The following is a 72,089-nucleotide window of genomic DNA, read 5'->3' as shown; positions in this document are numbered from 1 at the left end:
GATGAAACCTGCTTGGTTTGTGATATAGGACCTGTACCTAGCCTACATAGGAGCATAAGAGCTTGAAAAGTTGATTAGAAAGGCGGAAACGAACCAAAACCGCTAAGGTAATGCCGAAACACTTGCTTACGGGCTGTTTAGGTTAAGGTTGTGATGTGCATATTATTAGGCCTTGAAATTTTTCAGGGACATCAGGGACCAGGTCATTGAGTCCCTGTTCAAATTTGGTAATTGTTTGACCATCCGATAATATTTAGCGAATTTATTACCGAATTGGGACGTTTATTTGGGAAAAATAGCTAAAATACTTCAAAAATTATGAAATTTTTCTGGGAACTCATATTTGATGTATTTTGATTAAATATGAATTTTGGGATCATTTGGAGAAGTCTAAAGGTGTTTTGTGTATATGCGTTCGTGTGAATTTTTTATAGCCGAATTTGGGCCGAAAAGAATATTGTACGAGCTTTTTACATTCTGAAATTGATACAGGTTGTTTTGGGACATGATTTGAGTATTCAAAAATTTTTGTGGAATTTTTGGAAATTGTTTGGGATAAACGGACGATTTTCAGGAGAAATATAGCTGATAAAATGAATTTTTATAAATTAAAAAAATCAGTAAATAATTCCAGATATATTTTTATTAAAATCTTCATATTTTAATTGATAAGTGGCTAAATTTTCATAATTTAATGATTAAGGGTTAATTAATTATGCTAATTTGAAAATTAAACAAATTCAGTTTTTATAAAAACCGGCAAGTTCGCGATTAACGAACCTGCGGGAATATCAAAACACCAAGAGTGATCAAAAATCATATTTTTGGACTAATTAAGTAAAAACAAACTTTTCTATGAGAAACCTTGTTGGTGCATGTTTTGTAACAGATGATCTTTTGTGTTTGTTAGAATTGAGAGCAATTTCTGAACTTCATAGTCCAATTTCTGAAATTGGTAAAAATGAAAACTCTTCAAATAAAAATAAAATGAGCGTGAAAGTCCAATTTCTGAACTTTGAAGAGTTTTCATAAAAATTTCTGAAATTGGTAAAAATGAAAACTCTTCAAAATGATCCACTAATCACTATAATGGTAAAAATGAAAACTCTTCAAAGTTCAGAAATTGGACTAATCCAGGTTTTCAAAGAAATCAACCTCAGTTTTTCCCCGTTAACAACCAAATCATGAGAAATAATTCATTTAATTCTAGAAGGTTTGGATGGCCTCATAGTCAATCTCCAAGAAGGTATCCTTTTAGGACTTACAGAAATTATTCTGATACTAACTTTGGACAGCCAAGGTACGGGATGTATCGACCCAAGACCAATAGGTCTTGGGTCCCCAGATTTTAATCATCTGCTTTAATCGTGCAGGAACAGTTGAACAGGGCTGCAAACAATCTATGGGTTGTGGATAGCGGCTGTTCCCGGCACATGACGGGTAACAAGAGTTTGTTACACGAATGGAAACCTGTTCAGGGAGGAAGAGTGAGTTTCGCTGGAGAGAGTGGTGGAAGGATCACAGGAATTGGGACGGTGACTAACGGAAAGATGACGTTAGAGAAAGTAAATTTTGTCGAAGAACTGAAGCACAATCTGCTGAGTGTTTCGCAGATTTGTGACAAAGACTACACCGTGCACTTTACCAAGAATGAAGCGATCGTGCTATATCCTGGTTTCAAGATACCAGAGGATTGGATTGTTATGAAGGCTCCAAGAGAAAAGAATACGTATATTATGGACATGAGGTCGACTGAAATGGCAACAGAAGAATCGTGCCTTCTGTCGAAAGCAACTGAGTCGGAGTCCGAATTATGGCATAGGAGAATGGGGCATATTCATCTTCGGAAAATGAACTACATTGTCAAGAATGGGCTTGTGCTGGGTGTTCCCTTGAAGAATTTCAACTTTGAAGACCAATGCTTATCGTGCAAAAAGGGAAAACAACACAAGAAATCCCATCACACCAAGAAGGTTAATTCAATAGTCAGTACCCTAGACTTACTTCACATGGATCTCTTAGGTCCCGTGAATGCAAAAAGCCTAGGTGGAACATCTTACTGCTTGGTGATCACTGATGATTTCTCTCGATACTCTTGGGTATATTTTCTGAAGTCAAAGGATGAAACTGTTCAGATGGTAATAAATTTGATTACCAAGGTTGAGAATATTATGGGAAAAAGAGTTAAATACATCCGGAGTGACAATGGGACTGAGTTCAAGAACTATCAAATGGAGCTCTTCTGCTTACAGAAAGGAATAGAACACCAGTACAGCGCTCCGTATACTCCGCAACAAAATGGAGTGGCTGAGAGGAAGAACAGAACGTTAATTGAAGGAGCCAGAACCATGCTGGCTGATTCGAAACTTCCTGTGGTGTTCTGGGCTGAAGCTGTTGCAACAGCCTGTTATATCCTTAATCGAGTGTTAACCGTTAAAAGATTAAATAAAACATGTTATGAACTTATGCATGGGAGAAAGCCCAACTTGAGTGGTCTTGAACCATTCGGGTCCCCGTGTTCGATATTAAAGACAAATTCTAAATTTGGTGAAGTAGCCGACGAAGGAATTTTGGTCGGATACGTTGTTGGGACTCCCAACAGACGAGTCTTTAATACATCGACCAGCAAGGTTGAGGTGGTCTGTAACACTGATATCACAAGTTACAAATCACCAAAACCAAGCACGGGACCCGCTGGGTTTTCGACTATGATAGACTTTTCAAATCTTTTAACATACCTTACTTGGATTGTGCAGAAGTAGATGAAAGAATTGCTTCGAAGATGATTTATGATGAGGAAGACAATTATGTGCAACGACCGAAGTATGATGAATGTCAGCCTTCCTCGTCAAATGCTGTCAACACCCCTGTTGCCTCTACAGAAGAGGAATTCTTCAATCCGTTTCACTCTCAACAACAATCACCCACTGATGAGCTATCTTCAAATCTGGAAGACAATCTGCAAGTCAGTGCGGTTCTGACTACGAGAGTTCACAAAAACCACCCATTGGAGAATGTGATAGGTGATCTGTTCGACGGTGTACAAACAAGACAAAGCTTGAATGAGCACACATGTGTTTATACAAGCATTAAAGATTCAGGCATAATCAACGAATGCTTATACACCTGCTTCATCAGCCAGATTGAACCAAAGAACTATCAAATGGCTCTCAAGGACAGCTCGTGGGTCGAAGCCATGCCTGAATAAATCTGACCCTATATAAAGAAGAGTAAAGGTCAAACTGTTCATTAATTTCAAAAACCCAGCGAACTTATCCTACGTAACCCTAAGCGAACTTAACCATCGATCATTCTGTGTTCATTCTTTCTCGTTTTCAACTCCGATTAAAGGTGTGTAGTGTCGATTCATCGATTATTCGTTTACAATTGATGTTTTTCAGAGGTCGTATCGACCCGATTCATGACCTCGTTTTTCGAACCTTCAATAACCGATTCTCAAACTTACTTTCACGTGATCGTAAACATATTAATCGTCCAGATCGTCTCTAAAACATGTGCTTAACTGACCACAATCTCCAAATTGACCTAATCAATTAGTTTGAATCGTCGAATCCATTGCCGTTTCATATTCGGCGAAGTTACAGTTTAGGCGAAGTTATCCGTAACTTCGCCTGAGGTTTAACTTCGCCTTATAATTAATTGTGTAACAGTACTTTAGCGATGTTGTGGTTAGGCGAAGTTATCATTAACTTCGCCTGGCCCTTTTTACTTAACTGTTATCCGGCGAAGTTCAAGTTGAGGCGAAGTTGTTCCCAACTTCGCTCCACCTCTAACTTCGCCTATACAGAATAAATCACAACTTCGCTCATGGTAACAGGCGAACTTGTGATTTGCTTTGACGTTTATCTAACTTAGTCTGTTTGATGCAGATATGGCTGCTGTAGGTGGTACATGCGGTGATGACGGTGGTGATAACCAAAGACAGTTCTTCCCGGGTCATAACATATACATAACATTAGACCCGGAGGCGAGCGGAGTTGATGATTTCCGCGAAATCATCACATTCTTACTACGCTCGCGTATATTCCACGCGATTACGACAACACTGCCAATATCTTGCTAAACATTGAGGATTTTTGGCAGACTGTGGAATATGACTGTAGGGTCGAGCCCCCGGTGATGCGAGCAACAGTCAACAATCACATTGTTCAGTTCTCATCTTAACAGATCCGGGCGGCTTTACGATTTGGAGATGAGACGAGGGATGACCCGACAGATTTTGTGGCTCCTTTCCGTGATGGAGCGTTTCTGAGGATGGGATACTCTGGTCCCTTGGAAGATACTCAGAGAAGGAAGGGGTTTTTGCTTGACCAGTGGCGCTTTCTCATGCATGTCATGATAGTTTGCATGTCAGGGAGAAAGGCGGGCACTGATGGCATGGGCGCGACCATGCAGTCGGTGATGACTGTTCTGACTTATAATAAGCGTTACAGCTTTAGTCAGATGGTCTTCTACGAGATTGATCGACAAAGAAGAGCAGTGGCGCGTGAGAGATTTATCATGTATCCAAGATTCCTCCAAATGATCTTGAATCATGTTGCTCCAACGCTACCTCAGTGCCGCCCGATCAGATACGTTGAAAGTGTGAGCAAAAGGATCTTCGCCCAATGCAGATCCTCCAGTGCGAGGAGCAAACCTGAGCTCCGTCCTCGGCATACTCCACTATTTGGGTACTTGATCAACCCGGAGTATGTGCCTGCTCGTGGGGACGAGTTCCGGGACCCGGCACCACAACAGGCAGGAGCACCTCAAGCTATACCTGCTGCTCCTGTTGTGTCACCGGAGGAGAACGTAGATCTTGCCGCAGAGTTTGGCGGTCAAGGATTCTTTGACATGAAGAGGGTGGACCCTGAAGAGAATGTGCAAGTCTCGGTTGAGAGGGTGTCGAGTGTGAATGTCACTAGGGCAGCTACAACGGTGGCTGGCTCTGATTCAGAAGATGATGTGGCTGTAGCGAGACTAATTCTAGTTAACCAAGAACGGGTTCAAGGGAAAAGAAAGAGAACTGATGATGACAACGAGTCAGACTATGAAGAAGAGGTACATCAGTTGATTCGGAGATCAAGAAGGGAACGGGCAGGTGCAGGATCGGGAGCTGGTGAGAGCTCGAGGGTGGTACGTTTCACCCCACCTGCACTGTCCGGTATGACAATGGTCCCTTCATCATTACAGGTCACAAGGCCAAGCGCCACGGATGTTCCCATGGTGGCTACCTCATCTGCCTTTGGCCTCCCACCAACTACATTCCAACTATCGACTCCGGAGATTGTATCGTTGCCACCTCCAACTCTTACTCCAACGGAGGTCGTGGCACGATTTATTGAGTCGACGGTTGTGGCCACTGCAGGGTTATCGGTGACGATACCACCTGCGGTTACGTCTATGCCTACTTCTGAGGTCCCGGTTACATCGGAAATCCCTCCTCAGTATACTCAAGATATATCACATCTGAGGTTTGATTTCGATGCAACCTTATCAGACTCTGAACGAATAGCAGCACTTGAACGGGTTGTGGCAGAACAGTCAAGGATTAATCTTATCCAGACCCAGGCTATTCAACGCCTAGTTGCTGAGAATCAGATGCAGTCTTCCCTGCTGGTAGAACATGGTAAAATCATAGATGCTTTGAAGGAGTTCTTGGCATCTTAAGGGGGGACGAGCTGTAAAGGCGATGAGTTGAGGACGAAGAAGCGCAATGATAGAGACGATGATCCCAATGCATCGAAAGGTGCGGGTGGAGAGTTGCCAAGAACTGAACAAGCTCTTGGGACTTCCACAACTCAGGGGGAGTCGACAAGTGCAGCTGGTGGTGATGATGTGGTGGTAGTGGACGTTGAGGAGATGAATGATGAATTTGTAGGTGATGATGATGTATTACCGGTGGATGAGATAGAGAAAATTGGTGCAGAGATAGTGATTGATAATGATATTGAAGAGGGAGAGATTGTAGAAGAGAATGTGGAGCATGAGATACCAGAAGTTGATAAGCCAAATATGGGTAAAGAGATTGGAAATGATGAGACGGAATGGGAAGAGCAGCCAAGATGGAAAGAAGGCTATGCTCAATGGTTTGTAAAAACGAAGAAACCGGCGGTCCCTACTATGTTTAAGAAGAGTTACAACATTAGAGGCTATGCTGAAGCGAGAAAGGGGATTATATGCTGGATATATGATGAGCGGTTAAGGCTCTTTGTGATTAAGAGATATGATGGTGTTCAGTACTTCAAAAGGCTGCTGAGATCGTTGAATACATTGCCAGAATGTGAAGTGAAAGACTTAGCCAGATTGGGATTGATAAATCGAAGTGATGATAATATGGCTAGAGTCATCGGGAAGATTGTTTGGAAGGAAAGTATAAAAGAAAAGAAGTTCGAGTTGTTGAAACCACTAAAGGGAAAACTCATCGAAGACAAAGATAGAGGGATGAGAGCAGATGGCAAGCCTTGGATGATTATGAAGTATAAGCCGATCCGGTGTTTGAAAGAAGTGCCTATGAAACAAATGCCCAAGAATGTGCTGAAAGATCTGAAGTGGTGGTATGTAGATTGTGAAACAGCTGAAGCAGTAATGGAGGACGAAGATGAACAACAGCTGCTGAGAGTATATGATCCGATGCATCTAGTGAACTTGTCTCAAGCTGATCTGCAGGTGCTGAATGAGAAGAAGATATTTTATATTCCTGCTTGGAAAGACGAAGCGAAGAAATATCAAAGAGTTGTTTCAGTATGTGTACGTGAAGGAGTTCATGCTTAAAGATGAAGATTCAAGATTTTTGAAGATTAAAAGACACGTGTTTGAAGATAAAGATATGAAGCTACTGCCAAGGGGGAGTCTGTTGGTACATGATGTCAGTATTTCAGTGTCAAGTGTATGTAATCGAGTTTGTTAGATTTGTGTTTTTGTATGTAAGCGAAGTTAGCTCACAAGTTCGCTGATACAGGCGAACTTGTGAACTAAGCGAAGTTAGGGACAACTTCGCCTGAACATGCCAGGCGAAGTTGTCGCCTTTATAATCAGCTAGGTTACGGCAGTATTGGAAGTTAATCATTTATTCGAGTTTACGAGTCAGAGAGTTTGTGTAATCAGTGATCATTGTATCACGTGTTTCCGGTTGCAATACAACGTGTTTGTGTTTATTGTAACGTGTGTTCGATCGTATCGTCTTCTACGCTTGTAACGTCTTACGTAGGGATTCCGCACCTTCGTAGAACGAGATATCTCGTGTAGATCCGGCTGGGAACCTACAAACCTGGACAATCCGGATGGATTGTGCGTGTTTCTTCTTAAATCAAACTGAATAAACAGAAACGGACCCCGTGGCTAATCCGGGACCCCAATATGTGATCCTTCTTTATAACTTAATCATTTTATTGACCAATACATTTACCCAAGCTTATTTTCCCATAACTGTTTATTGAATGTGTAAACGAACAACTTGGCCCAGCTGAGAAAACGAGAATCTGAGCCAAGTTCAGTTCTAAGTATTAGACATTGAACAATATCACAACCTAAGCCTATTACCACTTTATGGGTGTTCCAACTATACCCAGATTAGTTATACAACCCAGTTTAGTATTGAGATTATAATAATATTAAAATATTAATATTATTATAATATTGATTATAGGAACTACTGATAGTGGACCGAACAAACCACGAGCTGATACAGTACTGATTATCTACTAAACCGTGAGTTTCATGACCCCACTTCTAAACTGTTTTATGAAATTTTTGGGTGAAAAGCATGTTTGATTACATATACGTACCCGAAACATGTATTGATGTGAATTATCTAAGTGCAAACACATGAAAGTCCCCACGATCACAGTGATTAACTTCGAGCCGGTGGCTTGTGAATAGTACTATTGGTTTGACAAACCCAAACGGAATCGGCCTGGTTGCCGTGTCACATAATGCCGTTTGCACATGACCATATTTATACAAACAGGCTATGTAGTGTTAGACATAGCTACCGGGGCATGTTGTGGGCGGAAAGGGGCCACTGTGGTTGATTGAGCGTGGGAAATGGATGCACGCAGCACATATAGTCAAGGCTTCACTGTAGCTTAGCATAATTAAATCATATACATACATACTTATTTCATAATTACAAGTGTTAACTTGTCAATACTCATTACTGTTTTCTTGAAACTCGTGAAACTCACCAACTCTAGTAGTTGACCCGTTTTAAACTGCTTTTCAGGGTTACCGAAGTTGGAAAATCCGTGATTGTGTGCTATCTGTTACTAAACGTGATCGATGCGGTGTGAATAGAGGCAAGGTTACCAGTATGAGTAGAGTAGCTTATGAGTATGTTTTGTTGTAACACCTAGTTTGTAGTCAAAGATAGATCAATGTAATATAATGTAAATTAGTTGTAATGTTTCTTTATAAACAATGTTGTTGATACCAGAGGTGTCTATTACATTCCCGTTTTACGCTTCCACATTGTGCTAGTCGGGGTGTGACAGAAGTTGGTATAAAATTATGAAAGTTCGTGGAGAACTCAGATTTGTTATATTATGATTAGATATAAAATTTGGGGTCATTTGGAAAACCCTAATTATGTTTTGTGCATTTGCGTTTATTTGAATTTCATAGTCGTTTTTGGCTCCGAAATGATATTTGGCAAGATTGTTAGAGTTTCAGATTTGTCCAGGTTGTTTTGTGTAAGGCCCCGTTACCGGAAGCCCTACTTTCGCGTCGGATTTACTCATAAACACAGTTCTTCAAATCAGAGTTTATTAAAACTTTTCGCGGAATATAAAACATCAATCATTTGTTACAAGTCATTCAATCTTTTCTTTGATACCATAACACAAACTTTATATTTAAAACATCTTTACTTCTTTCTTCAGATGCCAGCCGTTCAATCCATGCCGTGTGTCATCCTCATGCTAACTCTATAATCAGCTCACCTGCGTGCATACTAAAAGTCAGCTACGCTGAGTGAGTTCTAGTTAATCAAGCAACTTATCATACAACCACTTCATACAATATATATATACGTATCCGAAGACACATAGTCCACTGTCTAACATGCCACTGTTTAACCACTTAATTACCCCTACAGCTTAGCCACTTAATTACAACGGCACGTATAGGCTTTCCCTATCACGCACTCACGCTATGCCACTTAATAACGAAGGCACGTATAGGCTTTCCCTATCACGCACTCACGCTATGCCACTTAATAGCGAAGGCACGTATAGGCTTTCCCTATCACGCACTCACGCTATGCCACTTAATAACGAAGGCACGTATAGGCTTTCCCTATCACGCACTCACGCTATGCCACTTAATAACGAAGGCACGTATAGGCTTTCCCTATCACGCACTCACGCTATGCCACTAACACCCTTACTAGACTCCTGCTACCTCTAACACACTCTACCTCAACCTGCCTTGGTCACACTCATATTAGTTTAGTATTTACGTAGTGAGCAAGTCACATCACATCATTCATACACACTATCAACCACTTGGCAATCGCTATCCTTGGCGATACGTGCAATATCCGAAGATCGTTCACGTACCGACAAGCATTATAAATATATACCTCATATAACATCTATAGCATACACTTACCACTTAAAGTAAGTGGATTCACACTTCACATCGAGTATGCACACAGCCCCGAAAACATAACAAGGAAATGGGGCTAGAAACTCACCTGAATACGGTTACGTTCTCCGTTGATTGAAATTCCTTTCTTTAACTGGGCTCGGCTAACTGTATAATATTTACACATATCAATTAACTACTACTACTCGTTTTCGATAATCGCCTTAACACATTTTCCATTAGGTTTTTATTTCATAAACGAACTTCGCTTCAGGCGAATCTTGGAAACAACTTGGTTCTGGCTTGATTCGATCGAATAGGAACACGTTCGATCGAATCGGAACACGTTCGATCGAATAGACACGTTCGATCGAATAGACACGTTCGATCGAATAGTCACACGTTCGATCGAATAGATACACATTCGATCGAGTACAAAACTCATTCGATCGAATGAGTTGGAGACCATTCGGTTGCTTCCCTATTCGATCGACTGGACTTATTCGATCTACACATTCGATCGAATGGACTGATTCGATCGACTGGTTCGATCGAATGAGTCTGATTCGACTCCTTCAAGCTGGCGACGGAGAAACTCACGGGTTTTCCAGATTTTCCAGATTTTTGACCCAAAAACGAGGTTTTTGACATGGAAATGTTCGGGATTGAAAGGGCTATCGATCCCTAGCACTTTTAAACACAAAAGCTTGCATTTTGACACCAAAACAAGGCGGTTTTTGACCCGAAAACTCAAGTTACGTTTTTGCTCGATTTGAGGCCGAAATGGTTATGAAAACGGATGATTTTCGAGAGGGACTTACCAAAAACGACTAGGAACAAGATTGTGGACTCGGATTTGTGATTTGAGAACTTTCTCTCTCTAGCTTCTCTCTCTAGAAATGAGAGTGTTTGGGTGGGTGTAAGTGAAGGAAGATGGTGGAAATGGTGGAAGTGTCAAGAACTTTCGTTTATATACTACGGGTTTGGTTAGGCTCGGGTTGGCTTCCTACGGGTCGAGACAGGCCGAGTTCATAAAATAACTAAGCCCAAGACCCGTTCCTTACTCGACATTAAATATCTAAAACGTGAAATCACTAAACATAACTTTCTTTTATTTATCAATATAAAAATTTCGGGATGTTACAAGTCTTCCCTCCTTAAAGAGGTTTCGCCCCCGAAACCTAACTTATTCCCTATAAACGGAAAACTTCTTATATTTACACGCTTTACCATCACACAACTATTTATTATAACCAACATGCATTCAAGTTAAATTCATAGATCGTTCATACTAAAGCACCAGAAGTCACAAGTACTTCATAACATAAAAGGAAATCATTCAAGCTTGCTAAACAACATAGGTTCAACTGTAACATAAAACACTCTTTAACTACTAAACATAAAACAACTGTGACATGCCACTTATTCTCCTGCAACCTCCTCAGCAGCTAATAGACCATCCCTTCACGCGTTTCCTCTTCCTTCCCTCACTGCCACGGCTTCTCTACACTCCCTAGCTATGTGACCTGACTTACCACACCTATAACACTTCTGGTCCTCGGTGCATTCACGGGAGAGGTGCCCCTCCCTCCCACATCGGTAGCACTGGTTTGGACCAGCCTTGCATTCCCCCAAGTGCATCTTTCCACACACCTTACATGCTCCACTCCCTGCCATCTTCTGTGTCCTTCTCCCTGCATGTTCCACGATATCCCCAGCTCTTTTAGTTCCTTTCCCTTTTCCCTCATCTTCCACTCCCACATCATCCGCCGCCAGATCATCATAGACTATCTCCGCCAACTCGACCGCAGACTCAAAGGTAACAGGTTTGTTGGCCCTGACCAACATGCGGACCTTCTGGGGAAGTCCTCTAACGTAGCACTTGATCCGTTTCGCCTCGGTGTTCACCATGTCAGGTACCAACCTAGACATGCGGTTGAATTCAGTGGTGTACTCACGATGTGTCATCTTGTCCGCCTTTAGATTCAGAAACTTCATCTCGGCCCTCTCAACCTCAGCATCAGCACAGAACCTTTTCATCACTAACTCCTTAAGGTCATCCCACCTCATGGCCTTAATCTCCTCTCGGGTCTTCCTTTGTTCGACCGTTTCCCACCAGTACATGGCCTCATCTTCAAATGACTGAGTGGCATAACCCACTGCTTGGTCAGGACGACACTCGCTAATGCGGATAACCTTATCCATGGCGGTTATCCACTGAAGGGTAGCGATTGCGTCTCCCAAACCAGTCAACTTAGGCGGGTCACAACCTTTGAAGGACTTATAGCTGCACCCACCTTGTCCTCCTCTCCTATCATCGACTTTCACAGACTTATCCCCACTCGAGGCCCCTCTTTCACCTTCCCCATCCTTTCTACCATCACCACCCGCCCCTTCAGCAGTTCGTTCACGGCTTCCAGCAGACCCTTCGGGATTCAGGTTCTTCACAGCAGCAACTACAGCTTGAACAATGGCTGCTTGAACTGCAGGGCTAAGTTGAACTTCTTCGTTGTTGTTCTGGTCTCCTCCAGCTGCGCTTCCTTCATCTTCGGTGTGGGAAGCTTCTTCTACCGAGGGTTGCCGGACAAGACGAGGCCTGCCACGACGTCCTGTGCGACCCCCAGTTCCCACAAATTCTCCAGCTCCAGCCATCCGTATTCTAAAAGGGAAAAACACAAACATCATCACTCAAGGAACTATTTAGTACAAGGATAGTAAGGCTAACAGGTAATAACAGTGGCCAGTTGTGATTAGCTGATCACGTTACCTTCCGTGTCCTATACACTTCCCTTTATGAGTCTATTTGTGCTGGTTCTACTTAAGCAGTTTGTCAAATCAAACAATCAATTATTCCTATCCCTAACGTTCACATATCTTTCTTTTCTCATTAACATATATCATTTAATCATACACCTTACCTTTACTGATCTTGCTTGAGCGACACATGGCATTCTTGAACTGGCATCTTCTTTCCTTTCTTACTTAAATCCCATTTTCTGTTCGAGTCTAAGCATGTAGGATGCTTAAATCTCTCGAACTTATGCTCTGATACCAACTTGTAAGGCCCCGTTACCGGAAGCCCTACTTTCGCGTCGGATTTACTCATAAACACAGTTCTTCAAATCAGAGTTTATTAAAACTTTTCGCGGAATATAAAACATCAATCATTTGTTACAAGTCATTCAATCTTTTCTTTGATACCATAACACAAACTTTATATTTAAAACATCTTTACTTCTTTCTTCAGATGCCAGCCGTTCAATCCATGCCGTGTGTCATCCTCATGCTAACTCTATAATCAGCTCACCTGCGTGCATACTAAAAGTCAGCTACGCTGAGTGAGTTCTAGTTAATCAAGCAACTTATCATACAACCACTTCATACAATATATATATACGTATCCGAAGACACATAGTCCACTGTCTAACATGCCACTGTTTAACCACTTAATTACCCCTACAGCTTAGCCACTTAATTACAACGGCACGTATAGGCTTTCCCTATCACGCACTCACGCTATGCCACTTAATAACGAAGGCACGTATAGGCTTTCCCTATCACGCACTCACGCTATGCCACTTAATAGCGAAGGCACGTATAGGCTTTCCCTATCACGCACTCACGCTATGCCACTTAATAACGAAGGCACGTATAGGCTTTCCCTATCACGCACTCACGCTATGCCACTTAATAACGAAGGCACGTATAGGCTTTCCCTATCACGCACTCACGCTATGCCACTAACACCCTTACTAGACTCCTGCTACCTCTAACACACTCTACCTCAACCTGCCTTGGTCACACTCATATTAGTTTAGTATTTACGTAGTGAGCAAGTCACATCACATCATTCATACACACTATCAACCACTTGGCAATCGCTATCCTTGGCGATACGTGCAATATCCGAAGATCGTTCACGTACCGACAAGCATTATAAATATATACCTCATATAACATCTATAGCATACACTTACCACTTAAAGTAAGTGGATTCACACTTCACATCGAGTATGCACACAGCCCCGAAAACATAACAAGGAAATGGGGCTAGAAACTCACCTGAATACGGTTACGTTCTCCGTTGATTGAAATTCCTTTCTTTAACTGGGCTCGGCTAACTGTATAATATTTACACATATCAATTAACTACTACTACTCGTTTTCGATAATCGCCTTAACACATTTTCCATTAGGTTTTTATTTCATAAACGAACTTCGCTTCAGGCGAATCTTGGAAACAACTTGGTTCTGGCTTGATTCGATCGAATAGGAACACGTTCGATCGAATCGGAACACGTTCGATCGAATAGACACGTTCGATCGAATAGACACGTTCGATCGAATAGTCACACGTTCGATCGAATAGATACACATTCGATCGAGTACAAAACTCATTCGATCGAATGAGTTGGAGACCATTCGGTTGCTTCCCTATTCGATCGACTGGACTTATTCGATCTACACATTCGATCGAATGGACTGATTCGATCGACTGGTTCGATCGAATGAGTCTGATTCGACTCCTTCAAGCTGGCGACGGAGAAACTCACGGGTTTTCCAGATTTTCCAGATTTTTGACCCAAAAACGAGGTTTTTGACATGGAAATGTTCGGGATTGAAAGGGCTATCGATCCCTAGCACTTTTAAACACAAAAGCTTGCATTTTGACACCAAAACAAGGCGGTTTTTGACCCGAAAACTCAAGTTACGTTTTTGCTCGATTTGAGGCCGAAATGGTTATGAAAACGGATGATTTTCGAGAGGGACTTACCAAAAACGACTAGGAACAAGATTGTGGACTCGGATTTGTGATTTGAGAACTTTCTCTCTCTAGCTTCTCTCTCTAGAAATGAGAGTGTTTGGGTGGGTGTAAGTGAAGGAAGATGGTGGAAATGGTGGAAGTGTCAAGAACTTTCGTTTATATACTACGGGTTTGGTTAGGCTCGGGTTGGCTTCCTACGGGTCGAGACAGGCCGAGTTCATAAAATAACTAAGCCCAAGACCCGTTCCTTACTCGACATTAAATATCTAAAACGTGAAATCACTAAACATAACTTTCTTTTATTTATCAATATAAAAATTTCGGGATGTTACATTTTGGAACATATTCTGGTCACTTAGAAATTTTGGCGGATTTTTCGGAGATCATTTGGTATAAACGGACGATTTTTGGGCTAAATATAGCAAATAAAATGAATTTTTATAAATTAATGAACCAATAAATAATTCCAGAAATATTTTTATAAAAATATAAATATTTTAATTGATAAGTGGTTAAATTTTCATAATTTAAGGATTAACGGATAATTAATTGTGCTAATTTAAAGATTAAACAAGTTAAATTCTGAAAAAAACCGATGAGTTCGTGATTAACGAACCTGTTGGAATATCAGAACACTAAGAGTGATCAAAAATCATATTTTTGGATTAATTAAGTAAAAACAAACTTTTTATGAGAAACCCGAACAATTTGGATAGATTGTGCGCGTTTTTCTCAAATCAAACTGAATAAACGGAAACGAGCCCTGTAGCGAATCCAGAACCCCAATATGCGATCTTTCTTTATAATTTAATCATTTTATCAACTGACACATTTACCTAAGCTTACATCCCCATAACTGTTTTCTGAACGCGTAAACGAACAACTTGGCCCAACTGGGAAAACGGGAAAACTGAGCCAAGTTCAGTTTTAAGTATTACACATTGAACAACTTCACAACCTAAGCCTATTGACACTTTCTGGGCGTAACAGCTATACCCAAATTAGATACATAGCCCTGTTTAGTATTGAGATTATAATAATATTAAAATATTAATATTATTATAATATTCATTATAGGGACCAGTGAACGACTCAAAACAACTGCGAACTTACACTGTACCGCTGTGCTGATTGTCTTCTAAACCATGAGTTTCATGACCCCAGTTTAAACTATTTTTACGAACTTTTTGGGTGAAAAACATGTTAACTCATATCTATATACTCTGAATTGTTTGGTGATAGGAATTATCTAAGTGCTAACACGCAAAAGTCCCCACGAACACAGTGATTAACTTCGAGCCCGTGGCTTGGGAATAGTACTATTGGTTTGACAAACCCAAATGGAGCCGGCACGGTTTGCCAAGACATAAAACCGTTTGCATATGACCATAATTATACAAACACGCTATGTAGTGTTAGACATAGCTACTCGGGGCATGTTGTGGGCGGAAATGGGGGGTATAATGGTTGAATTGAGCGTGGGAAATGGATGCACGCAGCACGAACAAACAGTCAAGGCTTCATTGTAGATTAGCATAATTACATCATAAACATACAAACAAACATAATTGTGAATGTACATACATACTTGCGTATTTACAAACTGTGATTATTGTACGCACAACTGATTTTCTTGAAACCCGTGAAACTCATCAACTATTTATAGTTGACCCGTTTTAACATTTTTTTTTCAGGTACTGGATTGGATTAGAAAGCAATTTGCTACATGTTTGACTTGCGATCAACGTTGGGTGAATTGATGCAAGTGTGCTAATAAGAAGTAAAGCCACTTAACGGGTTGGATTTAGTTTGTAACATCTAGTTGTAAATGAAGTTTTAGATCAATGTAAAATATTGTATAGTAGTTTGTATTGTTCTTTATAAACAATGTGGTTGATACCAGAGGTGTCTGTTATATTTTTGTTTTACGCTTCCGCAAATCGCTTAACAGGGTGTGACAGAATTTAGTATCAGAGCCATTGGATATAAAGATCAGGTTATCCCTTAAGGTACCTAAAATATAACCGTAGGCTCAATTAACGCTGGGAAAATAAATAATAATTTAATATTATATACTGATGGATGCCGGGATGAACTTGTAGGGCAAGTGGGTTATTGTGATCCGGAACATAATAACAGACTTGCTTGTACGAGGGAATTCGGGGAGAAGTCGCGGAACGTAAGGGTAGGTAAAAATGGCAACATATGTGTATAAAAGGTAATGCTGAGTATGTGTATATAACATGCATACGTGCTTATCTGGAACAAGGTGTACGAATATGTGTACGTACTGCACTGTCCATAATACTAAATCTCCGTGTAACGAATATTATATTCGATTATAATCAATATTAATTTGAAATTGTATTTTATTAAAAATATTATTATATTTTATCATAATTAATATTGTACCTGACGATAACAAATAAAATATTTTATTTGGCCTTAAGTAATAATATTCTCTACTCTGATTCCTACTGTTGAAAAATATTATTTTTATGACAAATTGTGAAAACGAAAGATGTTGAAAATGTTAGTCTCATATCGGATGAAGAACTAATGTTGTCTGTAAATGGGAATGCAAGGACGTTCTAGCGAGTCTAAACGTAAATTCAAGGCCTAGAAAGGAACTGTGGAAGATATGATATACGTACGTCCATCTCCAGGGAACACGACACTTCTCGATTCAGGCCTAATCTTTATCTCACATACAAGTTTCTAACAACAAATTGAACTATTTTCTAGCCATCTTTTCACCTCCATTGTTTAAAAATAAACACTACTCTCAATAAAATACTTAGGAAAGAGTATGGTTTATCAAATTATACATATAATAGCTATCCTATTAAATTTTTAATAATATAACAAACCGTGACCACCTACATATATCATACACCAGTTATGAAAATAATAATTCCTCTATACTTCACCAGTACCACCGACCTTGATGAGCCTTCTTAACTAATAAATTTATCAAAACATCTGTTGTAACATTCGTTACTTTTCAAACTCGAAAACCCGACCCATTTTAAATTTTCGGTTTTGATTATAAAGATATATATATATATACATATATATATATATATATAAAGTTTCGGTTAATATATTTTATAGTTGTTGATTTTTATTGAATTTGTTAGACCGACCCGATTTATCATTTCAATCTATTCTTGATCATAGTTTATTATTCTCGATAATTCATGGTTATTGTTCGTTTCGTTTACTATTTACTTTGTTCAAATAACGAACCTCCAATATTTAAAGCTCATAATTAAAGGATTTGCAAACTAATCGAGTATAATATTGTAAATATCCAAAACAGTTCGTAAACTTACATTACATCTTCTTAACATTTCAAAGTACAAGGTTCAAATGGTATTTTAAATTTAAATTTCTGTTTTAATATGACTCCAAAGATGAAGGACCAGAAGTGAAAGTTTATTTAAATTATATATTAAAATAATGAGAAAGAAACTGCCAAGCCCCCCACCCCATTCACATTTTTCCGGCGGGCCTCTGGTTGCCGGAATCCGGCGCCGGAGGTGGCCGCCACCCCCTTAAACGCCTTTTTTTATTAAATTAAATTATATAAAATACATTAATCATCAACATCACTATCCTAACAAACTGTTAATTACGTTATAACGAACTTAAAGTCACGAATCAATCCCGAAATCTTCGTCGGAATTACAAAAAAATCAAATTAATAACATTAACGCGTATACGCTCCGATTACTAGTATAAATAGAAACATAACCTCAAGCTAAACTCGCTCATTCCTCTTAATCCCCCTCTAATACACTGATTTTCTGTAATTGGGAGCTTTTCTTCTTAGTTTTCCGGCAACCGGGTGTCGGCCAAAACAACACCATTTAAGGTAATTGTTATATGCATATTAACGTCGTTGAATCAACAAACAAAACCCCCAAAGTAACTTTGACAATCAACGAACAGAATCTTCAATTTGAAAATTAGGGTTTATGTGTAAGAGATGAAGAAGATGATGAATCTGGTAATTATTTATATATAATCTTTTCCAAGTTTAAAACATTTATATCCTTAGAGCAACTGGTTAATTCGTTGTTTGGTAACAAACAGACCCGGGTTCGAAACCCGGGTCAAGCTTTTCTTTTGGCTTTTAAAACTGATACACTACTATTATTATTAATTCAAAATCCATTTAAACTGTTATTGTATTTAATTATTAAAAACCAAACATAAACTGAATATGAAGCCTAGTCCAACTGGTTAAACATGAAACTTATAACCTCCAGACCCGGTTTCGAAACCCGGGTCAGACGCATTTTTTTATAATTTAATTTCCAGTTATTAATAATTAATTAACCATTTTAATCAATTAAAAATACAAAATAAATTTTAAAAAAACCTTTTTAAATTAAATAAAAATTATGTAAATTAACTAAAAAGTATATCTCACCATTTTACATTTAAAAATTAAGTTTCTCGTTTTCGTAAGCCGTTATTAAAAATCGTTTATTTAACGTAACGTAAACTTTAATTTTCTAAACATCGTTTCGTTAAAGCAATAATTATAATTACGACTTATAAATAATAGTTCAAGTATTTGGAAGTATAAACTCCATATTATCGCCGTTAAACTACTTATATCTTAGTAATAGACAACTTACCGTTAAACATAAATAATAATATAATAATCAAAAAGCCATAAAATTGGTAATAAATTATAATAAGATAATAACTAACTTCTAAAATTATTCATACAATTAATCAACCTTAAAATCCAGTTAGAATAGTCGTTAAAAGTCGTGTTTATTCTTATTTATATTTCGTACGGATTGACCGCTTCGGTTTCCTTTGACGCCTTCGAGTTATTCTTATTCCCTTTTTACTTCAATTACTAAGGTGAGTTTTCACAACCCCTTTTTAAACGCTTTCATATTTTGGGGTGGCATATGTATTTATTATCAAACTTCAAGATTTACAAATTTGCTTACAAACTACAATTCGTATCATGGACTTGTATGCTTACTTGCTTATTTGTTATATACGTGGATTTCAAGTGGTTGCCTCAATAAGTATGATCATACGCCCCCTTTACACTCAGGTCCATTTGTGTCGAGTGGAAAAGGAACCTCATATCCAAGTACGTTGGTAGCCCCAACGAGAACGGACCTTCATTTGTTCTTTACACTCAGGTCCATTGAATCAAGTGTAAAGAACCCTTACTTGCATATTTTACAAGTTTTCATGGAATTGTATGGTTTTTATATTATATATATCAAACTGTGGAAGTCTCACCAGCTATATTTATAGCTGACCGTATTTTATACATATGTTACAGGTACCGTGATTAGAGGATGAAGGACTAGAAGACGCTTATAATACCTAGGTTATTTAATAAATGAGACATTTGTTTTCATTATGATTTGATTTCAATTTATATTCTTATTTGAACTTGTGTTGCATGATGCTTTAATGAATTAATGTTATTATGGTCACAAAATAGTGTCACGTGTGTTTGAACAATCTGTACGTCACACTCTGGCGTTTCCGCTTTAGCCGGGGTGTTACAGATTGGTATCAAAGCCGGGGTGTTAATATAGGACATTAGACGTAGTGTTCTAGGTAACTATAGCTTATTTGTTTATTTGTTAGGGTTGCATGATAGAATTATGTGAGCCTTTACTTGATTGTTTAAACGCACTTACTATTACTGGATTAATGTACTGCTGATTTCTTTAACGCCTCATGAACACAAGTACACACACACAAGTCCAAGGCTTAGGCCTAAGACAAGTTTTCTCAAAAGCAATTTCAAGCAATTTTCAAATTTGATGTTCCGATATTTCATCTTCTTAAAGATCATGTCCCCTTTGTGATAAGGATATGGTTGCACTCCCTAGGATGTCACACAAGTCATGGTGGTTCATGCGACGTGTGACTCCGACCCTCAATGTTTTACAATGCGTTTTAACTAAAAGTCTGACAAGTCGTGGTGATACACGAATAACTAGCTTTTGGTTTGATTTGATTATGCATTTTGATTTATACGTTTTAGTTGAAAGTCTGTCATGTCGTGGTGATACACGAATACCCAACTTTCGGTTCGATTTGATTACACATTTTTATTTTTATTAGAACATACAACGTGTGGTTCCGAATACTCAATCGTTTATATTGTGGTTTTGACAAGTCATTGGGATATGTGAATACTTGAGTTTCAATTCGTTTTCTGTGTTTATATTCATTGAAATTTCTAGAAGTCATGCTAGTACATAAAGTGTTCAATTTCAACCCGTTTTCTTAATTTATAAATTCAATTATTAGTATAATTTGAAAAAAAAAATCGAATGGTCATGGTGATACATGAATAGTCGAGTTCCCATTCGTTTTCTTTATTTGTATATATTCATTATTTCTTATACTTTGAATTGAAAATTCGAAAGGTCATGGTGATACATGAATTGTCGAGTTTCAATTCGTTTTCTTTATTTGTTTATATTCATTATTTCTTATATTTTGAGTTGAAAATACAAAAAGAGTGGGTGATACATGAATAATCGATTTTTCAATACTCGTTTTCTCATGTGTTTTAAATTTAGAATTCGAGAAGTCATGGTGATGCATGAATTATCGATTTTCAAATTGGTTTTCTTTATATAATTCGTTTATTATAGTTTTAATTGAAATTTCGAAAAGTTATGGTGGTACATAAACACTCGATTTTCAATTCGATTTCATTACTCATATTAGGTTTGTATACCATGTTTCTTATTTCAAAATTTGATATATTTTTAATAGAAAATTTACGATATCAGTACTGACTCATGAGCACTTTGATTTTGATTTCAAATCTTGTTTCATTCAATTGTACTTATTTATAAATGGATTCCGATTTTAGGAATCTCTTATGTAACGTTTCTTATGATTTTGATATGAACTTCATATTTACGTCCAATGTCACGCGAATTGTTCACACTTCATGCCTTCTCGTTCTCCTCGACGCTGCCCTCGAAACTCAAACCACGAAACGACAACCCAAACCATCAAGCAATTGACCATCACAATCCCGAACACGGTAAACCGAGACTCATTACCAATAATACATTCAAACCTCAAACCCATACCTAAGTAAATCCAAACCCAACCTGACACTCGGATACTCAAACCCAACCCAACCGAGGTATTTACATGAGAACCCACCCTTTGTATGACACGTACGATCCCCTCACTCCGCTACCGCCATGTCGAAATGCATCAAATTATGATGAATTCGGCCACCGCATCAACTCTTGCCACCAAACTACATATAATTAACACTACACATTTATTCCCACGACCTGTTACCCAACCATTCATACGAGACCTTCTGCCTTACCTTATACTCGTGCCTCAAGCCTGATACTATGGTAGAACTCGAGCACACCCACAAGATGCTGGAAAACCAAACTCATTTCCGCTATGCGATAACTCACCCTGCGTTCCCTGTCGTCCGAAGAGTTTATTCGATTTTCAGCATCAATGCTTAATCTTTTCGAAGTCATTAAACCATGCTTAAATTTTTAAATAAGTAAATTTTACATGCATATTCTTCCACGTTTATTTCTTCTTATAAACACCTTTTACTTGAATTTCAAATCTCGATTATCTTAAAATAGTCACTTAATAAATATATAATTCACAATGTTTTGTTATACGAAGTATATTCAAGTTTATTTTCTTCAAAAAGAACTTTACGACAATTCAAATGGTTCATTTTTCTTATTTTCTATTAATGTTATTATCATTACCGCTATTGTTACTATCTATACCTTTATTATTATTAGTAGTAATATTTAATTAATCTATCATTAATACTACAATCATTATTATGTTTATAATAATTTTCAATGGTTAGAATAAATTATAAAATAAAGTATTTCGCTTTAAACAATTCTTAAGCTGTGAGGCTATTATATTACCATAAATGAGTTATTTTATCTAACGACTTCCATTTTCTTAAAACGTCACCCAACTGGGAAATCCTTTACATCGAAAGTTTTTCTAAAGTTTTCTAACTAGCTAACATTTTCTTAAAACATCACCCAACCGGGAAATCCTTTACATCGAAAGTCTTCTAAAGTTTTGACGCTAGCTAAGGATTTTTTTTTTATATCATGCAAATGATTATATTAATTTTCCTTGAGTTATAAAAATAGCGCAATTTATAATCAATTTTTCCCAAGCCTAAACGAATACCAACAATCATTTCTTTTCCCTCATTTTTCAAACGCCAACGAGTTTCGATTAAGGAATCATAACACCGCCCCTATAACAACCTTCATACCACAACCTATCTCCAAGAAGACAAGCATTGCAAACTACATTTTTTTCCTTCCTTTCTTCTTCGTATTGATATATTGATATGTATATTATTCCGTTTGGACATTATCGAAATAATTTTATGTGTCGATTTCTTTCGAAGACTGTTTACGAATTTAATATTGAGTTGGTGATTCGCTAATCAGTGAACCATTTTCCTTCATAGTTGCATTTTTCGGTTACTTTGTTATTTCAATCTTGTGGTCTACAACTAATTTCCTATAAACGTAATCGTTTAGTGGAAGTTGGGACTATGAGCATGTTAATATACATGTTGAGTTTGTTATTACACAAATTGTTTTGATTGCTTAAGAAGTCCTAGTTCCGCTCAATGTTTTATTTGAATACTTGATTTTAATGTTTCATCAATTTGACCAAGGTTTTACTGTGATTATAAAGTTTCAAACGTTTTATTCTTGATGTTTTATCAATTTGGGACCAAAGTTGTACTTTGATCTCAAAGTTACAATTATTTATTTATTCTTAATCTCAATGTTGCCTTTATTTACATTGATATTTTTGTTTAGTCATTACTGACTCCAACAACTTACACTATCCTGACATTTTGATATTAAAGTTTCGTTTATCTATCATATTCTGGAACTCAATGCCTTATCGACTTACACATTTATATTTTGTTGGATCAATGCCACAATTATTTACTCTGTTATTCTCGACTCCAATGTGTCGTTAACTATGTTGATGATGACTTTAACGTTTCCATTATTATTATTATTATTATTATTATTATTATTATTATTATTATTATTATTATTATTATCCTTGGTTACTCTAGAATCTCGCTTATTTCATTAAAACTTAATAACATCGCTTATTTTGTTTAAACTTCAACGATTTTTCATTTGTTTTAACCTAATGTTTCGCTTATCCTTGACCTCAAGGACTTGGTTATATGTTCTCGTTATTTTAAATCCTCATAGTTTATTATCCTTTATTTAAAAGCTTTCTTATAAGAATTCATTTTTTTTTGAAAACCTACACAATGGAACGGATTATGTGGACCATCTGACGATAAAGGTAATTATGGGTCGACACGTAATTATCCAAGTCCTCGCATGAAAGACATAATAAGTACGTTATGTGCAATAACTCAAAACCTGGAATGATTTTGAGAGACGAGACAAATGCAGTATGATAAGGACATGGTGGATACGCCGCTGGTCCATCCTATATATAAGTGTCCTTGCTATATTACCGTTTGTGGTGTCTTCCAGGTCATTCAAAGATCGACGTTATTGTTTTTATTTAATTATGTAATTGCAAAATTGTTAAAACTTTTAAACAACTCGTTATATTAGTTGTTTCTTTTAAAATATTATTTTTATTTTAATTTCGGGATGAAATTTCTAAAAGTTGTGAATCCTGTAACATTCGTTACTTTTCAAACACGAAAACCCGACCCATTTTAAATTTTCGGTTTTGCTTATAAAGATAAAGATATATATATATATATATATCAAGTTTCGGTTAATATATTTTATAGTTGTTGATTTTTATTGAATTTGTTAGACCGACCCGATTTATCATTTCAATCTATTCTTGATCATAGTTAATTATTCTCGACAATTCGTGGTTATTGTTCGTTTCGTTTACTATTTACTTTGCTCAAATAACGAACCTCCAATATTTAAAGTTCATAACTAAAGGATTTGCAAACTAACCGGGTCTAATATTATAAATATCCAAAACGGTTCGTAAACTTACATTACATCTTCTTATACATTTCAAAGTATGAGGTTCAAATGGTATTTTAAATTTAAATTTCTGTTTTAATATGACTCCAAAGATGAAGGACCAGAAGTGAAAGTTTATTTAAATTATATATTAAAATAATGAGAAAGAAACTGCCCAGCCCCCCACCCCGTTCACATTTTTCCGGCGGGCCTCCGGTCGCCGGAATCCGGCGCCAGAGGTGACCGCCACCCCCTTAAACACGTTTTTTATTAAATTAAATTATATAAAATACATTAATCGTCAACATCACTATCCTAACCAACTGTTAATTACGTTATAACGAACTTAAAGTCGCGAATCAATCCCGAAATCTTCGCCGGAATTACGAAAAAATCAAATTAATAACATTAATGTGTATACACTCCGATTACTAGTATAAATAGTAGCATAACCTCAAGCTAAACTCGCTCATTCCTCTTAATCCCCCTCTAATACACTGATTTTCTGTAATTGGGAGCTTTTCTTCTTAGTTTTCCGGCAAACGGGTCTCGGCCAAAACAACTCCATTTAAGGTAATTGTTATATGCATATTAACGTCGTTGAATCAACAAACAAAACCCCCAAAGTAACTTTGACAATCAACGAACAGAATCTTCAATTTGAAAATTAGGATTTATGTGTATGAGATGAAGAAGATGATGAATCTGGTAATTATTTATATATAATCTTTTCCAAGTTTAAAACGATTATATCCTTAGAGCAACTGGTTAATTCGTTGTTTGGTAACAAACATACCCGGGTTCGAAACCCGGGTCAAGTTTTCTTTTTGTTTTTAAAACTGATCCACTACTATTATTATTAATTCAAAATCCATTTAAACTGTTACTGTATTTAAATATTAAGAACCAAACATGAACTGAATATGAAACCTAGTCCAACTGGTTAAACACGAAACTTATAACCAGGCCAGAAGCATTTTTTTATAATTTAATTTCCAGTTATTAGTAATTAATTAACCATTTTAATCAATTAAAAATCAAAAATAAATTTATAAAAACCATTTTAAATTAAATAAAAATTATGTAAATTAACTAAAAGTATATCTCACCATTTTACATTTAAAAATTAAGTTTCTCGTTTTCATAAGTCGTTATAAAAATTCGTTTATTTAACGTAACGTAAACTTTAATTTTCTAAACATCGTTTCGTTAAAGCAATAATTATAATTACGACTTATAAATAATAGTTCAAGTATTTCGGAAGTATAAACTCCATATTATCACCGTTAAACTACTTATATCTTAGTAATAAACAACTTACCATTAAACATAAATAATAATATAATAATCAAAGAGCCATAAAATTGGTAATAAATTATAATAAGATAATAACTAATTTCTAAAATTATTCATACAATTAATCAACCTTAAAATCCCGTTAGAGTAGTCGTTAAAAGTCGTGTTTATTCTTATTTATAGTTCGTACGGATTGACCGCTTCGGTTTCCTTTGATGCCTTCGAGTTATTCTTATTCCTTTTTTATTTCAATTACTAAGGTGAGTTTTCACAAACCCTTTTTAAACGCTTTCATATTTTGGGGTGGCATATGTATTTATTATCAAACTTCAAGATTTACAACTTTGCTTACAAACTACAATTTGTATCATGGACTTGTATGCTTACTTGCTTATTTGTTATATACGTGGATTTCAAGTGGTTGCCTCAATAACTATTATCATACGCCCCCTTTGCACTTAACTCCATTTGTATCGAGTGGAAAAGGGACCTCATATCTAAGTACATTGGTAGCCCCAATTGGAAAGGACCTTCGTTTGTTCTTTACACTCAGGTCCATTGCATCGAGTGTAAAGAACCCTTACTTGAATATTTTACAAACTGTGAAAGTCTCACCTGCTATATTTATAGTTGACCGTATTTTATACATATGTTACAGGTACCGTGATTAGAGGATAAAGGACTAGAAGACGCTTAGATACCTAGGTTATTTAATAAATGAGACATTTGTTTTCATTATGATTTGATTTCAATTTGTATTCTTATTTGAACTTGTGTTACATGATGCTTTAATGAATTAATGTTGTTATGGTCACAAAATAGTGTCACGTGTGTTTGAACAATATGTACGTCACACTCGGGCGTTTCCGCTTTAGCCGGGGTGTTACATCTGTGCATGAGTATCTCTAACCACAACTATATTGTTGCCACTCCGATTAGTTTATCATGAAAGAGAACCCTCACGCTCGTGGACCAATAATGTGCCTTGGCTTGTAGAGATCATACTCCCAACTAATAAATTATCACTTTTATTAGACCCAGCATGCTTACGCATACTGAATGATCCGATGAAAGAATATTATGTAGTTACATTTAATAGCATATAAAACTCAAGGAGAGTATACAAATGCTTCCCGACTATAGCATATGGTCTAAACTTGTAACGAACAAATGTCTACTTACGGGAGGGACAAGTTAAAGCAGATAACCAATAGAGCGATTACATATGAATAATTGTTGTATAAGTTGTGAACTATTCGTGATTGTTATAATGTGTGCTCGGATAAACAAGGATAGTATGACAATGTTGTGTATAGTCTCAATACTCCATGCAGGCATTTGGTAATGTGCTATGCTTGGGATACGATTTGGATCTATTAGTATAAATATTGACCCATACCAGGTTAAAATTACTTATCACGGGATGACAATTTTCAATATATACATGCAAACAATGGCCTTATCAGGATAGATCTATGTACTATCCTGGGTATATGGATATAAGACTCAGTGTGTGTAATACGTGTCTGCTATTTGAATTACCTGAATGTTAGCGAATGTGATTCCGTGCGCAATGAGTTATAGGGAAAATTACTATTATGTGAAGTTTAGTTGTTTATCATTATAGAATGGCCCCGAAGAAAACAAACATGTGATTTGAGGCAGTTGTGGCCGAAATGATTGTTCGGCAACTGCAGATAATAACTCTAACAATCGCAGCACGACTCTCTGCCGGCATTAATACGACAATGAATACAAATTAAATGCCAAACACTAATACGGTCGCGAATATTATTTCGCCGCCCCATACTAATACAGTTACAAATGCTATTTTCATGATAAATACGAACATTGTCACGAATAATACTCCCCCATTGAGCACTAATGCTACTACCGATAATGATAATTCCTCCCACTAAATGCCAATGGCAACAAAAATCTTTTACCGAACATGAATATTAGTCGTAACAACTGTGATCCTTCACAACGGGAATACTCGTTTAAACGATTTAAGTTGTGCAAACACGCAAATTTTAATGGTACTAAGGAATTAAATGGGTTAGTAAAATGAATCGAAGCGATAAAAATTTGTTATCAATACCAAAAATTGATCATCACATATGTGATAGATAACGATTGTACAAATTCGGAAACAAGAGGCAACCAGCCGTATGACTGGACAAAACATAAAACCCTTTTATTAAAACATTTTAGTCCAAGGAATGAAGTCTAGAAATTTGAATATGAACCTGGGAAACTGAAAACGAAAGGTGCAGACTAATTGGGATACACATACCGTTTTAACGATTTGGTTCGACTGATGCAAGGGTTAGTAGCATGGAAGTAGAGACTTTAGTTAATTCAGTTAACCACTTAACTTTTGTGAATACTGTGACCCCAGCCGGTGTGGTAGATTCGGATTTGGTCATAAATGGGGTGTTGAGAGTACCGGGGATTCATCCAGTACAAAACGAACTAATCACGAAACAGGGGTACAATAACTACAACAAATTAAACGTGGCGCCCTATAACTCAAAACGATACGGCGATCAACTTTAGCTTTGAACAAAAAATATACAATGAACCTTCGCCAAGGTGTGGCTATGTAGTCATTATAAAGGAATGTTGAATAAAGATACGTTATGAAAACTAGAAGATTGGGTAATACTTGTAGCTGTGGAACCATTATCAGTGCTGTAAACTAACCGTTCTAACCTCACCATTCCCAATGAACCTAATCGCAACCAATTCGATTCCAAACTATGACAAACCCTCATGTTTACTATAAGTGTGGAAGTACGAAACACTTCAAAAGGAACTGTCCCAAGTTAAACTAAGAAGGAACATCGACATCTAACTCGGCTAGAGGCCGCGATTGGTGATTGGACCCGATAAAACACAACAAGACTTAATTGTGGTAAAAGAATACATCTGTATTTACTGAGTAATATACTTAAGCCTCGTTTGATATAGGTACCGATGGAAGTCTCATTCCCACTAACTTCTTACTCCCGAGAAATGTACTGGTTAATGAACTAATAAATCCTTATGTTATAGACTTCACTAACAGTAAACCTAGAAATGTTAGGCAAATAATCCAAAACTATCCTATTATCCTAAACAACCAACCATTTTTATTGACCTGCTCCTGGTATAGTTAGGAAACATCGATGTAATTGTCAGTATTGGCTGGTTAGCTAAATACAAAGCAGAAATCATGTGTAATGACTAAATAGTTAAAATTCCTCACCCAGATGATGAAGCGATTATGGTACAAGGAGAGGAGTTTGGTTCAATATCACCTCTCGTGTCTCATCTTAAAATATTAGGACTCTTACGCCAAGGGTGTATGGCATTTCTGGAGAACATAACCATGAAAAACCCTAATGAAACATATAGGGAATATCCCCGTAATACTCGAATACTCCAATATCCTTACTGATGAATTACCCGAAATCCCACTATCCGACAAATTGAAGTCCGAACTGACCTAACCTTAGGGGAAACTACTATTACCAAGGCACACTATCGTGTGGCATTCTCTGAAATGCAAGAACTAATTACACAACTACAAGAATTATTCGATAAGGATTTCATAAAACCTAGCTATCCTCATCGGGAAGCACAGGTGTTGTTGGTAAAGAAAAAGGATGGAGGCTTTGGATGTGTGTTGATTACCGAAGAACTAAACAAAAATCACTATCAAAAAACTAACATCCCTCTTATGATTCGACGATTTGATTAATCAACTCCAGGGAGCGAATTACTTCTCGAAAATCGACCTCCGATCCGGCTATCTTCAAGTTAAGATCCGGGAGGAAGATGTTTCTAAATTGGTGTTTCGAGCTCGGTATGGTCACTATGAACCCTTAGTTATGCCTTTCGGACTGACTAATACACCTATAGTTTTCATGGATCTTACAAACCGACTTAGTAAACCGTACCTCGACAGATTTATTATAACGTTATTGATGACCTCCTGATATACTCGAAAACCAAGAAGGGACACAAATAACATTTACGAACAATCTTGGAGATGTTGAGGCAGTAGAAATTGTATACCAAGTTGTCCAACTACAAATTTGGCTACAAGGAGTACGATTTTTAGGGTGCATTATTAGTTGACACAGATTTCACATATACCCGAGTAAAACTGGTAAACACCAGAGTCATCAAAAGAAATTCGCCAAATTCTGGGTATTACCGGCGCCTAGAACGGTCTTTGACCCTATTAACCCAAAAAAGAATCAAGCTTATGTTTGGGGAGAAGAACAAGAAATAACTTTTCAATTACTGATACAAAATCCCTAGAAGGGACTATTGACCTTATAAATTATTATGATACGTCCCGAAAAGATTTAGGATGCATACTAATGCAGAGAAATAAGGTTATAACATACACTCTCCGACAATCAGAAGCACACGAGAAAAAAAACTTACACTATTCTTGGCCAGAGTGTGAGACGATTGCTTTGGCACCTAAGCCATGGGAGTAATACTTATATGACATCAGATGCAAATAGTACATAAATTACAATAGTTTATAAGCTGTAATTGATCTGGAAAATCTAAATATGGGGTAAGGAAGATGAGTAGAGTTGAGAAACCATAGTAATGATGAAAAACCAATGCCTTAAGATGAAGGAATAAAGTTAAAAACTGGAAATTACGGGCATTTGAAATAATTGTTTAGACATACCTTATCGAACATATTCATATCACCTAAATGAAAGACCTAAGAGCATAATAATTAAAAAACTAACTCTTGGACGGAGACGAGAAGAACTTTGAGAAGGAAAACCGATGAAATTTTATACCTCAAACAAACCGAGTCTAGAATAAACTAAAACAGAGTATCAAGAACCCTCGGTAATGTTACAACAACCGGAAACACCCGCTGGAAGTGGGAACAGATTACCATGAGCCTCATAATACCCTTTCATAAATCATCCCTAAAACGCAGTATAGTCTTCTCTTCCGATCCATAACAACTACCCGACTAAAAGGCACGCCTACAATTATGTCAACAAAATCATACTTCGACATGGTATGTCTATTTCGATTTCTTCGGACTGAGATAGTCATTTCGCCTCTTATGTTTTGAAAAACTTAAGTAACCGAATCGGTTTAACCACAACCTGTTGTTCCCAAACAAACAATCGATTTGGACAAACTATACAAACACTGAAAGAATTACCAAACCTTAGAGAAATTTAGGACCAACATTTCCACTGGTCTATCCTCAAATACTAATAGTTATCATAATATTATACAAGCGGCACTGTAACCTATACAATACGAACAAGAACATGAATTGATACTTTATTAGACTGAAAGTTGACAGCACTCAAAATGCAAAATCCAATTTGATTCCGGAAACCACAGATAAAACTATATTGATGTACATAATGAATTGTTGACCTTTGAATAGTGTTATTCGAGTTGAGGAAACTGATAAGTTGATATCAACATATACGGAACCGTACGAAGTTATCCTGAAATTTAATCTCATAGCAAATTGACTAAAACCATATTTAGTGTCGAGTTTTACTCCTACTAGTAATTTCCTATATACCGAAACAAACTAGTGCCTTATTGACGAGGTGGCGATAGTACCGCTTGAAAACACACATATAACTAAACTTTGTAAAGAACCCGTATACATATTTTGCGGGAAAGTCAAATAGTTACGACTCAACAGTTTTTCAATGGTCAAAGTTCGGTAAAATGCTTTATAACGGGGAATTATATACATTTGAAAATGAAACCAAATATTCTTGTTTGTTCCTAAGAAGCTTTTAATTAGCATATTGAATTTTGGTGAATAAATTTTTTAACGGGGGAAGAATGTGACATGTGTGACAAAACCAGGTACACCTCAGTATGTATTTACCGATTAAGCAATTAAATGCTTATTACGTAACAAACGAACGATTAACCGAACGGGTCTGGTTATGACCCAGATATCACGGGGGGCCATCTATAAGTGATATATGATTAATAGAAGCTAATATATTAGTATTTTGGCCTTAGTTCGATATCGAACAAGTTAAACGAAAGCATACTCGTTTAACTACCCGCTATAGATTTAAATGCAAAAGATAGTTACAAACCAAGCATGGTATCATTTGTTAAGCCGAAAAAGACTTACCAAACACTTAATTGAAATGTTTTAAGCAATTCGTGAAAATAATTTTGAATTTTACAAACATATACTATGTTTTTATAAATTTATACAAAAATAGCCGAAAAACACTCGTTTACGCGCTGTTTGTCGCACCCGATATGTTTTTCGCGCCAAAAATCGAACCCGAAATAAATTTGGACTTGGGCTTTCACGTACGGGCTTGTAAAATCAGATGTTTGGGCCATAATGGGCCCAAGGGGAGCCCATTTTGGGGTCCGGGTGCAAAGGGGAACCCCCCCTCCAAGGGTTTCTTTTTTTATATATAACTTGCAAGATAATTTTTACATCAAACTCATCAAATTTCTGGATCTTTTACCTTTCTTCTTTAGCAAAAAACAAGAAACCCTAGGTATATTTACTAATTTCTTCATTTTTAACTAGTTTTAATTATGTTTAATATCATATAAACATGGTTTAATTGCCAAAACTCATTCCTAACCATGTAAAAATCCTAAAAATGGTCCATAAACATGTTTTGACCATACACATGGTTAGGAACTTGGTTTGATAGTTTTTTTGGCCATAAACATGGATTATAGGATTTAAACGGCGTTTTTACGGTTCAAAAGTTCGGTTAAATACCCTAGCCGAAACCCTAAGTTAATAGGCTGTTATATTGATGAAACTTGTTTGGTTTGTGACATAGAACATATATCTAGCTTACATAGTAGCACAAGAACCCGAAAACTTGATTAGAAGGGCGAAAACAAACCAAAACCGCTAAGGTAATACCGAATCATCGATTACTGGCTGTTTAGGTTAAGGTTGTGATGTGCAAATTATTAGGTCATGATATTTTTCAGTGACATAAGGGACCATATCATTGAGTCCCTGTTCAAATTTGGTAATTTTTCGACCATCCGAGAATATTTTGCGAATTTATTACCGAATTGAGGGGTTTATTTGGGAAAAATAGTTAAATGCTTGGAAAATTATGAAAGTTTGTGGGGAACTCAGATTTGTTATATTATGATCAGATATGAAATTTGGGGTCATTTGGAAAACCCTAATTATGTTTTGTGCATTTGCGTTTATTTGAATTTCATAGTCGTTTTTGGCTCGGAAATAATATTTGGCAAGATTGTTAGAGTTTCAGATTTGTCCAGGTTGTTTTGGAACATAATCTGGTCACTCACAAATTTTGGCGGATTTTTCGGAGATCATTTGGTATAAACGGACGATTTTTGGGCTAAATATAGCAAATAAAATGAATTTTTATAAATTAATGAACCAAATAAATAATTCCAGAAATATTTTTATAAAAATATAAATATTTTAATCGATAAGTGGTTAAATTTTCATAATTAATTATGCTAATTTAAAGATTAAACAAATTAAATTCTAATAAAAACCGATGAGTTCGTGATTAACGAACCTGTGGGAATATCAGAACACTAAGAGTGATCAAAAATCATATTTTTGGATTCATTAAAAACGAACTTTTATGAGAAACCCGGACAATTTGGATAGATTGTGCGCGTTTTTCTCAAATCAAACTGAATAAACGGAAACGAGCCCCGTAGCGAATCCAGAACCCCAATATGTGAACTTTCTTTATAACTTAATCATTTTATCAACCAACACATTTACCCAAGCTTACATCCCCATAACTGTTTTCTGAACGCGTAAACGAACAACTTGGCCCAGCTGGGAAAACGAGAAAACTGAGCCAAGTTTAGTTTTAAGTATTAGACATTGAACAACTTCACAACCTAAGCCTATTAACACTTTCTGGGCGTAACAGCTATACCCAGATTAGATACACAGTCCTGTTTAGTATTAAGATTATAATAATATTAAAACATTAATATTGTTATAATATTCATTATAAGGACCAGTGACTGACTCAAAACAACTGCGAACTTACACTGTACCGCTGTGCTGATTGTCTTCTAAACCGTGAGTTTCATGACCCCACTTTAAACTGTTTTTACCAACTTTTGGGGTGAAAAACATGTTAACGCATATCTATATACTCTAAATTGTTTGGTGATGGGAATTATCTAAGTGCTAACACGCAAAAGTCCCCACGAACACAGTGATTAACTTCGAGCCCGTGGCTTGGGAATAGTACTATTGGTTTGACAAACCCAAATGGAGCCGGCACGGTTTGTCGAGACATAAAACCATTTGCCCATGACCATAATTATACAAACATGCTATGTAGTGTTAGACATAGCTACTCGGGGTATGTTGTGGGCGGAAAGGGGGGCATAGTGGTTGATTGAGCATGGGAAATGGATGCACGCAGCACGAACAAACAGTCAAGGTTTCACTGTAGATTAGCATAATTACATCATAAACATACAAACAAACGTACTTGTGAACGTACATACATACATACTTGCGTATTTACAAACTGTGATTGTTGTACGCACAACTGATTTATTGAAACCCGCGAAACTCACCAACTATTTATAGTTGACCCGTTTTAAATTTTTTTTCAGGTACTGGATTGGATCAGAAAGCAATTTGCTACATGTTTGACTTGCGATCAATGCTGGGTGAATTGATGCAAGTGTGCTAATAGGAAGTAAAGCCGCTTAACGGCTGGATTTAGTTTGTAACATCTAGTTGTAAATGAAATTTTAGATCAATGTAAAATTTTGTAAAGTAGTTTGTATTGTTCTTTATAAACAATGTGGCTGATACCAGAGGTGTCTGTCACATTTTCATTTTACGCTTCCATAAATCTCTTAACGGGGTGTGACATTACGAAAATCTAGTACAACCAGTTCAGCTGGCTAGTACCTACCAGTTTTTAAAACAATGTTTGTACATGATATTTATGACGCTATTCGGTTTGACTTGTAACTAGGGATGTCTAAAGTACCCGAACACTATTAACCCGACCCGAACCTGATTAAGCTAATTCAGATCGGGTTAAATAGGGTCAAAAAATATTAATTGGGCTATTCGGGTTAACCCGAATAACCTGAATTGTTAATAGGGTCGGGTTTCGGGTTCATTTTTGGAAAAAAGTCAGGTTCCAGGTTAACCCGAATAACCCTATTTGTTGTGTACTTAACTTTAAATACAATGATGAGAAGATGAAATATGCACTATAAAGGTAATACTGTAAGCTTTATAGAGGAGTTAATTATCTGCTTGCTCATGAAACGTTCGGCAGAAAGTTCATTTATGTTGTGTTTATTTAGTTAAACGAACGAACATAAACACATGTTTTACTCGTTCATCTACGTTCGTAAACATTCATTTATGATCGTTAATTTAAGTTTGTTTATGTTCATTCTTGTTCGTATTGAAGATTATTAAATATTATTTGCATTTAGAAATTATATACCCATAAGAAGTTTTATATTTGTTTGCGTTTATTTAAATTCAGTCATTTATGTTCGTTTATGTATGTTTGGGTTCGTTAATGTATATTCCTTTATGTTCATTGTAAATTCGTGTTCATTTATGTTTTATATATGTTTCTTCATGTTCGTTTATCTTTGTTTAATTATGTTCATGGACTGTTCGTTTAGATTTTAAATGAATGAACATAAACAAACACGAACATGTTTAGTTTTTAACTAACGAACATGAACATGAATATTTGTTCCATTAATGTTCGTGTTCATTAAAAATTAAATGAATGAACATGTACATCCCTTTGTTCATGTCCGTTCGGTTCGTTTACAGACCTATATATGTAATTATAAGATAATTAAAAGAAATTGAAAAATGAGTGAAATGAGAAATTTTGCCTCTTAGAAGTTACAAACACATAAAAACAACTTAAAATTATAAAGTAACATGGTTAACCTGATTAACCTGACTAACCCGATCCGACTAACCCGAAACCCGACTAACCCGAACCTTAATACGGTCGGGCTGCGGGTTAGATATTTTTTAAGGAAAACCTGACTAAGCCGACCCGATTAACCCGAAACCCGATCGGGTTAACCCGATGAACCCCCCTACTTGTAAGACGTTAATGTCCTGCCCCGTAGGACGTTCGGGTGGTTTAATGTCCCGTGTGCCATCCAGTCTAGAAAACATTGAGGCTGTATGCTATGATGGGGGGCTTCAAAGCCCCTCCATAGTGCCACGCCAGCGCCATGTAGGCACTGGGGGCATCGAACCTCAGGGCTTAATGCCTCTCTATGGTGAGGAGGGCTTCGAAGCCCTTTAAATAATATATTAAATAATAATATATTAATACTAAGATTTAAATTTAAATAAAAATAAAAACCATATAAATAAAAATAAAAAACACACAAATTAAAAAATACAAATAAAAACCATACAAATACAAAAAATAAAAACATGACTAATTTTTGTCGTCCTCGTCCTCGTTTGCATATTTGGCTAACATCTTTACATTTCTTTTTTGTATCACCGTCCGAGTCTGAGGATCTAGATGCGATAGATCTTTTGTGAGGAGCTCGAATTCCTTTTCTCGCTTCTGCTCCAAGTGAACCTTTTGTCGTTGTTCATGCATCACTTTGTATTCCGCACGCATCGCCTTTCTTTCTTCATGCATTCTCATGAGATCCTCCTATTTTTGTTTTTTAGCGTTGGCAATCTCGGTTAGCCTTAGCTCCAAGTTGTCAAAACGCGAGCTCACGTCGGAACTCATAGAGGATGTGGTTCTAGACGAAGATCATCCACCTCTAGTCGCCGCCTTGGCTTTATGTCTTCCTACCGGCCGTGGCAACTCATCCGGTTCATCAAAAATAAATTCCGGATCCAACTCGTTTAGATTAAGTTGACAATGACCATCGGACATACGCTGAGACGGCGATTGATTGCCCGAAGTAGACGTTGTATTTGACCGTTTGGACGGTTGCGTTGGTGATGATGTCGGGACCGGATGCCACTTTGGTGAGCTTATGCATTGTCTCCAAATTTCCATCATGTTGAAATCTTTACCATAAAGGGCCTTGTATTGTTTTAAGTAAGCCTCCAACATGTCGGCATCGCTCATGCCGCTTTTTCTGTTGTTGATAACTCGGGTGTGAATGCTTGTGAATTCGGTTATTTTTGTGCGTATTTCATTCCATTTGTTCTAGATGGAATCATTCCCGCGGTACTCGCCTCAACCCATTAAAGCAAAGAACTTAGTGCGTATGTCTACCCAAAACTCCGTGGCTTGTTTGATGTCACCTTCGATATTTATAAAAGCTTAGTATTAGTAAACAAAAAAATAAAACACGAAAAACATATAAATATTTTTGTAACATACCTTCAATCGAGTCTTCGGAAGAGTCGATCCACGCTAACGCCATTTTGTCGTCCACTTCCCACTTTTGTCTTTTGCTCTTTTCGGTTGTTTGAATGTCACCCGGGTTCTTTTTTTATGACTTCTTTTTGGACGGCGGACTTGCGTTTTGGGTACTTGTGTTTTAGGTATTTGGGTGTCGGGTATTTGTGTTTCAGGTATTTGGGTTTGTGGTACTTTCGAGGACGTATACGGCATTGGTTACCGAAAGAACATATCGAGGTTAAACGGTTGCATGGGTGGAGGAATCATCGGTCGTTGTTGGTTTCCATAGAACGGGTTGTTAAGGTCGACATTATTTGCGAGAAAACTAGCCCACCACATACAACTTAGATCCTACGGGTTTTGGTTTGGGTTCGGGTTTGAGTTCAAGCTCGTGTTCGGATTTGGGTTTGGCTTCGAGTTAGGATTCATGGTTAATTTTTTTGGTGTGAAGATGGTTATAATTTGGTGTGAAAATGAAAGTTGTTTGAGTAAAATTGAGAAAATGGCTTGAATTTATAGAGAAATTTATTATATTATTATTTAATTTCTTTTAACGGACAGATTTTTAACCGTTGGGGTGCCCCCCCCCCCCACCTTCCCTCCACGCCGGTCGTCTGGACGGCACCATCTCCCTCCGCGCCCGCCTCCACTACGCCCCCGGCGGTGTTCCCCCTCCATCGGCTCCTTTTCTCCCCCTCCACCGCGCCCATAGTGTGAAGTCTAATGGCATGACTAACTTAGAATATTCTCTTTATTAGATTTCTAATTGATTTATGTTATATTCTCTGTATCTTAAATTAACTTTATCTTGAAAAAGAATATTATTTATTCAAAATTCATTAAATCATTTTAAAACCGAGGACAACTAAACTTATACGTTGTAAAATATCCTGTCTAAAAATTTCATCAAATTATATATTCCAAGGGTTTGATTCAAATACCAAGTTTGGTTTTGCTAGAAAAGTTAGAAATAGTGGTATTTTGCCTTTCAGTCCTTCACATTCATTTAAAAACTCAATTTTCACTCACCTCCTACAACCACCACCATTCCATCATCTATCGTCACCACTTCATTGCCACCACCACTACTTCGCCGGTAAAGTTCGCTAGAAAAAGCCAGCAGGAATAGTTGACTGAAAAAATTTACCGGGAAAGTAGTCAGGAAAAGTAACCGGAAAACGGTCACCAACTCCATCAATTGTGTTTTTCAACATTGAAAATACTATGAAGAAAAAAACACAAGGAGTAAAACACAATCTGACAAAACATAGTTTACTAAAACACAATTTTGTAACACACAATTATTAGTAAAAGATAAATTGAAAAAAACCCACCATTTTAAATTTTTATATAGTCATATCGTACTCGTATAAAAGATTTAAAAACTCGTTATTATGGTGGTTTTATTTTGCTTTTGTTTTTTTGTTTGGATTTTTTTAAGTATCGTATTAAAAAGTTATGAGTGTTTTAAAATGATGGAGGATTTGACATGCCTTTTACATGTTGGGAGAGAAAGTCAACATATATGTTATTTCTTTTGTATCTCTCCTCTTATTTAACATTTGGTTTCAACCATAAATTAATCTTATTCATCCATGTCCAGAGTCAATAGACTAGATTGCTTCTTATTATTCCTATAAAATTCATACTTCCTATTGTAACATAACTCAAAGCTAACTATAATTGTTTCTTTAAGTTTAACCAACCAATTTTCAACATTTTTACATGTTAGTCAAAAAATTTTGACACCCAAATTTTTATATATCAACTTTTACCACACAACTTTGTATGTATTAGAGGTATCTGAAAAAGTTAAAATGTGTTTTGTATTATGGCTTATTGACAATATTGTGACTTATTAATTTTTGGGAAAAAGTTATAAGAATGTAAAATAAAGAATCCCAAACACCTCCTATATATTTAGCAACGTCAATATTTCACATTTTCAACTTTTGTCATAAGACGTTTAATTTTTCAACTTTTGTATTAAAAGTCATACACTTTACTTTTGTTCTTTCAATTTTTGCCACGACACTTTTAGTTTTTCAACTTTGACTATAAAACTTTTAGACTTTTACAAGTTGGTTAAAAAGAGTTGTTTCACATTTAACCTCAACATTTTCCTACTTTCAACTTTGGTCACAAAATATTTTTTTGATGGTATCGTAACGAACATAGCAGATACCAACTGCGATTCCTGCCAAGTCTCGGACGCAGCACACGAGTTTAAAACAACTTGTTGATTTAAATGAGCAAAAAAATATTATTAAATTAGAAAATCTTAAATATATATAAACAAAACCTTTAAAAGCTCTCTAGTTGCTCCATACATTCTCTCAAGCCACCAGATTTCTTTATTTCTAAGTGGGGCCTTCTCATGAATTAGACCCGAATTCATAGGTATGGGATTCACCAAACCCAAGTAGCCCTTAAACGGGTTATAATATCTCATTATATTAAAAAGTAATCACACCAAATATTTGATATGAAAATCTTAAAAGATATGGATATACTAAAAATTAATATCCAATTTTAATCACACCAAATATTCGTTGATCGTGTCCTCTTACACCAGCCATGATATTCTATTGGGAAAAACACAAATGTTATCATTACAAGAATTATTTAGTACAAGACTTGTAAGACAAACAATTAATGACAGTGATCAGTTGTAATTAACTAATCACGTTACTCCTTTTGTCCTACACACTTCCCTTCGTGATCACACTTGTGTTAGATTCTACAACTTACTTGCATTAATCATACAAACTTAATATAAACATTCATATACACCCTTATCTCTGACGGTTAAGCTAGCATTGACAATAATTTACACCATAATAATCCACACTAGTATTCAGAAAACCAATGGGATACTATGTGACATCACTGGTGCAATATCTTAAACGAAGGAACTAACGTCACATAACAGCAGGATGCACACACTCGGGACGTTCCATTACATAAGATAAGTATTGGAATGAGGAGACATTGTAATAAACAAAGTTCAAACAGATACAATCAAGCAAACCCGTTCACTAAGCCCATGCTTTAGTGTAAACATGAGGAGCGTGGAGATAACACAGGGATTAGAATTGCTAGACAGTGAATTTGATCTGAATTGTTTTAGTATTGGGTGTTTTGGAACAATTAGTTAGATGCATTGGGAAGTTGTTTTTATTAACAATAGATGTTTCTATAATTGTATTTTGTATGTTTTAGCAATCCTTAAATAACTATATTACTCTAAAGGTCTGTATTCGATCAGATCATGGGAATCCATATGATTTAGGACTACTATGAATGGTTTGCTGGTTCACGAGATGAAGGCTTAGGAGTTGGAGATAACATTCATAGATATTAGTGGATAATAATAATGGATGTAACTCAATTTTAATAAGTTCTTCATGGACACTGTCATAAGAAGTTTTGAATATGGTATGACCATTTTATCCTTCGACTTGAGAAACATATTACAACTAACATGGTCTAATGGTTATTCTTTGATCGTATTTAATGTTGTTCCGTAAAAGGCAGTTATACGAATATGTATTGGGAATGATTCTAAGGTTGAATAGAATTTGTATGTTATCAGCGGGATTGTGTTCTCCTTGTATAAAGGAGTAGGACATTCTGCACCCTCGTTAACTTGAACCGGTGTAAAACATATGGCCACTCAAGCTAGAGTAGTTTATTAGACCACTTTTTAATTAGATACCAGAAAAATAACAGTTGAACACTATATGAGAATGAAAGTTGATCCATGTCTCATGTTCAATGAGTGTCCTATACGAAAATGATAGATAGAAAATGTTGCTATGGCTATTGATATGACTCACTAACCATTAGTTAATGCAAAGGAGATAGTTGACGAAGATAAATCGTCATACCTTACTAGGGGCAGTGAGATGCAGCTAGGAATTCACCATTGTCCGCATTAACGGAATTAATTGATTAATCGTTTAAGTGGGAGATTGTTGGATTATATGTCCATCATCGATCATTCAACATTACTACCAAGGTATAATCCAAAGAGGTACACTTTTAACAAGGAACAAGGAATAATATTTAATAGTTAAATATTATAGCTCAATAAACATAGAGTTAATATATGTGATTAATTATTTGGTGAGATAATCATAGTTTGATCATTTAGGAAAGAATTTACAAGGATTGCTGGTTAAACGTTTAACAGTGTTTTATATTTATGAGATTATTATTGAAGCACAAGAACTAACCTTCAATTAGTAATTGTTAAGTAAAATTAGCCAAGGGTGCGGTTTATAAATAAGATTATTATAAATACATTTTATTTGTTAAACCCTTAAAGCTAATACTATAACAAGGAACAGAAGAACTTTTGTTAATCCTTATGACGTGTTTTGGTTTTCATCATAAAGTGTTAAATTTGAACTCGTATGGTTCTAATTCTTTATTTGAGTTGTAACTGGGTCACTGTCACGGTCATATCTGATTCAAGTTATTCATATAGACACTCCACTAATGGGTTAGGTTTAATTTTGATTTTCCTATAAAGGCTAGAAAGGAGGATATTTTAGTCTTCTACTTTAATATTAAAAATCCACTAACTTTAATCTTAAAAACTCACATTAATCTCAAAAACCACTTACATCTTCACTCATCTCCTACAACCACCACCACTCCACCGTCACCACATCACCGGAAAAGTCTCCCAAAATTTAGCCGGAAAAGTTCTCCGAAAAAGTCATCGGAAAGTCACCGGAAAAAAATCCCGGAGAAATTTTGCCGGCAAAATCGCCAAAAAATTCACCGAAAAGTATTCGAAAAATAGTCACCGGAAAAAACACAATGGAAAACACTATGAAAAAACATAATGTAAAAAAACAATGAAAAAAAAACTGAAAAAAACACAATTATATAACATAATGTAAAAAAACAAAATGGAAAAAATCCTGTGAAAAAAAAACATCATGAAAAACACAATTGTATAACATAATTTTGGTAAAACACAATTTGTAAAAAGCCATTATATTTTTAAATTTTTATATAGCAATTTGGTATTCATATAAAAGATAAAAACACTTGTGATTATGGTGAATTTATTTTTTAAAAGTATGTCATATAAAAAAGTTATAAGCGTTGTAAAATGATGGGGAATTTGACATGTGTAGAGAGAAAGTCAGTATATGTGTTATCCCTATTATGCAGCTCCTCTTGTTTCACACTCGACTTCCTCCCTAAACTAATATCAACCATCCATGTCAAAATTCAATGAACCATATTACTTTTTATCCTTACTACAAAAACCATACTTCATATTATAACATAACCGTTTTGATAATATAATAAAATAACACTTTATTAAAACTGTACATGAATTTCAAACATGACAACAGAATCAAAATCAATTATTTAGATCACGCTATAACCACTTGTGACTTAGTACATGATTGCAGTTTGATTTTGAATTATTTAGTTCGCTTGAAGATCATGAGATTCGATGTCTTTGGTGACCTTTCTATAAAGGTCCATGAGCGTATCTGGATCAGGAACATCAGGGTTCCGCTTCTCATACTCGACGGTCCATGTGACCAAGTGGTTTGCACCATGCTTGTCTACATGAACGTGTACAACACATGTCTTACATAGTTTCAGGAGATCTCCTTCAAGAACCTCAAAGGTGACCGACTTTTTATCTTTATAGATGTCCTTGATTAGTGTTTTGGCAACACTGTCTTTTCCATCTTCAACCACAAATATTATATTATCATCCAAAGCTTTGATTTCAAGAAAAATAATTGACAGTTAAGGAAATTAAGATGTTAAATTAGATATATAGATATATACCATGGAAATAGTTCCAGATGAAAACTGAGCCTGCGGTTCCAACTTCACCTTCATGGGTTTGACAATTTTTGATGGTGGTCGGGGTTATGTTTGGAACTTGGTGTGGATTCTCCTTGCATAACTCGTGAAAAACATCACCATCCGGCTTGATCTCGATCTGAGCAACTATTTTACCACTTCATATCTCTCTCTATATACAACTTGTACATGCGAATTACTTGTTTATATCTTCTATATTTATAGACCTTCCTATTCCCTAATTAATAAATGAACCATGTACTCTAATATTCAATATTAATGTATTATCTTACTACACCAACTACCATGATCCAAGCATCTTTTATTTTGCCAAATGATACATCTTTTACGTTGCTAAATGATAACGGTAAACCTCTGTAACATCCCGAAATTTCTAAAGTAATATTTATTATATTATTTTGTCGGATGAAATAAACGAGTTAGTGGAACGATAATAATAATAGCAAAATATGAAGACTTAGTAGGATAATTAGATGGGATTAGATATGGACCAAAAGGAAATATGGGCCTTCGGTCCATGGGCTTAAGGGAGTATAAATACCCCCTTAAACCCCAATCCTTTCCATTCCATCCATTTATCCATCCTAATCTCTACACACTCCAAAACACACACAACCCGAACCAAGATCCAAAGGCGAGGACCCGTGCTCGTTGGTGCTAGATCGTCGTGACGAACCAAAGCAACAAGACAAGCTCGTGTTCGTAGTTCGACTCATTTACGGTACGTTTATATCGAGAACTTGTTCGTTTAGGTTTGGATTAGTATAGAAATGATAGATATGTGTTTGTATGGTAAAAACGAATCCAACAAAGCTAAACTTACTGAAAATGGATATGATTTGATGGGTTAATCGATTGATAAAAGAACCCGTAACCTATATGCCTAAATCGCACCCTTTAAACATCGATGTTAGGTCGATTTGATGGTTGGGGTTTGTAGGCGCTGGTCAGACGATTCCGTGGATACCTAAATCGAGTTATTTGGTTCAGAAACGAAGATGATTAAGGGATTTAAGGACGAACAGTACCTGCAGCTGGACAACTTCGCCTGCAAGCTAAGTTCGCCTGATGAACTTCGCCTGCAAAGCTAAGTTCGCCTGATGACAACTTCGCTGCAAAGCTAAGTTCGCCTGATGACAACTTTGCCTGCAAGCTAAGTTCGCCTGATGAACTTCGCCTGCAAAGCTAAGTTCGCCTGATGACAACTTCGCTGCAAAGCTAAGTTCGCCTAATGACAACTTCGCCTGCAAAGCTAAGTTCGCCTAAGGTTTAACTTCGCCTAAAGCTATGTTCGCCTAAGGTTTAACTTCGCCTAAAGTCAAGTTCGATTAGAAAATAAATTAAAAACGATAAGTAAAAGTAAGCTAATACTAGGCCACCAGATTAAATCAGGCGAGTATTGATACGTGTAACTTATACAGTCAGCCGAGCTCAGTTAAAGAAGGGATTTACAACTATCGGAGGAAGAAGCAGAGTTCAGGTGAGTTTCTAGCCCCATTTATGTGTTATGTTTTCGGGGCTGTGTGCATACTCGATATGTTTGTTAATACGCTTATCCTAAGAGATAAGTGTATGCCTTATGTGAATAATGTGATATGTATGAATGATTGCTTGATGGTATGTGAACGATCTTCGGATATTGCACGTACTGTCAGGTTGTAACGCTATGTATAAGATAAGTATGATATGTATGCTTATGTGTATAAAAGTGATAAAGTTAATAAAAGAAGGAAATGATGGTTGTATGGTTGTATGGTTACGAAGAGGGTACCGAGCCCTAATAATACTCGAGGTATGATGTATGGTTGTATGGTAACGAAGAGGGAATCGAACCCTACTAATATTCGAGAACTAGGGAACCGAACCCTACTAATATTCGAGGAAAGAGGGTACCGAGCCCTAATAATACTCGAGGAAAGAGGGTACCTAGCCCTAATAATACTCGAGGTATGATGTATGGTTGTATAGTAACGAAGAGGGAATCGAACCCTACTAATATTCGAGAACTAGGGAACCGAACCCTACTAATATTAGAGAAAAGAGGGTACCGAGCCCTAATAATACTCGAGGAAAGAGGGTACCGAGCCCTAATAATACTCGAGGTATGATGTATGGTTGTATGGTAACGAAGAGGGAATCGAACCCTACTAATATTCGAGAACTAGGGAACCGAACCCTACTAATATTCGAGGAAAGAGGGTACCGAGCCCTAATAATACTCGAGGAAAGAGGGTACTGAGCCCTAATAATACTCGAGGTATGATGTATGGTTGTATGGTAACGAAGAGGGAATCGAACCCTACTAATATTCGAGAACTAGGGAACCGAACCCTACTAATATTCGAGGAAAGAGGGTACCGAGCCCTAATAATACTCGAGAAAAGAGGGTACCGAGCCCTAATAATACTCGAGGAAGGAGGGTACCGAGCCCTAATAATACTCGAGGAAGGAGGGTACCGAGCCCTAATAATACTCGAGGAATGTAGGGCGTAATGCTCTTTATAACGTAAGATATGAAAGTAAGTTAATACAAAAGAAAGTATGAAAGTATGAAAGTATGAATGAAAGAATATAAGTTTATATGTATTGTATAGTGTATGATTAACTAGAACTCACTCAGCGTAGCTGACTTTTAGTATGCACGCAGGTGAGTAGAATGAGACAGCTAGCTTGAGCGGGCACATGGTGGGCGAATAGGAGACTGGCATCTAAAGACTCAAGATGTTTTAATGTAATTGACGTTTATTTTGAAAGACAAGAATGTTTAAATAAGGCAAGTTTTGGATTGTTGTAACGTTTCATGAAAGTTTTTATATTCCGCGAAAGTTTTAATGAACTCTGATTTGTAAGAACTGTGTTTATGAGTAAATCCGACGCTAAAGTAAGGCTACCGGGTTCGGGGCCTTACAACCTCTCCCAGTTTAATTTACTTATCGACTTTTCACATATTTACACACCTAACATTATTTAATTGACCCGAAGCCTTACCCATACTTATTTCACTTGCATCAGCGCCTGAGGTATTTAATTTACCAAAGCCACCCTTAATTAAAATCGGGACAAAAGGGTTTCCAAACTACCCCCGGTTTATGTTAATTGTGTCGAATTCGCGCGTTAACGAGCCGTTTAAGTAATCACCAACCAACTCAGGCCCGTTTAGATAAAATTTACTGTTATTACAGTCCATAAGTCCACACGACACTACAAAAGCTGAATGGGTTGGCAATTCTCATGTACATCGCATGAATTATCGATTAAGCGAGAATTCGCGCTCAACCGAACCGTTTGAGCAATTACCAACCAACTTAGCCCCGCATAGCTAAAAGTTAATATTATTACACCAAATAAGTTTACACGACACTACAAGAGCTGAATAGGTTGACAATTCCCTTATACAAAGCACAAATTACCGATTAAGCGAGAATTCGTGTTCTACCGAACCATTTGAGCAATCACCAATCAATTCAGCCTCGTTTTACTAAACATTAATATTTTCACGGCTCGTTTATCATCCTAATATTACAAAATCTGATTGGGTTGGTAATTCCCTCAAACAACACGCGAATCGCAACAATTAACAATTTAAACGACCGAAACACTAGTTTCCGAACTATCAACAATTGACCAAGCTAACCAATTCCAATGACCATGATATTTTAGTATGTTGTAAGGGACATACATAGGGAGATATTAGGACAAGAAACCTCAATTAATTAGCCCCGGAATTAGCCCAAATGGGCAGCCACCGATTATGACCTAAACCGAAAGATAGAGCGATTTACGAGTCTAATCAGCCGTATATGATTGAAAAAGACGTTCAACCGAATAATACTAACCTTCAATTGAGTAGAAGTAGGTTGGGATTGATTAGAGATGGCAATGAAACCCGAACCCGATGGGAAAACCCGAAACCCGACAAAATAGGACGGGTAATACCCGACCTGTTAGGGTTTGGGATTAGTTTTGAATTTTTTTGCGGGTTTGAGACGGGTTTGGGATTTCTAATATACCCGATTACTCGATAACATAGACCCATTTAGCCGATTATATACCCGATTTATCTGATATAGCTTATTATATTATATTTATACTATATTTCAAATATATTATTTGTTGAAAGTTGTTTATGCCAATTATTTGAGATATTTTACCTTTATGGTAACTATCTTTATAATAGATTAGTTGTATTTTATCAAAACCCCGGTAGAAACCCGACGGGTTTTTAACCGGGTATACTCGACGGGTATTTTGTCAAAACCCGATAGGAAACCCGAAACCTGACTGGTAATTACTCGATTAAAACCCAACGGGTTTGGATGGACTTTATAACCGGGCATGGGTTTGGGAATACCTAAACCCGACCCAAACTCGACCCATTGCCATCCCTAGGATTGATTGGAGAAATGAAAAAAACGAGGCTGGGGGCTGCTTGAAGATGTCGATCATAGACAGCAACGGTGGCGGCCGAGATGTTTTTTTTTAGGCAATTTATAAAAGCAGTCCTTCTACTTGCAAAATGTGATGACTTGATCCCAAAGCTTAAAGAATGGACTTTTAAGAGTTACCAGGAGGCCCCTCAACTTAAAAGATCAAAACTCGACTAACATACAACTTCTATATATGCTTATATCAAGTAACGAAAATTTTTGGGCGTTACACGTTAACTTGAACCGGTGTAATACATGTGGCCACTCAAGCTAGAGTAGTTTATTAGACCACTTCTAATTAGATACCAGAAAAATAACAGTTGAACACTATATCAAAATAAAAATTGATCCATGTCTCATATTCAATGAGTGTCCTATACAAAAATGACAGATAGATAATGTTACCATGGCTATTGAATACGATTGACTAACCGTTACTTAATGCAAAGGAGATAGTTGATGAAGATAAATCGTCATACCTTTCTAGGAGCAATGAGATGTAGCCAGGAATTCACCATTTTCGGCGTTACCGGAATTAATCGATTAATCGTTTAAGTGGAAGATTGTTGTATTAGATGTCCATCATTGATCATTTAATACTACTACTACTAAGGTACAGTCCAAAGAGGTACACTTTTAACAACGAAGAATGAATAATATTTAGTAGTTAAATATTACAGCTCATTAAACATATAGTTAATATAGGTTATCAATTATTTGGTGAAATAATCATTATTTGATCATTTATGAAATTATTTACATGGCTTGTTGGTTAAATGTTTTAACAATTAAATGTCAGTGTTTTATATTTATGAGATTATTATTGAAGCACAAGAACTAACCTTTAATTACTAAGTGTTAAGTAAAATTAGCCATGGGTGCGGTTTTAAATAAGATTATTATAAACTAGTATTTTTCCCGACGCGATGCGCCGGGCAGGTCGGTAAAACCCTGGCGATGGTATAACCCAAGCGTTGATGTGGTAAGTCGGCGTGAATTCAGTCGGTTTCGGTTAAGCGCGCTATTTTATCGGAACTAAGACAAAAATAAAACAAAAAAATTATAAAAAATTTGGGCGGACTGGACCAATGGCGTGGCGTCGATCGGCAAAACTCGATCATTCTGTTATCGATCCCGGGCGTTGAATCGATTGAGTCTACGCGAATTTGTTCGGTTTTTTTTCATGTTCGTTACGTAACCAGAACTAAAAAAACAAAAAAGCTAACATTTGGTAGGTTTTCGTTACGGTACTGGAACTAAAACAAAACGTGGTGAGTCTATACGAATTCGGTCGGTTTCCGTCGCGTTCGACACGGTACCGTAACTAAAACAAAATAATAAAAAAGGAACAAAAAAAAATTAACATTGGATAGGTTTTCATTACGTTCATTACGGGCCGAAAACAAAACAAAACAAAACAAAACTACCAATAGGGTGCCGTAAAGTGGCCCAATAGGTACTTTGCGACACCAAACTTGTAAATTTTTATTTTTATATATAATAATACATTTTATTTATTAAACCCATAAAGCTAATACTATAACAAGGAACGGAAGAACTTTTATCAATCCTTATGGCGGGTTTTGGTTTTCATCACAAAGTGTTAATCTGAACCCCTACGGTTCTAATTCTTTATTCGAGTTGTAATTGGATCACTGCCACGGTTAAATCAGATTCAAGTTATTCATGTAGACACTTCAATAATGGTTTAAGTTCAAATAAAAAGCTTGATTTTCCTATAAAAGGTATGAAGTCTTCTAATTTATTATTAAAACCTGCTCACTTTACTCTTAAAAACTCATTTATATTAATCTTAAAAATTCACTTACATCTTTACTCATCTCCTACAACCACCATCACTCCACCGCCCACCGCCACCACCTCGCCGGAAATGTCTCCGAAAATTTCGTCGGAAAATTTTACCGAAAAAGTCAACGGAAAGTCACCGGAAAACAATCCCGTGGAAATTTCGTTGGAAAATCGCCAAAAAATTTCACCAAAAAGTCGTCAAAAAGCAGTCACTGGAAAACAACCATCGGAAAAAACACAACGGAAAACAATCCCGTGAAAATTTCGTTGGAAAATCGCCAAAAAAATTCGCCGAAAAGTCATCGAATAGCAGTCACCGGAAAACGGCCATTGGAAAAAACACAACGGAAAACACTATAAAAAAACACACTATGAAAAAAAATACACAACGACAAATACACAATTGTATAACAAAATGTAAAAAACAAAATGGAAAAATCACTATGAAAAAAAGCACCATGAAAAACTCAATTGTATAACACAAGTTTGGTAAAACATAATTTGAAAAAAAACCCAGAAATTTTTTTGAATTTTTATACCAATAAAGTATTCATATAAAAGATAAAAAAAACACTCGTTATTATGGTGAATATGTTTTTTTAAAAACAATGCCGTATAAAAAAGTTATAAACGTTCAGTATTGATTAGGGAATTTGACATGTGCCTTACATATGGGGAGAGAAAGTCAACAAATGTGTTATCCTAATTATGTCACTTCTCCTGTTTAACACTTGATTTCCTTCCTAAACTAATCTCAATCATTCATGTAAAAAATCAATAAAACCATACTTCCTATTATAATTTTACCCATTTGATAATATAATAAAATAACACTTTATTGAAACCGCACAAGAATTCCAAACACCACAACACAATCAAAATCAATTATTTAGATCACGCTATAACCACCGATGACTTAGTACATGACTGCAGTTTGATTTTGAATTATTTAGTTCGCTTGAAGATGGTGAGATTCGATGTCTTTGATGACCTGCCTATAAAGATCCATGAGCGTATCTGGATCAGGAACATCATGGTTCCGCTTCTCATACTCGACGGTCCATGTGACCAAGTGGTTTGTACCATGCTTGTCTACATGAACGTGTACAACACATGTCTTATATAGTTTCAGGAGATCTCTTTCAAGAACCTCAAAGGTGACCGACTTTTTGTCTTCATTGATGTCCTTGATTAGTGTTTTGGCAACGCTGTCTTTTCCATCTGCAACCACATATATTATAGTATCATCCAAAGCTTTGATTTAAAGCAAGTTAGTAGTTAAGGAAATTAAGAGGTTAAGGAAGTGTTTATACCATGGAAATAGTTCCAGATGAGAACAGAGCCTGCGGTTCCAACTTCACCTTCATGGGTTTGACAATTTTTTATGGCGGTCGGGGTTATGTTCGAAACTTGGTGTGGATTCCCCTTCCATAACTCGTGAAAAACATCACCATCCGACTTGATCTCGATCTAAGCAACTCTTTTACCACTCAATGCCATATCTCTCTCTATAGAACTTGTACATAGGGGGTGAGAATTACTTGTTTATATCTTCTATATTTATAGACCTTCCCGTCCCCTAATTAATTAATGAACCATGTACTCTAATCTTCAATATTAATAATTATTTTACTATACCAGCTACCATGATCCATACATCTTTTATGTTGCCAACTGATACATCTTTTACGTTGCTAAATGATAACTGTAAACCTCTCCCACTTTTACCTATCGACTTATCACATTTTACACACCTAACCAAGTGCACATGCATGCTGAATCGTGACAAAAGGGTGTGAAGGATTTCACTATACAAAGAAGGAGCTGATAATTAAAAAGAAAAAAGATAATAAGAAGAAGCGAAGAGTTTTAGTTGGTTAATTAAGTTATCAAGATTAAAGTATGTTTTGAGTTGTTTAGGTTTATCGGATTGATTTACTTAATTTATTTAATAAAATATTCTTAGTAGAGATTGCAGTCAGCGGGTGACACGACAACCTATAGCATAATGGTCTAGTGTATGCTACTCACCCTTTCAAAATTGAAGTGGTGGGTTTAAATCCTCATAAGCAAAAAGTTAGAGGGTTTTAGATATAAATAAATTTGCTGATTAAAAAAAAAAAAAACCATGTTAGAAGATGGAAAAGTCTGTCTGTCTGTTTACTTAAACATGGAAAAGTAAGTTTGTCTGTTTAGTTACAAAATTTTATTTTCGTAGCCGGGAGAAGAAGAAAATTTTATAAGAAACATTTTGTATGAAATTATGAAGAAGATGACTTTAGAACCTTATATTACTTGGGTGTAAATTATTGAAATTGAAATCCAAAGAATATAGTAGGTCATTAGGTATAGAACCCAAATTAAATTAGAATTTCATTTGGAGGTTTGAGATTTTTATCATGTAATAAACGAGTTAGATGGATCCAGAAGTAGAATATCACCTATTAATTTAATTAGATATGCTATGTTTGTCGTAAGTCATGTTTGGACTGCTGTGACGAGTACGTTGTACATTGTAGAGAGCTAGTACCGACATGATTTGGTTAGAAATTTCACTTTGACATATTCAAGCATGTGAGGAATCTGTCAAGATAGGGGCACCTGTGAATCTTGACTAACCTGTTGAATGGAAGATCAACTCTTCGACCGGCTGATATTTTGGTCTTTGGGTGGATGAGAGGGAAATATACGTATGTGGATCTAAGGAGGATTTCCCCTCTTCTGGGTCTGGGGAGTAGTTGTTTTACGGTTGGTTAGGCTGCTTTAAAAGCCGTTTCATGCAAGGTGACTAAACATGAGAAGACGTGTCTTAACAACCAACATGTATTTATAATTTTTGCACTTGACACTTTTTGTTTCCTCACGCCTAAAGTTGTGAAGCTACTCAGCCGAGTCTAACGGGCCACGAATATTAATGTTATGACTTCAAGATCTATCAATTTAGTTTTTAGAAGACTTGGTTTTTCAATTAAAAAAAGAGATAATGACATAGAATTTTGATTGCTTGCGTTCTGTTTCGATGTAAACGCTATTTTTGCATCAACAAAATTATATTTTAATAAAAAAAAATGATATAATGATTAGTCGGTGGATTCAAATTAGTAAGACGGTTGGTTGGTGTACATAACCAATTAACTACCGGGCCACAACAAATTTCATTCTAACATTGTGGAGGAGAATAATGAGCACATGGACTATATGCAAGGAATTTATGGGGTGGATCCATTTGCAACACTAGGAAGGTGGGCTAACGTGGAAAGATTCGCTTGATTTAATTGCACATTGAAGCAGGATTGTGATAAACCGATTAATTGGCTTCATATATTTCGTCGATGGAGAACAAGACCAAGAAAAAAAATTAATATTGGGTTAATTTTTTAAATTTGCACGGGCTGAAAAGTTCAAACTTGGAAAGTCGATCGTTTAGAGAAGTAATCTATGTGATACTGATCTGAAGCACTTCGGGTGATCAATATTATTTTGTTAGAGCTCGATTAAGGGGGTGTTTGGGATTCTTTATTTTAGCTCCTTATAGCTTATAACTTATGAGTTATAAGTCATAAGGTGTTTGAAAAAGTTAGATTCTGTAAGTATATAAGGTATAAGGTACAATTTTGTAACTTATAACTTATGTCTTAAATAAGTTATAAGGAGGTAAAATAAGGAATCCCAAAGACTGAGAGAATGTAGACTAGTATGAACCGACCAATGTGTGAAGACGAGTCTTCGACTTCCTGTGACGAAACTACGGTATTTTTCTTATGGTTTCACTATTTTTGGATTAAGTCACATAATAAATACATTGTCATAATAAAAGTATATTATTATTAAGAGTTAAGTGTCATTTTAGTACCTGTGGTTTGCCCAATTACGCAACTTTAGTAGTGATTTTGAATTCATTGCAAATGGCTACTTCACTTTTCTAAAACTTGCAATTTTAATACTTTTTTCTAACCCCGTCTAAGTTTGTCCGTTAAGTTAGGAATACTATGGTAATTTCATTATTTATTTAGTTTTTTTCTTTTCTTGTAAGATAGTGGCCTAATCAAAAATGGAAACATTTTCATAATACTCTATTATAAAGCATGGCTTCAATACAACAGGCGTCGTTCGTCGAAACCACAAAAATCTGCAACCTCCGATGTGGTTGTGGTGGTGAGCTTTGAACAGTTTTCCGGCGAAGGTCTACGGCGGAGAACCAGGCAACCGGTCCCAATCGAACATACAAGTCACGGATTTATGCTACACTATTCAAATCAACAAAAACCACACACAAACACACAAACACATCGATTTAGATAAACGATTATTCAGATAATTGGCGGCAGCGGCCGGAGCTTCCAAATATGCAGTGAACATCGTCGACGAAGATGAGAGCATCAACGGATGTGATGTTGTGAAATTGAAGAATCTATTGTTCAAATTTCGACGTCGAACAGTTAGTTAACAGGGGCAAGGACTCGTCGGACGTTGTTGAACCATCATACAAAGGTGGAGCAAGGTTGTCGGAGAGACGATTTGATGGTTATTGGAGCTGGTGATTAAAGTGTTTTTCTTAAATGTAGGTTAGGGGTAGGATTTGAGTTTTGAATGAAGGAGGAGGAGGAGGTCTCGGGCTCCGGCACGGTGGTCGGAATCCATGAACGGCGGTAGACAGTGACAGGCGGAGAGATGTGACCGATGGAGAGAGGAAGGGTGCTTTTACAGGATATAAGGGTGAAAAATCTTTAGAAGAGAATGAAAAATAAATAAAATAACAAAGTTACTAAATTACCCCATACTTATCGAACTCCTAAATAATTATTTTTAACTTTTTAAAAAGAAAATTTTTGTAGTTTTTTTTTTGTTCCATTATTCTTATATGTTGTTATTGTTACAAAAAAAAAAAGAATAGAAAACAACTTTTCGGTAGCGTCGTGCATTGCATATGTGCAAAGGTGCTATATTGCATAGAATACAACAGTATTGCACATATTTGATACACACTATTGTATATATGAAATATAAGATTAATATGCATATCGAATATACATTAGTACATATGTGTAATACAACATTAATGCACATGTGCACTATATCGACTTTTATTTATATTTTTTGTGTATAATACAACAATACTACACATATACAATACACAAGTATTAAATATATGCAATTAAATACTATTGAACATAAAAATACATTGTAGTATGTAATACAACAGTATCGCACAGTAATACGTATATGCATTACAACGTTTTTTTTATTTTTTTTATCAAAGGGTAACAAAATATAAGAATAATGACAAAAACGGAAGTTTGAAAATATTTTTTTATTTTTAATTAAAAATAATTCTTTAAGAGTTTTTAAGTTTTCTCTCCATGGATGAGTTTTCTCTTGATCATCTCTCTCTCTTTCTCTCTCTCTATATATATATAGGGTGGAGTTATAATAAGAAGCGAGATATGTCTAAGAAGTGTAGGAAGGGATCTGGTGCGTCGGATGGGGTAATCTAGTGGCTGGGAGTGGAGGTGTGTTATTTCCTTGGTGCGTTTTTTTGTTAGTTGATAATTTAAGTGTGTCAGGGGTATTATAGTCTTTTTAAAATGGCTGGACATGCAAACCGGCAAGTAATTTTGTTTAGAAACTCCTACTTTTATGCCTATGATTTGATTATAGTTGTTCTCTCTCTAAAATCTTCTAAAAGTTGAATTATATTCTGACGGTAATCACATAGTCAATTGTTTCTTGATTTTCCATCTCAGTCGACAAATATGGATCTCAAATCACCAATGAAGGACGCCGGTGGTTTTAATAATCTTCAAAGTGGGTCTGTAGTTGGGATTGTTCAATGTGTTTTTTGTCGGTAGATTATCTCCAATTTCTAGGGTTTGACTCTTTTAATTGGAGGCCTGAGAAGCTGGGTTTTAACATTTGATGTGTGTTTCGATGTGTTGTCTGTAGTTGTATTTGTTTTAACACTTGATGTGTGTTTTGATGTTTAGTGTGTTTACGTGTTGGATTGGTGTGTGATTACTACTGTTATATGGGTCGCGAATTTAAAGAGGAACGACGAGAATGAATAGATTTTGATTACTGTGTTCTATTGGTGTGTGTTGGGTACTCTGTTATGATTTTGATTAATATGTTCTGTTGGTTAGTGTGTTTACGTTTTTTGTTGTAGTGTGTCACACACTTATTAAGCAGGTGGGTTTTTTGTTAGTCGGTGTGTTATTATGGGTATAGAATGTAAAGAAAGATGATGAATGTTATTATGTTGGGTGATTAAGTTGTGTTATAGTTAATAAGACGTTAAGTTTGTTGTCAAAGCTATTGTTTAGTCTCGTAAATTCTGAAAGTGTTTTTTTGTAGTTTGATACTCGTTTTGATTGTTATATGGGATGGAGTGAAGATATGAACCTATTCTGATTCATATTTAATGTGATGTTTTATTGTTCTGTTTAGTATATTATGGTTAACGCTCTGTTTATTAGATATGATATGTGTGTGTGAGTGCTCTGTTTGGTAGTTAGTTGTTAATGAACAATTTAGTGAAGTTTGGATACGAATGATTTTTTGGGTTAATAAAAGACTGATGTGTTTGTGATTATACTATCAGTTCAGAGAAGCACGAGATTAGAAAAAAACACCAAGTGCGGGAATTTTGGGGACTAATAAAGAAGGTAACAAAATAAAAGGTAACACCTTTTGAAGTTAACATGAGCTCCCATTATTGAGTGTGTTGATTTGTTGTTTTAGATAAAGAAGTTGGTTCAAAACCGCACGTACCTGTGAACGTTCCTTTTTATAAAAGTAAGTTTTGTTGTGTAGTTAATTATATTATGATGTTAGAAATGCAATGTTGATTGAGTGTGTTTCTAATATAAAATAAGCAGGTTCAAGAAGTGATTCGGATGATGATTTTGCAAATCCACCTGTTAAATTGTTTCAAAGAAGTAAAGGAAAGGTGGACAGAAGTAGTGTGTTTCACAAGTATAATGGGGAAAAGATGAGGCCAAGGGTTGGGGCAAGTTTGTTCCATGAATACATTAACAAGTTGTCAAATGAACAAAGGAAAATGGTAATGCAAATGGGTTTTGGTAGCATCCTAGATATCAATGTAGCAAACATACCAACGGGGTTGGGTTACTAGTTAGTTAATAACTACAACCACGACAGTAGTGTGCTAATTTGGGGGATAAAGAAGTTAAGATGAATCCGCAACTGGTGGAACGTTTGTTAGGAATACCTAGGGGAAAGGTCCAGATAGTAGAAACAAATAAGCCAAGGTTAGAAGATGATGTTGTAAATAGTGGAGGAATCAATTCCCTGACCCAAAAGCAAAGGTGTGCCCGCTAAAGTTTATGGAGCATGCCAAAAACCAGATTGATAGTGGATGGCATTTCAAAATGAACTTTCTCGTTGTGTTTGGGACATATATGGGAGATATTACTGGTAATAACACGGTGAACCAAAGATTTATACCATCAATTAAAGATATTGACGCAGTTAGGGAGATGAATTGGTGTGAATACGTGGTGACGTCATTGAGAAGAACCCGTAAAAAATGGAAGGAAAACAAGGAGTACAACGGATCAATGACAGTGCTTGCGGTACGTTATGTCTTTTATATTGAAATTAGTTTTCATTATTTAATTTTAGTAATGTAACTGTTGTAACGCAGCTTGCTTACTCAAACGAACACTTTGGAAATGTGGTGGAGAAGGGAAAAATTTTGTTGTCAGTGAACATCTTTACAGACGATGACCTTTTTAAACTACAAGATATATTGGAAAGAAAACGAGTGGGTGATCGCGCCTCGTTAGGAAAACTTGAAAACAGTGGAAAGAGACAGAAGGTTGAGGATGTTGGTGGTAATGTGGCGAAAAAGTTTACAAAAAAGGAGCTAAAGAAAGTGGTGATCAAGGAAAAAAAATCGGGCGTGAAAAGGAAAGAGTGTGAGGTTGAACAGAAAAAAGATGATGACGTGGCATATGTGGATGGTGTCGTGGAGTCTTTAGAAATTGCCGAGCCTGTTGCAAATTTTAAAGATCCGTTGTACATCCCGACACAAACCGAGGAGGAGGTACGTACTGGTTGCGGGTTTTGTATTTTAGGTCAGTTAGATGTATGTGATGTGCACTAATTGTTTGTTTTCGCTTTGTTGATTGTCTTAAAATAATAGGACCGGGCCGAAAGGATAAGTGACTTGATGCAACATTTTGATAACGTGTATGGAGATATATGTCGTGAGTTTGAAGAAGCACACGACATGTGTTTAGGTAGCTTGTTGATAAAAGAGATTGAGGAATAGTGGAAGTCGATTCTGGCTAAATAAACCATCAAGAAGGAAGAGGATGTGAATAAGAATGAAGGTTTGTCTAACGTTGAAACGTACCACGAAGTGAAATCGAACATTTGAAAGCCTGAATCTACTCAAGTTGTGACAACACCAAGAAACCTGAAGGTGGTTTTTAATTTACCGGAAGTGAACGTGCAGTCGGCAGATCGGAAAACGTTTGACGAAACACCAAGATCTGTAAGTAAGGGAAAGGAAGTAGTATTTGAAAGTAATGACACAGCAGGTATCGATCAAAGGCCCCGATGACATAGGTTCCTTTCAGAAGCGTTTTGCTCGCCTTTTGCTAAACGTTCGGTGAGTTTGGGAGCTGCAATATCTAAGGGGGAAAGTAGCATGGCAGATTATATTTTCGCCACGTATGGGGATCAAAGGTAAGTGTTAGCTGCTGTAAATTATTATATGGTTGTACGTTATAAAGTTATAGTTTCGGTGATGAATTTTGTTATTCGGTTTGTTGTGTAAATAGGGATGTTGTAATTAGCACAGATGAAGGTGTTTGCATCAGGCATGTTTTTTTGGAGACTTTGCGCCCGGACGTGTGGGTGCATGTATCAGTGATGTCTGTATGGGCAAGCGTGCTGAATTATGAGGAATCTATAAGAGCGAAACACAACTCGGTGCCTAGGCTATACTGTTCAGCAGTAATGTTGGTAAGTGACACTTCCTGTAATATAATTATAATTGTTTTTAGTATATAATAAACATATATGAACAGCTACCGGATCATTACGAGAAAGACGTGTCCACGAGAATAAAAAATTTTGCTGAGGCGATGGATAAAATGCTTCAAGCTCAAAAGCTGAAAAGCATTCAAGGGGTAGAGTTGGTGTTAATACCGATAATAAGCGGTAAACACTTTTATCTGATGACTTTCAACTTGAAGACGTGCCAGATTCATATTATTGATAACATGGGGACAAGGGAGTCTTTCAAAAGCAGATACAGAGGGTGGCCCGAAAAAATGGTATGTTATTCTTATGTTCGTATCGAGTAATATTATTTGTAGACATAAATTTATGTTGGAATAATTGATTTTCAGCGAGAGACAATGGCTGGGTATTTGGCTTTAGTAGACCACCAGGGGGTCGAAATTTAAAACAGCAAAGACAATGGCCGGGTCGATGTACCGTGGAGGACGACATACAACTATGTGGATTGCAGGGTGTTTGTTATGAGACACATGGAGACGTTTAATGGTGGGAATACTAAAGAGTGGGTTGTTGATTGTGGTCTTGCTGAAGAACTTGACAAACGTGGACGGGTGTTAGGGAAACAAAAGGAAGAGCTTGAAAATCTTAGAAGGAAATACGTGGCTAAGATTCTACTCAGCGATGTAAATGTGATGAGAGAAATGTTATTACAAGATATGTTGGAATATCACCAGTTGTTTGCGACCGAGAAAGCAAATCTGGACAAGACAGCTCCTAAAAGAATCATGGACAGGTTAAATCTCGAATGACTGTTGACAGATATGACCGTTTCTTTTAATAGTTAACGGTTTTTGACAGTTTTTATGAATGGTAGACTGTTTATGTGTTGGTCTTGTTTACGTATTTGGCAAACGTTTGAACTGTTTACATATTTTGGAATATGAAAATGTTTGAAACATGTTTGATGATTATATAGGTGTTAAACTCGGGGTTAAAAATAGTTTGGTTATTTGTTTTGTTTAAAACACATCTAGTTTTTTTTACATGTGCTTTGTAATTCAAGTTTAGCTAATGAATCAATTTATTATAAGTAAAATGTTTTACAAAATAAAACACTTTAATAAAAAAACATGGTCAGGTGTTATGTGTAATGTTTGAGTAGGCACCATATGAACAAAGATTAAATTAAGATTAAATTTGAACAACTTTGGAAAATATTGGACAAAACGATATGATCATCCATCAGGTGTTGCTAAAAAAAACATCCATCGGTTGTGTAAAACAAAAAGTTAGTAAACATGAAACCTTAAATAAAAACCATCAACTATCCATAATAATGTACCATCAACAATCCATAATAATGTCTAAGGTGAAATAAAAACCAATAAACAAAACATACTAAAGTCTAAGGTGAAATAAAAACCAATCAACAAAACATACTAAAGTCTATAGTGAAATAAAAACCCATCAACAAAATAAAAACATACTAAAGTCTATAGTGAAATAAAAACCCATCAACAAACCATAATAAAGTCTAAGGTTAAATAAGATTAAAGTGTAATGGAAAAAACCATCAACAATCCATAACAATGTCTAAGGTGAAATAAAAACCAATAAACAAAACATACTAAAGTCTATGGTGAAATAAAAACCCATCAACAAACCATAATAAAGTATAAGGTGATATAAGATTAAAGTGTATTTGTAAAAGACGTAACCGGGCTACTCTTCCATATTTTCTTCATGTGAACTGCTTGCTCCGTCTTGTGAAGGATCCTGTGGAGGTTTGTTGTTGATACTGAACAAGTGATGGTTGCGGGTGTCATGACCAGGTTCACGACATATTCTGCATGTCCTTAGGGGCTTGTCCAGTTGCTTTAGACTTACAGCTTGTTCGTGTAATGACCTAAAGCGAATTGGAAGCCCACACCCTTTAGTCCTAACACCAATCGGGGCACGAATATGGATTTGATCTGGTTGTGTCACACCGGTTAGTTCAGCGAACCTGTCTCGACGACTAGGTCTAGGGGCGTTGAAAGTAACCTCATCTACTGTACTTTTGTACGCGTTAATGTAGTCGCGATAATGATATAACTTTTGCATGTCATCAACCAGCTTGTTTATGATATGGTCGTGCGCAATGTTGATGTCTCGAACAACACGATACACATCAGTACTTTTGTTTATGTTGGGCTCGTCAAAACCAATAAACCGCATAGGGCTGTTAGACACAGCGTCTTTTGTCCACCTACGATTGATGTACTGTTTGGGAAATATCCTGATATCCAAAATGTGGAGCACCTTAAAAATGTGACGACACAGTAAACTGAATTGCTCGAACCTTTTACAGTTACAATAAACAGTGATGTCTTCGTTGCGAATCATAACCTACCATGAAGAACAATGTATAAAGTGTAAAAATAAAATATAAACACAGTACACCTAGCATATTGAGAATCCGATATACCTCGTGAAAAGAAGCAGGTAAGTGTAGAAAGTCACGAATATTGAATTTCAGAAGGTCATCGATGGGGACGTAACACCTGGAAGTGCAATTGTGAAGAGCAGCTTGTATTTCCAATTGGGCATAAAAAAAATGGTTCTCGTATAGATTTCAGCTGCTTGTTTCTCAAGTGTGTAGTTACTCCATATCTTGGCTGCTGTATACCTACAATCATGATCGTTCTTACGATGCTCATGTCTTTGATGATCCAATGCAGTCGCAAAATGGGCCAAAAACTCAACCAAAGTGCAACGTGGGTTACAAAACTGGGCAAAAAAATGATTCTCGCTCTCTGATCTGGATGAAGTACGCATAAGACCAGACATGGTTTCTTCGCGATAGTAAGCAGGAATCCATGATTCTCTAATGTTGAATATGTCTTTTAGCCAAATGTGATCGTTTAACTGAAAGTCATCCATTATTGAAGCCCACTCCGTTTCAAACAATTCAGGTGTTATTGAGTCGGTCCAAACAATATTACACAACCGAGTCTTAAAATCTGTGGTGTTGCAAACGCCGGATCCAACCTGAAATAATATAATGGCATATTATAACACAATCAAACAAACTACGTACAGTAACAGTAAACAACATAAACAAAAAAGAGTTCTCTTGTACCTTCCCGGACAGCTTATCCCTAATATGCCACATGCAGAGTCGATGCCTAGAATTAGGAAAAACGTCTTCAATTGCACGTTTCATGGCGGGATCTTGGTCAGTTACAACAACTGCTGGTGCATAGCCAAAAGCCTTCTTAAAACAATTCAGCAACCAAGTGTAAGATTCTGCGGTTTCCGATCCAAGCAACGCTGCACCAAGGGTAACATTCCTATTACGGTTGTCAATTCCAGTAAATGGAACAAAAACCAAGTTATACCTGTAAAACAAATGAATCAATAAATAAAACACAAAAAAAGAAATAAAATTTTTGGTTGTCAATGATATTACTTGTTATGCTGATATGTTGCATCAAATGAAACAACATCACCAAAGACGTAGAAGTTCATATTGGCTCGCTCGTCGGCCCAAAATAAACCCTTTAACGCCCCGTCTGCTGCAGTAGAATAATCACATGAGAAATTGGGACATAATTCTTTTTTCTCCATAAGACGTTGAACAGCCATCTCAGCATCGTAGTCTCCAATGAATTAGTTGATACTTCTTTTGTAGTTTTTGCAATCAGACTTGGTTGCGCTAACTTTATCAAACCCACCATACATGGTCCTCATAATGTTGAAAGCTTTTACCGGACCAATGTTAATATTAGCAAGATCGTCTAACATCTTTTTGTGGGTAAACGTAAGCTTGCGAGCAGACTTTAAGAAGTGGATATCGTCTTCATCAACAAAAGGATGATTGTGTGCTTCACCAAAATATTTGACCCTATACGTGCCATTGTCGGTTAAAATTAACCTTATTTGGGCTTCACAATTTGTTCTTTGAGATGGCTTCCTACGTTGTTTTTTCCCTTTGAACTCTTCATTTAATGTGTCCACTTCCTTAACAGTTCTTGAGCCTTCCTTTGTGCAAACAAAATACTTGAAACGGACAACATTTTGTCCACCCACTGTGTTCCGTTCCTGATAGAAAAACCACCTGCTAAAGCGTATCTTCTATAAAAAGACTCAGCAGCTTGAAGATTTTCAAAGATCATTCCTTCATTAGGTTTGATTGAGGCAGACACTAGTGGAGTGTACGTCTTCCTACCAGAATTTGGAGATACATGCTGAATTCCAACTTCCTTGTACGCAGGTGGATCTATAATCGGATATAACAAACAATAAAAATTAAGTTCCACAACAGAGAGCCCACAAAAGACATTGACGTTTAAAAACACACAATTAAAACAAGAAAAATAAAATCTGAAGTGTTACAACATCTTAACAGTACCTAAATTTGTAAAACATACTAACTGAAACAAAAAATTGCATTGGTTACAATGACACACAAAAAAAAAACAGATGTTTAGAATTACCTAAATTTGTAAAACACACTAACTGAAACAAATAATTTGCATTGGTTACAATGACACAAAAAAAAACACACAGATGTTCAAAAAGTATTTAATCTGAAAATTTACACGTAGCAAGAAAAACACAGTTACCAGGAGATAACTAAATAATCATCGAAACCTAAGGGGAGTGAAAAACACATCATCGTGGGAAAGGATAACAAAATAACCATAACACCTAAAAAACGATACACATAGAAATTCACTTGAAAAAGATCCTTCTTTACACCATTAATGGATATCATAAGAGGGTATAAAGGAAGAACAAATATGATGATTATGTAACATGAAATAAAAATTAAACACTCCATAATGTATTCAAGTTTACCTAATTCATCAACATCCTTGAAATTACTCATGTTGAAGATAAAGAATGCTGGTACGATCGGCAATAAAGAATGCTGGTATAATCGGCAATGGATTGATGAGAAAAAAAAGGATCACAATGCTGGTATAATCGGCGATGGATTGATGAGAAAAAAAAGGATCACAAACGTAGGTTGTTGTAGATGATCGGCCTTTTTTGTTAATGATTTTGTAAAATATTATGATTACTATAATTAAAGAATTGTAACTGATTGTGATTAATATAAAGGAAAATAACATAATTAAAATTAGTTGGTTGATTACAATCTTGCCCTTGACTAGATATTTTGATCTAATGGTTCAAAACACTTCTTACACTTCCTAGGATAATTCTACTTCTTATTATAACCTTGCTCTCTCTCTCTCTCTCTCTCTATATATATATATATATATATATATATATTCCATGAGTATTCATGTTTTGTAAAATGATCCATCACTTCTTGAGTCACAATTTCACAAAAAACTGTTTTTCAATAAAATAAATATAAGAATCGTTTGTACAGTCATCGTTTATTCTATTTTATAAATCCGTCTTCGCATGATTCATTAATGAAAATCATCCATCAACACTTGTTGCTACACCTGATAACTAATACTTCAATAAACGATATGCAAATGGATACTTATGTGTTGTTTGTTTTCTATAAAAGGTCTACATGAGCTCTTTGTATGCATCACGCGTAGACGTTATTATCTGCAGACTGTTTGTTTTTTCAAAAACATTTAATTAAAAACGTCTGCGCGAACTCTTCTTGGTGCAGACTTGGCCAATTCACTTTTAAGATTTTCTAAGGTTTGCAGAGGGTTAAACACCACCACCTACCAACACCCACTATCCACCACCACATGCCAACGTAGTCTACCACCATCACCACAACCCACTATCTGCCACCACCACCGTCCGTCACCACCCAATGTGTATCACCAACGTCTAATATCTACCATCACCGTCTACCACCATCGTCCACCACCACCATTGTCCACCATCACCGTACACTACCACTACCACCATCCGGCACCACTACCATCGTTCGTACACCACCACCGGTTTATTTTAGCAGTCTACACATGTTAAAAAACAAGCTGTCATTTTCTTGCAGACTGTAGAGTGATCCGAAGAGTGTAGACATTTTACCTATGAAAAAACAAACAGCACTTTAGTATTTCTTTATTTCCAACATCTTTGTATATACAAATTAAAGTTGTCACTCACTAATTAAAATTGCATTTTCATTTTTACCTCACAAAAAAGTACTGTAGATAACAAGTACATGTTTTATTGCTTATGGTACTGCTCTCTTAAGCTGTTTGGTAGCTATTGGTATGCCACGTTGAGCAGCACGTGGTGGTTTCTGCTGTTTCCTACAGTTTTTTATAACTTGCTCTCTTTTGTCTTGACAGGCTCTTTTACAGATTGGAAACGTCCATTCACACCGAAGCTTCGATTTGGTTATCATTGTTACTTTCTCCATTCCTCTTGAATTGAAGGTGTCCTTTGGTTTCTTTATAACTTATTTAGCGTCCGTCTTCTTATTTATCAACTAAGGCCAATAATTTGTGATTTGCGATAACAATATGGCAAAACTTGTAATATATATATGGTCAAGCTAATAATTAAAGTGGGCGTGAATTCTGGATCTGAGACGAGAGCTTTGGTTCACGCGTTTAGCTTTAACAAGAAGAAAGATTCTAGAATGTTTGTTATTTCGCTATAAATAGGACTTCAGTTGTTAGTTTTATGTTTATATGTTTTCTATGGTGTAATCAACCACCCAAGAGGACCTCACCTTGGGTTGGATAGGTTCGTTTAATATTATCAATCTTTACAAACGATTATGGAGTCGTTATTATCCTTTATTATCTTTAAATTATATGTTCAATTGTTTGATTTCATTGCACCCATCTCGATCGCCTATCAAGAACAAATCCGCCCGTTTGTCAAATCCGGCGTTCGGGACCCACAAATGGTATCAGAGCTGGTCGAATCAACTGATTCAACTTTGTTCTTGATATTCAGGTTCTAATTCCACGATTACCTAAATCGACATGTAAATTTCTTGAAGACCCATTGAAGTTTTGAAACTAAAGTTTGAAGATCTTGGAATAAAGTTGGAAATAATTGTGCCAGAAGTTCCTCGTTGTAGATCAATCGTTTGGGACCTACAATTGGATAGACACGGTTTCGTCATGCTTTGAAATTCCGGTGAACTTAGGGTTCTTCTCCGGCGACGATTCCAGAGATTGGAGATGTAAAAATCAAACTCCATATTCACTTTGTATCCAGTGAGTGACGGCTATCTCTGATTATTTTGGGAGGTCGGTATTCCGGTGAAGTGTGAGCCAAAAGCAGTGTTGCGGCAGCAGATTCAGCAACGGTGCTTGAAGAACTAGTCGGAGCACGGTTTTCCGGCTGTGATGGTGGTGGCTGTAACCGGAACCAGAAACAGTTTTGCAGCAATGTTTAGCTGGTAACCGTATGAAGATGGTTGTGAACGGTGTTGAATGGTGGTGGATGGAACAAGGTTGTCCAGTGAATGGCTTTCTGGCTAAAGGGTTGCCGGTGGTGCTTGATGGTGATGGAGATTATGCTAAATCTAGGTTTGTGTTCGTGTTCTTCTGTTCAGATGTCGAGATCCGACTCTGTTATTGGAGGATTAGGTTCAAATAGATGATAGAAACATATTTGTTTGGGAGATATGTGATGGCTGAAGACATTGAGGCCAGAAGTTCATGGTGATGATGACTGTGTTTGATGCTTACCGTCGGAGTGTGATTTCTGTTGGTTAAGATGAGTGGCACAGTGACCTCTGATATTGATGCCATGGTGTACTAGGTGATGTCATAGAAGCTAGCTCTTTTCCCGGTGAATATTTTTCCGTCGCCGGTGAACTATAGAGGCTGTTAGGTGCACGACAGCATCATAATATGGCAGCTAGGTCAAAACTGTTTGGGTATTGGTGGGCTTTGAATGGGCTGCTGGGAGTTGGATTGGGCTTGTTGCTAGCTATTTGGGCCTACAAAGTTTAAATCTGATTTTGGCAGGCTTACTTTGTAAGGCCCCGAACCCCGGGAACCCCACAGTTGGTAATCATTCAAAACACTCGTAAAAATAATTAAACTTAAAACAATTCTTTTCATTAAAATAAGCATCACAGAGTATAATTCGGCGGAAAACGTAAAAATAAAATAAGTTCCCAAAACCTGGGAATGTTGCCCAAAACCAACATAATTATCTTTAATAAATTTTTTTTTTGAAAATAAATGTTTAATAATAAAATCTTGAAATCCCGTATGCCTTCACCGTCCAAGTAGCTTCGTGCACGTCCAAGCGATAAGGCATCCTCCTCCTAACCTGAAACTCACACTAACATGCACACAAAGTCAGCTTAAGCTGAGTGAGTTCAAGTTTTAAATAAGTAACAAAAGTCTTAATAATCATTCCAACGGTTTTAAAACTGTAAACGAAAATACATCAGTTAGGTCATCACATTTAATAAGTAATCATCCTTACGTATGAACATCTCTATACGTACATTCCTATATATATATATATAACATTCATTAATAACATTCATGGCCGAGAAAACGTACAACCCAAACACGTAACACTCAGCGCATGCAAACACAAAGCAGGCATACGCAACATTCAGTAGTCGAGACGACTACAACATTCGCCAAATATTGGCCATTCTAATATATATATATATACATACACACACATTCTATAACATTCCAAGGCCTACCAATACTAGCAAGCCTATGCAAAATAGTTTAAAACATTTCATCAAGCAAAATCGCTTAGGTGTGCATGCTAGCCCAAAACTTAAAAAGAGTTAAACGGGGCATCAAGAACTCACCTGATACAAGACGTGGATTCATCACGAGCTAGAGAGTCCCTAAGAAATCCCAAAACTCAAACACCTGTCAGTTTACATTCAATCAATACTACTGACATCAAGATGACTCGTTTATCCTACGAGACGTTCTAACATGGTCCGAGTTACCTAAACCCTCGACCTCATCAAACTTACTCACAACAGCCCTCGAGGTCTCACATTCACCAAATCGACCCTCAGGTACTCCCGGGAATAAAGAATTCCCAAATTACCCCCGGAAGCACTAGGTGATACCGATACGCGCGTTTAAGAGTCGTTTAGGCCATTAACATTCAACTCAGCCCCGTGTGGACCCAACATGATAAAATCACAGCCAACAAGTCCACACGACGCTACACGAGTCAAATGGGTCGGTAACTCGCAAGTACGACGCACCAACTACTCAATAAACGAAATTGCGCGTTGTACCGACCCGTTGGGGTAACCGACAACTAATTCAGCCCCATGACTTATAAAAATGAATTTTGAACAGCCCGTACGTCAAACCAAGTGTCCCCAAGCTGAATTGGTCGTTAATCACTTCAACCCTCGCGTTAAACGCGCCAAACTACAATTCTAGACAACCGAACATAACAATCAAACTACAACTAGTTGATCAACTTAACGAACACCTATGAACATGATCTTTAACTATGATATATGGGACATACCTAGGAAGATTGTGGTGCAAAAACTCACTTCAAACAGCCCTGACAAGAACACAATTGAACATCCACCGGTTAAGCCTAAAACGAACTTATCGATCAATAACAAGTAAAACGTGCAGATTTTAGCATGCGAAGATGGATTTAATTATATAGGATAACCTTTGAAATAAATTATTAAATTTTTACCAGAATTTAGTAAATGTCTTAGGTTTATAAAAATAGTTTTATTATATTTTTCTAGTGGACACAAAATTCATAAAAATTCGTCCAACACAGAAAGGTATGTGCAGCTATTTCAGTGCGCAACAAAATGGTTTTATTTTTATAAAATTCTTTACCAAACCAAATTAAACGATTCCAATTGTGTTTGATTCTTAACTCAAAATATTAAGTTTCAGAAGTGGAACCAACTAATTTGGACTTGTTGAAAAAGAGTTATGATATCGGGAAGACAGACCAGAATCCGACATCCCGCATCATGTTTGATACTCGATTTTATAAAATCATAAAAACCATTCAAATCTCGTCCAAAAATTACGTATTATACCTTTCTGGAAACTAGACTCAAAGTAAAACATCATGGAATCAAGAATAGATCAAAAACAGTGAATTATCATCGCGTTACAGACCCTACAATAAACGTATACGAATCTGTCAGCAAACTGTTATCATCAAAACTCAACCTTAACGACCAATAAGCGTGTTAATATGATCAATTAAGGTGTAAAAGACATGGGGAATCGTAAAACCGACCTTGAATTGAAGTTTTTCTGATTGAAACACGGCTGGACAGAAGAAAAACGAGCAGGGGGGGTTCTCTTCCGATCGCCTCGAAGTTTAAGGGATGCGGTAACTTGGGAAAAATGTTAGATAAATTAACGTACCGGGAGGATGGTCGGGTCAACGAAAGATGCCGCACAATTTCCAAGAAAACATAGACACTCTACACGCAGGAAATCTTTAAACCGATAAATTAGCGGGCGTTACATACTTGCTAGACAAATGAATTTGGGCAACACTGTAACATTTCGGCTTTTCGTTTATTGTAATTGTAACCGTTACCCGACCCGTTTCGTACTCGGGTAATTTTATCAATAAAATCCCGCATTATTTAGTATATTTATATTTTAATTGATAATAGCTATCAAATATGTGCAAAAATAACCCTAAACAAATAATTTACCCTCTTGTGCCCCTACCAAAATGCAAGGACCTATTTACAAAATATTAAAAAAAATGCCAATCTTTCTTCCTCTCTTCCCACCGGCGGACAAACCCCCCCCCCCCCCACCTTTTCTTGATTCGCATTTAACTGAATAATCAATGTTTTGACCTTACCATATTGTTATTGACCTTAAACCGACACCCATCGACGATCTAATTGAGGAATTGATGTTATTTTGACAGCTAATTCGTTAATTCCACTAACCTAGGACCTCTATCACTATAAATACTCGACCAAAACATAATTAAACTTGCACACTCAATCCCTCATCCTCTCGACCCTAAACTCTAACCTAATTGCAAGTTATAAGGCCGTTATGAACCAGTTTCGAATTCAAGTTGGCCGAAAACCATACACGGTCGATCATCCTCAATTCATTAGCATTTCTGGTAATTTTAATATACATTAATTTCGTCTTTAACTAATTAACAAAACCCCGAAACCAATTTTAACAAACAACTAGCAATTAAACCGATTTGATATTCTAGGGTTTATAGCAATTTGGGTCAAGCTTTTATACTTTATAAATTTTAGTTTCCATTTTGTAAGCAGGTTAGACACCGGCCCAATTGGCTGGTGCAAGTTTCATTAAGGCTTTGGCTTGGAGAGACTTGGGTTCGAGTCTCTCCCAGCCCGTTTCTTTTTATTTTTTTATACTATTAATTTTATAGACTATTTAATTAACAATATATAAACATCTAATAAACTTTATTGTGTTAAAACTGAACCGCGAGCCATTATTTTCCAGACTTTTAGAATTTTCCCCGACATCTATATTATACACACACACACATAGATATATTTTATATATACATAAATTGAGTTCTAACAAACATATATATTCTTCTTATATTAAAATAAACCGAACTATTGACCCATTAACATTTGAATAATAAAGTTTCTTTTTTACGTAATTATATATATATATATGTGTGTGTATCATATAATATTTATCAATATTTAATATTTATGGTTTTTCAATCAAACATAGATACAAAATAATAATATTAATACTAATAATAATAATAATAATAGTAACATTAATAATAAATAATAAGTAATAATAAATATAACAGTTTAAAACCCTAAAAGGCTCCAAATCCATTTTAAATCGATTATAGGCCATAATAATTATGATATTCAAAGTAGATATATCCCATAAAATCTCAAATCCTTTATATGTCTTGTTAATTCTTCGCTTATTAAATAATACTATCGTTAGCAATTAAGGCGTGTTGTTGACATATCTCGAGGAGAGCAATCGTTGTCATCTTAACCTTTATCATCATCTCGTCACTCATTCCACCTGTTTGTTGAGTAATTCACATCCCCCTTTTTACCGTTTTACATTTTGGGGCCATTATTCATTCACAAGTTAGATAAAATATCATTTTCACTATAGTTCCACTATTTGCGTAGATATGAAAGTGCTCGATTAGTTGATACATGTGAATTGTGACTATGTGTTTATTTTGAGGTATGGTTGTTGGCTTTTCATCCTCATCCTCATTATTATGAATTTATGATCATACGCCGCTGGAGTAACTCGATCCGCTGGTACAAGAAAAATGGCCTTTTTTATATTAATGCTATGCTAGTTGTAGTAATTCATGTTTATATATATGCGAAATTGTGATTACTTGTTCAACTTTGTCTTGACAAAACTATCTATTTTCACGCATGCGAAGGTAATTTTATGGGATGAATCAAGTGTTGAAAGCTTAGATGATACCTTAGGTTGCATGACGAATAAAGATGGATTTTGTTTATTTTGATTATTTAATTATGATGTATTTTCGTTAAGATAATATTTTGTCTTTGTGTACTTGAATGCTTTATAAAGTAAATAATTTAGATTTTGACACGTGTATTTTATTTAGTGCCTTTTGAGTTATGATACAAATTATGTCGCACCTCGGCATGCTCCGTCGTAGGTTAGGGTGTGATAAATTAGTATCAGAGCCGAAGACTATAAGATAGATGGTTAGACATAACGGCCTAGTAGCATGCTTTGGGTCCCTATACGTGTTTCTTTATGTACACCCTACTTGTTTAAACTTTTTGTACGTAGCTTAGCTTATTTAATTTGTTTATCATATACAATTGTACACAAAATCACGCACTTATTCCGAAGTTATGCCTCACCCTCAAATTATTTTCAAAAATTTAGAATGAGTTTTAATCGGGAATTTCCTTAAGAAATCCCACCTTTTTATTCCCGTCTTCTTAAGGATGATTCGTGTCACGGTTATGTAGTAACTGTAAAGGGGCACACTTGTTCACCGAACCCTTGACACCAAGGCTTGCGAGCCTAAGGAAGTGCAATGCGCATAAATCTCAATCAACTGCGAGACCCGGTTGTCTTCTAGAAGGGTTTTGTGAGGGTGTGAAACCTATAAGGCCAAATCATATCACACCACACGTTCACGAATCTACTACCCTCATTGTATCAATCGTCGTCATGTGACGATCACGCCCTTAATTTATAACCGAATTCATGGTGACACGTGGCTAAACTCGGTTTTTCTGTATTGGTTTTTAGTTGAATGGACGGATGAAGTATACGAATATGGGGTGGTTCCCGAATTACTTCAACCATCTACCTCAGCACCCCCAACAACTTTATTTTAATCAATTTTGTTGAAGCCAAGCCATGGTGATACATGGATATTTCAACAACAAATTTTATTTGGTTTTCTATATTTTTCATTTGTATGAAGGAACCATGGTGGTTCATGAAGTCCTAACCAATAAATGAAACCCATATATCTCAATTTAAGTTATGTTATTATTATTTTTCCTCATAATGTTAAAGATGATAAAACTTTGTATAATCAAGTCGCATAAGTGATGAAATTCTCAACCTCAACCATAATTTCAACCTCAAATTGTTAATAAAATTCACAAGTATAAATTTAAGTATACTCATATATTTACAATATTCACCCGAGTCTCATAAAATTTTAACCATCCAGTATGACTTCCCGCCTCCTCAACAGTAACCGTCGCATCGGCAACTCTGGTCGTTGCATGTCATCACGCATTGCGAATGGAATCGTGGAATCGCTCTTAACACTCTTCTCAAATCCAAACTGTGAATGCCGCTGCTAATGCTCCCGTGAACCCAAACCTAAATGTTTGCTCTTTTAAGCAATTCACTATTGCTAACCCGACTGGTTACCTTGGGGCCGAGGGTGCTACCACCCTCCTCTAGTGGTTCGAGCATATGAAAAGCATGTTCCTCCATTGTGCGTGTCC

The 72,089-nt window shown here is 36.3% G+C and overlaps 1 pseudogene; it reads right to left on the bottom strand.

The window, feature by feature from the left end:
- Window positions 1–59,902: 59,902 nt before the first annotated feature.
- On the bottom strand, window positions 59,903–62,337 carry LOC143628097 (protein FAR1-RELATED SEQUENCE 5-like; annotated as a pseudogene).
- Window positions 62,338–72,089: the final 9,752 nt, after the last annotated feature.

The sequence above is a fragment of the Bidens hawaiensis genome, unplaced genomic scaffold (genome assembly GCF_021521415.1).
Source record: "Bidens hawaiensis isolate Kalapana, Puna unplaced genomic scaffold, B.hawaiensis_p1.1 tig00004795_1, whole genome shotgun sequence".
NCBI lineage: Eukaryota > Viridiplantae > Streptophyta > Magnoliopsida > Asterales > Asteraceae > Bidens > Bidens hawaiensis.
The sequence above is the reverse complement of the archived record's forward strand: the minus strand, read 5'-3'. Positions and strand labels throughout refer to the sequence as shown.